Here is a 72,089-nt window from a genome sequence, read left to right as displayed (position 1 = left end):
TTACAGACTGTAATGAAACTTTATGATTTTTAAATAGTTTGGCATTCTATTTAATGATTCATATGTCCTCCTGTTAATTAATGAGACTTCTGCTCCAGTCTACTAATGCCCTAATCTTCTGTTTCCCTATTCTAATTGTACAAGAGTTTGGATTCCCTGCTAGCGCTATAAAATACGTTGATAAATCATTTTTCCTACCATCGACTTCTTTATGATAGGAAGATCTTAGTTTAAGGGCCTAAATATATTCCTTTTAGGTCTCAATACACTCTTACATTCTCTCATAAAATGTCCTAATTTCCCACAATTCCAGCAATCAATATATTTTTTCCAATCATAATTGTTTTGAAATTTACTTTGGCCTAATTTCTGCATATGTCTAGTGGCTTTCCTTCGTAATAACACTGCATGAACATATTTCTGACGTGTCCTACATTGCTTGACATTATGACCTAGCCTTCGGCAATATTGACAACGAATTTGTGGCTGAATATGATCTAACTCTTTAGCTTTTTGACAAGTTTCTGAAACATTTTGCTGGCTAGTAACATTTCCGAATCGTAAATTAAACAGATCTCTTAAATTTTGTTCATTCATAGCTGACGTAACTGCAGCCTGTAAAGTTTCCGGCGAATCACGCATAACTTTCATTTTCAGACAATTTTCTGTTAATCCATCAATAAAATGACCTATTAACTGTTTCTGAATAATTGCTAAATTAACAGTATGATCTTGACCTTGATCTTGATTTTCATAGGCATCTTCTGCCAGAGTTAATAATCTTTCAGCATAGACATTTACATTTTCATCAGGTTTTTGTTTTATACTTTGCAAAAGAAATAAAGCATGCTGTGAGTCATGTACTGTAGAAAATCTAGTAAATAAAGTATTTTTCAAAGCAGCCCAAGTACAATCTTGATTTTCGTTCATAAATCTATGTATAAAATCTGACACTGGCCCTGTTGCAGTCTGATAGCAAATTAATTTCTTTCTATCATCATTTAAATCATTTAAAATAGAATATTTTTCTATTGATTTTACCCACGACTTAAAATCTTCAAATTTACCATCAAATTTTGAAATCATATGTTGTACGCTCTGAGTTCCTATTGCGGTGGAAACATTTTTTAATTGAATAGCCAAATCTTGAAAAATTTGCTGAATAGAAGCGTTGTCTGCCATTTTAAAATAAATTATTTAACAAGCAAATAGAATAGACAGTTTTCTAACCTTGTTTCTCGGCGTGATCTTCTAGTGGTATTGCGTACTTCATCGTAGTGCCCTGACAACATTCCAAAGGTTCATCCTGGTCTGCGGCTCCAGAAACGCGCGTTGTAACGTAGCGTGGCCATTTAATACAACAAACATAACCTTTCAACCAGTTTTATTTATTATAGCAACAGTCTTTAATATTCAAACATAACATTTTTAGCTAGTAATTATTAAGTAAAGGTGACCTTATCAATCTAGCATTTTTAACCCATCTTTCTTTCTAACTCTAAATCTAACTGACTCTGACTGTCGATAATTATATTTCAGCATATATATTTAATTAAAGGCCTAGATTTTGGCAGTTGGCCAAGGGATTTTTGTCTTCACCAACACAGTTGGGGGCTAATGACCATCACAGTATGACTCCAATAAACAAGGGTCATTGTTTATTGGAGAGTCAGTCTACCTTACAGGTGTATCTATTAGTGAGAAGGGGAAAAGATGTAATTTATTTTAAATTAATGAATAATTGATAACTTTTAAAGTTATACTAGTTTTTTTGGCATTTCTGTGTAAAGAAAAATATTTGTTGATCAAACACAATAATAAAATAATCAGAAACTTATTTTCACAATAATGAAATAATGAGGAACTTACTTAAAGAAATATGCAAGTTTTATTTTTTCAAATTCTGTCTGGAGAATTGTGATATTTCTGAAAAATGTGACTTTCACTCATCTAAAGCTTGCAGAATACTATATATAACATTTGTATAAATTGAAAAAACAGAATGTGAATTTCAAAGTTACAAAGCAAAGCATGATAAAAGTCCCTTTAGGCATCGTAATGAAAATGAAAATCGAGTATAGACGGAACACATTTGTCAGCACAAAGAACTCAGGAAGTTTTCACTGTACTTGTGTTTTATTATCATTATTATTTTCAATATTATTACTGTATCTATCATCCTATATGTAAATAATAATAATAATAATAATGATAATAATATACTAATGATAATATAATAATAATTATTATTATTATGATTATGATTATTTCTATTTTTATTATTTTCATTATTATAACATTAAAGTGAAAGTTATTATCATCTACAAAATATCAAAATCATAATTAACTTCTTTCAACTCCACTGCACACATCTTCATGGTCTAGTTAGTGTCCCTGCTGTGCTAATTGCCCTCTAATCAGTTGCTATTACATAATCGCTGATAAGCAGCAGATAAGATTGGAGTTGTATATTGGATTTGGGGGGGGGGGACACTTATATAGTAGTGAATCTAGGCCTTTAAGCAGTCTAGCCGATATGTAAAATTACACAATTCGTCGTGCCTTTTTCCTTAACATATCTAACTTTGATCCCGGAAGTAAATGATATAAACAACTAAGTATACCTGTTTAACCCTTGGGCTACATGTTTTGTGACAGGTTTGACAATTCAGCTTTTCAATTTAGATTCAAGTATTATAGTTTATCATCTTTCTACGTAGCATATTAAACAATGATTTATAGAATATACAATATTCCGAACCTTTCAAACCTGTTACATTACACCTCCAACATCCGACCCTTTTATCTACCCCTTACCACCCAACCCTATTTTCTGTATTTTGCGTATGTTTATAATGTACTTGTTGGATTTTTGAAGCAACCCGTCTACAATATTTTTCCGTTAGGCCTACTTTGCAATGGATGGCTCTTTAGCTGTGTTTTGGGCGCTCTTTTCTTCCGGGAAATCTACCCTTACTTTTTATCTTTTATTTCCTTATTTTCAATTCCAAATAAAGTCGGAAAAGTTCTGCTTTCCTTTCTCATACCAATAATTGCTGTCCCCGCCAATAATTCCGTTAATATACCTGTAGTGAAGGTTGAGAACCGGTTCTCGGAAATTTATGTTTCAGAAAACTTGTTTCAACCTTTTTCTTTAGAATTATAAATATAACCCTACAGAATATTCTCTCATCGAAAAATTACGCAGTTAATGACCCAAAAGGAAAGAAAGTCACATTGTGCAGGTCATTAAGGAATGCATAATGGCAGTATTTCATTTGAGCTGACATTTCGTGAACATAATGAACTAAGAATTCAAACCAGGTGTGAAATTAACATATGTTATATAAATGTGCCCAGCTGAAGAGCTCGTTCTAACAAAAAAAACAAGAAAAAGGCTGTTAGAAACTGGATTGTCACATATAGCATTTATTACTGGATTGCTACATAAGGCACCAAAAAAAATCATAAAGCCAACAAGAATATCAGATGATATGCTTTTGCTCCGTTAGACTGATGCATATTCAAGAATTACGGAAAACTGATAAACTGAATATTATATTGCAACCACCTCTACAACAAACGCTACTGAATATATATGTAAGACTGTAACAAAAATGATAACATTATTTGTACTCCTTGACGCTTTGTAGCTGTATTTTGACAGGCACGTCGTCTACATCTGTTAGATAGTAATAAAATATAATTATATTTGGCAGAAAGGGTAGTCTTTTGTTAAAAAAAAAATATAATAATAAAGAATATATATGTTTTATAGTATCTTTGTTATGTTAAAGTAGATAATTTACATGCTTAATCACTCTTGTACGTCTATAGTTATTACTTGTACCAGTAATTATTCAGAAAAGTGGCACTTTTATCAATTCTTACGTCATGCTACTTGGAATTTTTTTGGCTTTTTACTTCAAGATAAAGACCTATAAATATGCTTATATTCATAACGCCCACTTGCCCACTAGAACCTACATTAGATGAATATTGGAATGGGCTACTCTTGCTGTAAAGACTAAAGGTCATGACTTCAAACATAAAGAAATACGTAACTTATAACAGTTCAAATCAAAGGTGCCGTTTCAATAAACTGTCTTAAATCTACACAGAAAAATATATTTTTACATGGACTAAATTTTCATGCCTTTGAAAGCAACAGGAACACGTGTAAAGAATATAAGTCGAAGTAATGAGGTATTAATATTTAAAGTAGAATATATCAAAATTAGATTGGTTTAAAAACATGCTGAAACAAATTCCGGTCTTGCTTTTGTATAATCTCATTAATCGTGCTTGTTGATTGTTTTGCTTTGTCTTCGCGCGCGCCTGTGTAGGTCATGGGTTTTCGTGTGGGGAAGGTTGGTCTTGTGCGCATCCATGCGTGCGCTGCTGTTGTATGTGGACGTTTTATGCAGAAGGAAGCACTCATTTTGCTGTATTCGACGCTCGTTATCTTATGAAAATCCGCCATGTAATAAGGAAAATATAGGAAAAATGTTATAGGAACGGTATCCAATAGTCACATGGGTTTGCTACCCTGTATATATGCGTTGATTTATGTTGGCTGTTTTTTGGTTCATGTAATATATATATTTTTATTTAGTTATTTGAGCTATTTTAAACAGGCATTATTTGCCGAAATTTTATGAGTCTTTCGCTCTGAATAATGATGAATATTTTACGGCTTTTATGTAGTTATATTAAAATGTTATGAGAAAAGTAAGAAAACGGATGATGGTAACTGGTTTTTATTGGAAATATAATTGGGTGAAAGGTTACTTAATACGACCATTTTCTAATACAAATTGGGCAGTTTGATTTGTAATACCTAGTTTTCCGTTTTCTTTGATAACTTGGTACTTATATACTAACCTGTGCTCTAAAATTGTATAAAATTTCAGTACTTGAATTAAAGTAATGTAACCATGGAAACGAATCCCGTAGTCTATATATCTAAATGTAAAATTCAAATGCGTTGATACTAGTGTATTTCAGAAACATAACTTCAGCTTTTTATCTGTTTTTCAACACTATTCATGAGAATAATCATTGCAAGTACAATGATTGTTCCATAAAAATGTCAGATGAGGGGTACTGCTGTAAGTATTTAAGCTTTGATTTTTTTTTACATCAATGCAAATAACACGAATATGTTACTTACTTTTGAAAGCTACATAAAACGAGAAAGATTGTTTTATTCAATATTTTTCTCAGAAAATACGATAAAAAGCAAGATAGAAGACACTTTATACATCTCTGTTGCCACGATTATTTTAAACGTTAAGATAAATATAGTACCATGTAACGTATGGTATTCTGCTAATAACATTACCCTTATATCCCAAGTTTGTCATTAACAGAATGGCACTGAAGCCGTCGAAAAACACCGCTATCATACTTAGTTGTTTATAAATGAGAGAAAATACGTTATCATGAAAACATGAACCCCGCAACATACCAGTATACCTAGACAGCTAACGCGCATACTAGTATAATTATCAATCACGTGGACTTCTGTGGATAACACTGAAACCGAAATACACTAAAAATGTTAAATATTCGTATTTTCTTATATTGAGATTGCAGCAGTTAAAACATTACCTCACACGAAATATAATAAATTGCTACGTTTCATCTAATATAAATTTACCCTGGTAACAGGGTATACTATCTCCATACAATAATTAGACGCACTAGGAATAGGGAGCACACATTTTATTAAGTTTTCGTCCTTCATCTGTGATCTTGTGTTCTCGTTTCTTTTGTATCAATCGTGATCCGTATTTGATAATATTAATATATATATAATTATAATATATTATAGGGGGGTGGGAAGTGTTGCATTTTCCATTACTGCTTATGAACAGACTCAAACAAACCGAGTCTGCAATTTTCACTGTTTGCCTTGTCCTTGGTGATTCCGAGGGAAATATTAATATCATTGACACACTCGTTTTCAAATTTCGTCGTCTTTCATTTTTTCTACGTTTTGTATGTGTATGTAGTGGTCCGCTACGACAGTCATTAATCAGTTAACGAACTAAATGCATATCGCGATAGCTAGAAAAGTTCAATTTTTTTACGGCTTTCAAAGCCTTAAACACTGCTTTTACTGTATTGCCCCTGTGTGTCCTGTATTATATTTGTCATCTTGTTATTTCAAATGTATTTTAATGAAATTAATGATTAAAACTTAGAAATGAATGTATAGTAATTTTTATGTATACTCAGTTCGCTATCATTTTCAGGTCTTATAAGATCATAGTACCTGTACAATAGAGCCGATCCTCATTTAAAGCGAGTGCAAGTTGAAGTGATCACGGGTACATACATTATTACCTTTACTCTAACTGAATATATTATTTTTGCATTCTTTGCTCACAAAAGATCTTCTCTCATATATATTTTGTGCAGCATAATAAAGTAGCAAACAAAGCCTTCGACTGTTTTTTCTGGTATGTTAAGTATTTCATTGATTTGATAGGACTGATATTTGTTGAATTTCCGTACAATAAATAATAACACTACAATAATACTGAAGTATATATTAACTGTTGAGATACAGCCGAACGATTTATTAAGTTTACATCTGTCTGGGTAATACGGAGGTCATATAACAAAAGACATAACTTTAAGGTTGTTTTCATAAAGCTATGCACGGAATAACACTTTAAAATAACTGCGTAAAATATTGTAGGCCATGCTAAAAAATGAATGTTACATTTTACATACTATAATTGCATTTTGTTTCATTAAAATTCTTGTTTTTCTGCAAATGTCCTTATCTTATAACAGAGGCACGAGGAGTGCAATTCTAATTTATTTGTGCGTCCAGAATATTATATAAGAATATTCTTTGGAAGCATAGAACGTAATGGATTATGAAACACCGCTTAAGCCATAGCACCGGGTTGAGAAGAATTCTATCAAGGACTACATAACCTCGAAGGACAAAAGTTAATAACTCTTGGTCCAAGAACAAAGAGAAATTCTGCAGCCGTGACACAATTTCATTTTCGATCGTCCACCAAGATATGTATGTTTTACATACACATCTGCGGATGTCTCTAAATTATTTTTGTACTTGTAGCATGTGTAAATTTGAGGTCTGCTCAACCCGGGGTTAGAGGGCGTGGACGGTAGCATGCATTTCCACTACCGTCCATGAACAGGCTCAATCAGACCGAGCCTACAACATTTTCGTTTTAGTCATGTTAAGCGAGCTGTGGAGTTTCCACTTTTTCTATTTTATTAGAATATTTCAGCTTAGGTGGTTCCAAAACAGCCATTTTCATAGTTTTGGGTAGTGTGAAATCACATCTAAGGTATGGTGTCAGCTTTTTAATTTTGTCTTTTAGCAGTTTCTTTGATATGCAGGCTCCATAACCTCAGATCCCCACTCTGAATTCTAATTTCTTTAGTTCTGTCCATTGTTTTCTCCTTCAGGGAAATCCCATTATTTTGTCTGGAGATTATACGCCACTATTCATTTGATTATACACTCATTATTAGTGTATCATTGCTGTTTCCATGTGAATACATCTCGGAATGTCTCTAAATATTTGGTACTTGTTATATGTGCAAATATTGCGTTCTGCTAGATACGGGGCTAGAGGGCGTGGACAGTAGCATGCTTTTCCATTACCGTTCATGAACAGGTTGAATCAAACAGAGCCTGAATTTTCATTTTTTTCGTGTTAAGTGGCCTGTGGATTTTTTGTTTCTTCTTTTCTAAAACACAGTAAACTCCGGAAATGTCGAAATACTCGAAACTAGCAAAATGTGTACGCTATATTAGGAGTTATTGTAAAAGTATTTGCGAACAGATTCCCTATAAAATAAAACAGTTGAAAACCACAGGTCGCTTAACACGACATTAATGAAAATGTTGTAGGCTCGGTTTGATTGAGCCTGTTCATATACGTCAGCCCCGGTTTGAGCTGAATTTAACATTTACACATGTAATAAATACAAGAATATAATTTAGAGATATTCACAGATATATTCATACGGCGGTGCACATGGGACCTTCAATGATGCACAGAGTGCAATTCCATGAAAAGCGGCGTATGGTCCCAAGATAAAATAATGGCTTTGCCCTCAACGACAAAGCAATGAGCAGAACAAAACAAACTGGAATTTAGGGAGGGGATCTATGGTTACGGAATAAAATCTGGAAAGTAGTTCCCTCGGAAGCACCGAGAACAAAGCAAACAGTGAAAATTGCAGACTCGGTTTGATTGAGTCTGTTCATGAGCAGTAATAGAAAACGCAACACTGTCCACGCTCCCTAGCACCGGCTTAAGCAGTATTCAATCTTCAAATCTAAATAAGTTGAAATCAATGATCCCGAAGGACCAGAAAATATAACAACACTGAGATGAAGTCGGGGCGACTTTTTACGGCCGCCACACAGCACTAAACACTCGTTGTTGTGAAGTAAATAAAATCTGGAAAGTAGATCCCTCGGAAACACCGAGAACAAAGCAAACAGTGAAAATTGCAGACTCGGTTTGATTGAGTCTGTTCATGAGCAGTAATGGAAAATGCAACACTACCCAAGCCCCCTAAACTGCATATCACAGAAACTGCCAAAAGACAAAATTAAAAAGCAAGCACCAAATCCAAGTGGTGATTAAACAATACCCAAAGCTTTTTAAGCGGGAGTATTGGAACAACCCAGGCCGAAATTTCGAGCTGAAAAATTAAATAGTACACTAACACAACATAAATGCCATGCTGAACGATCTGAAAGGATCGAAATATAACAGCGTTGATTGGAGACTTTTTACGGCCACCACAAGGCACAAACAACGTCTTACTGATGACTTCCTTTAGACTGGTATTAAAGATATTAGATAAATGCATCATTGATACCTGACAAATACCTGCTAAATTACATCGTAATGACGGGATGAATTATCATCCTTTCTAGTGTTTCTTCCTTGGGAGCGGTAGGGGATGGACTTCACATTGACATATTTATAGTTCATGCTATTATTTGCAGAAGAACCCTGATGCCTTTCCTGGCATTATATGATGCTTACACGTGCACCTGGGTGGAACCGTCGACATCTGCTTAAACTGAAAAACTTTTTGTGATGTTTAAGTTCCGTTCTAAATGTGAAGTACTACCTGTAGCTTGCTGACGCATATACTAAACCTTTACAAATGAAAAAGGTCATCAAAAGTTCAAAAAGTAGCTGTTTCCTTGATGACACATATACATTGATAAAACATCAATGCATATTTACAGATAGTATGGAAAGAGGAACCAATCAATTAATACATTTTGCCTATGATAATACGTTCCTTCACAAGCCTAGTATTTATGAAGCAATCAGATCGTTGGTTTCTCAATTGACGTTGTTCAACAGAAAGTGTTTTATAGACTTGAACTTGGATTTATTTTAATACGTTAGTAAGTTCATATTCACAAGCCTTGTACATATAAAGAAAATAAATGTCAGGTATATCTTAATAGTTTGATATGTCATGAATTGTCCAAGGGAATGTAAAAGACACATACTTCACGCTAGGATTAATACGTTCATTCAAAACCCTAGTTTTCCTTGTGTAAATAAATCTCATATATATATCTTACAGGTTTGATATCTCATGGATTGTTTTTGTTCGAGGAAATTCGGGATTTAACTTTCTTCTAGATTTAAAATGAAGTCTTATAAGGTAACGGAAGGAAACAACAGGAGTATGGATTCAAATGGTTTTGCAACGTCTCATGGAAGAAAACCAAGTGACTGTGAGAAAGAGATTATAAGTAACAATAAAAATGACTCGAAGATTGACAAGATCACAAATATTCTTAATGACTTATTTCGGGAAAATAAACAACGATTCAAAACAGTGAGAAATATTTTCTTCTTGGTCCTTTACCTTGCCTACTATGGTTACGCGATGTATTGCAATTTTGGAGATGAGCCTTCTATTCGTCTGACAGTGTTCACGGTATTTGGACTTTTATGCATAAGCTGGAAGCAGCTGAGAAATTTCGAATGTTTCAGGACGGCATGGAAAATATTTTGTAGAAGTGTATACACACTCTATTCAGTGGGCAGGCGACCGAAAATTATCCAGTGGTATGTTTCATAAAATATTTTGCAGCGTAAAGTCACTTTGAAATTTTACCATGTTCAGAGTTTAGACAAAAATCGATATACAGTCAAACTTGTCTATAAAGACCACCCTTGGGAGAGCCAAAATGTAGTCTTTATTGAGAGGTGGTCTTTATTCAAAGGTTAAAATACGCTGTAAATGCTAAAATGGGAAACAAAACATGTGGTCTTTAGAGCCAGGTGGTCTCTGTTCAGAGGTGGTCTTTAACACAGGTTTGACTGTATATATTATCATATCTTATCTGTATTTAAAATGACATAAAAAGGATTTAATTTCTACATTCAGTAACACTTTAAATTGTGTTCAGGTACATGCAATCTGTTATATGTAAATAAGGTTTTATAATAGTGTGTACCTATATGTTGCAGTCATTTGATTCTGTTAAAATGTCATTGCCACACATCGAATACTCTATGTATATTCTGCATAGTGTCAAACAACGATACTACTAAATTTCAGGTTACTGCTCCTTGGCACACAACATTATATTAATCTTCAAGTTTCAGCAGCTTGTCAAAAGCATTGCGTTTTGGTGTATTGATGTTTGCAAGCAACAATGTTATTTATCTACAGTTTTGTTTCCACTCTGACATGCAGATTTGTAAGCATATATATGTTTCTTAACCTTGAGAGAAACAACAACGTTAGTTGGAATGTTTGATTTCCGATAGTTTAAGAAAACGTTGCTTACATTTACAGGTGTCTGAACATTGTCAGACAACATAAATTATTATTCTTATGTTTTTTTTTATATTTATAAACAACGTATTTTTATACTTTCAGGAGTCTGTACTTTGTCTGGAGTGCTCTATTTCTAGTTTATGTCATAGTAAATGTCGCTTTGAAAGACACGAGGAATTTGATTCCGCTGGTTGGCATTGCTGTATTCATACTTCTTATGATCCTGCTTTCCAACAACCGCAGAAGAGTATGTTGCGTTCCTTGTTGTGAAGACCACTCATAACACAAATTTACACATAACGTCTTTGAGATTAATAATAAATTGCACGTCAGACTCGGACAAATATCTTGACCGCGATATTTATTACATACGATACGTTGTCCTACGCAGTTAATAGAAAGGCTTTAGCGGAAATTGGCAATAAATTACAGTCTTTTGAAATATGACGTCATGAAATTTATTCAATGTATTTTTTTGTTGTTGTTTTTTTAATGACGCTTAAACTAACACTAGATGGGTTGCACTTTTCATTTCGTTTGATAAGCATACTCAAACCGAGTGACGTATGATTTTGCTTGATAAACTAAACCAAATGATTCATCCTTTTACTTGTAATTAGACACATGTCGTGGTTATGAAAACATTTGCTCTACAAATGATGAAATCGGATAGCAAATAGACTGTCATCGGTAAAACGATGTTTTCTGTGTAATACACATTTTTACCTCAACAAGGGTTCGTTTTACGGTGTTGATCATAGCATCTTAAGTACAAATAAGTAAACGCTTGACAACCTTACATTCTTTCTAATTGAGTATGCAGGTTCACAGTTTACCGGAACTTACACAATTATCTGTTACCTTCAGATTGACTTACGTCAACTTTAAATCTGTATGAGGCCTTTCAATAACTGCCACATTCTTAATAATTTGTTTCTACAGCTTTTTAGTTAACAAATAGGAAGTAAGAATAACAAACTACGTGTATTTTCAGATAAACTGGCACTGTGTATTCTATGGTACAATCCTGCAATGCCTGTTTGGACTTTTCGTATTGAAAACTACTGCAGGTACAATATTTTTTATTGATCTAAGAGCGTAGAAGTTTTACAGCTTACATGTTACGTTATCATTTCTTGAGATATCGTGTAAAGTGCAAGTAAAATATATGTATATCTCAAATTACTTTTGAAACCATAAAAAGGTATTATGTTCTCTTAAAAGTTATTTCCAAATGTTAGGAAACAATGCTCTTTATAATAAAATGTTAATGAGCTTTCCTAGAAACGCCTTCTTTCCTAGAAACGCCTTCAGAGTAAAGAGTTAATCCCATATCTCCAAGACTAGAACACAAACATGGCTTATTACAATCAACATGTGTGATAGACAGTACGGCGCATATTTAAGCTAAAAAGCATCTAGAACGACAGATAATGCTTAATTTTATTAACAGTTTGTGGATAGACAAACTAGTAGTAATTGAAACTAGTGAATAAGACATTGTTTACACCAAAGAGAATTTCTGCCAATACATTAATTCAATGCATTTCGTTTCTAATAGTTATTCACACCCTTTGTGTTAATAAAGGGAATAACTGAAAGTAAAATGTTAACTAATTATAATTGCATTTCCTTTGATTGTTTTTGTTTTCTCTTACACAAAAACGTTGTAGTTGTTATAATATATATCTAAGTTTACAGGGAAAAATCAAGTACGCGTTAAAAGCTAATATGGAGATAATCATATTAGGAGGTTGATAACTGTATTTTGTTGGGTTCAACGTTGCAATGACACATTATTGGTCATGCAGGACCTTTCCACCTTTGGTGGTAGAGGAAGACCGCAGCTGCCACCCCGTGCATTATTTCATCACGGGCGGGCACCCGAATAAAACCACCAACTGGATGGCTTCCTCACATGAAGAATTCAACGCCCCGAGTGAGGCTCGAACCCACATCGGCAAGGGGCAAGCGATTTTGTCATTGACCTTAGCCACTCGGCAACGGAGGTCCCCAAGTACTATGATTTTATCAAGTAATAAATGAGCAAATCAAAAGCTTTACAGATGTACTGACAGTCATTGGAATATATGATCAGGAAAGGCAAAAATGCAACAACTACACGACTTGAGTTCTGTTAAAAGATTGAATGAATTGCAATGTTAACTGAATAGAATATTTACCGCCATTTATGATAGATAGAAGAATGAATCGTTCCCAAATTTAAAAATCGCTTGAACGCCAATAAAGTGTTCTCAAATTTCTCTTGTGTTTTTTTCAATATTGTATTTCAAAGAAATGACCTACATCCAATGTAAATATATTTTAACACAAATTTGTCGTATAGTTCTAGCAAGCTAACTACCTAGTTTACTATTTAAGGTATTCCAATAAAGAATTGCTTGAAAAGCTTATTGATGGTTAAATTAAACTATAACTATTTACTTAAGGAAACTAAATATCTGTATCTTAATCTCATATATTAAAAATAGCATGTCCAAACAGTTGCTTTGGCAGGAACATCTTACTCTTTTTGTAATGAGTCCATGTCAACATTTCTGTGTCAGATTAAGTGTGAATAAGCCTTTTTAACGTGCATCATTTTTCTAGTGTTTGTTGTTAAGCCGTGTATTTTCTAATTTCAATGCTTTGTATATAAAACTGCTAGTTAGTAGCTCAATTTCAGTCTCATTATTTCAGGAACGACAACTCTGATGTGGTTCTCAGATCGTTTGATAGAATTCATAAGCTATTCGGATGTGGGCTCCGCGTTTGTTTTTGGGCAGAAATATTTGGATCATGTATTCGCAATGCAGGTACAATTTAAACACATGTAAAACATTCTTTTCCGTATAATGTTTTGTAAAACATAATGTACACCCCGGTCTAGTGTTTAAGAACTTGAGGTAAAAGATGCTTATCCCACTTTGAGTCTGGAATTGAAACAAAATATATTTAAAAGATATGGCCTGGTACTGAAATACCAGTTAGTTAAAAATCATGACTGATTATCTACCTGCCTTATGCCTGGCACAACATGATAGGATTCGGGAAACGTATGCAAGGATAAGGTTACCATAAGTCAACATGAGTGGTCCTTTAAAACACTTCAGTGAAAACTTTTTGTAACTTTTAGACAAGATCGTAAAATTGGGTCATATCCGGCCACTGTTGTTATAACTATTTAACTACGTTTTTCTTTAGCTAGAAAAGCGCTGCTGAAGTGCCGAGTCTGTTATTACTCTTCTTTGTTACATTCTTTGCTTTTAAAGGATCTTTTTTACAAATGTTATTGATAGCATCACGTACAGTAAACTGTTTAGCGTCTGTAGAGAACTCCTCGGTACCGGCAGGACGTTTCCGTTAATCTGGGTTATGTTATAAGATATTGCAAATAAATCCGTTATTGAATAACGAACTGATTTGATAACGAACTGGTTGAACGTGCACTGAATTTCAGTTTTAAAAGTTTAATAAATTAAATGAGGTTGTGCATATGAATTATCTATTAGTTTTTTCTGTAATAAAACTGGAGTAAAATATTAAAATTTTACGCCGTCTGAACTTGGCAAATTTCTAATGTATTCAAAGCGCATAGCTTATAATTGTACGCCTTGCAGCTTTCGAAAGGGACGATGTGCCGAGATTTATAACACAGCAGGCGTTATTTCTCTTGCATAATTTATTACTAGACGTCATTGATATAATTTATACCTATGTGAAACCTACAACAGTTATATACCCCATTAAAAATTACGCTATAAATTCTAATATCTGCTCTCATGTAACAGTGGTCGCGTTTATAGGAAATTTTGTAAATAAACTAATCATTATCGACACGTATTAGCATACGATGGAAAAACAATATTAAATAAAGCGTATGACGATCGGGTTAACTTTTAACAGATATTATTTTAGTGTATTTTTGACATTTGGACATGAAAATGTGTACCCTATATTTGATAATACGCTATGCTTTTTACAAAGAACAATGAATTCTTGTAATATGAAATTGTGCCGCATTACCTAAACTTCGAAATCGTTTTGTCTGTCTTCTGAATAAACGTTCAAAGGTACTGTATCCATATTATCTTAACCGCAGACAACCACTGACAACTAGGTCTTATGAAGTGATATAGTGACCTTTACATCTCCAGCTACAGCAAAAGCTGTAGAACAGTTGCTGCTCTTGATTTTATTTGCAGTTGCACAAGTATATCACTTCAATGAATGTCTTTTGATCAATTGTTCATTTTTTCAGGTGATTCCCTCCATTATCGTGTTTGTTGCTGTTATTCAAGTGCTTATATATGTTGGAGCAGTTCAGTTTATTGTGAAGCTCGTAGGTTATCCATTGGCGTATATACTTGACGTGTCTGCACCTGAGGCAATGAATGCTTTTGCAAATATTTTGCTTGGAGGGGTAAGATTGTTTTATCAGTCATTCTTTTTTGATGGTTTATAATAATTATTTCTAGGTGTGGTAAGTGTGCTTCATAAGTAATTATTACTCGAGTGTTTAAATGTAATTTCTACAAGAGGTTAGAGCGTTTTATTTATCTTAGTCATTTAATTGTTTGAAGCTTGTTTTCTAGAAAGTCCGCTGTTTTATATCTTCCTTTTTGTCAACGTTCTTCGTACTACATTATAAGAGTTATACGTACAGATAATTTAGTAGAAAATATATTACGTTGATGACTATTACATCAGCTAAGAGGAAAGCAAACTGAGATGCATACACTTCCCAAGTGACACGAGTTCTCTCCACTACTAAACAATATAAAAGTCATAAATTGCGTTTATCAAACGCTTGAAATATATCGATGCACGTTCTGAAATATTGGTCGAAACACTTAATCGGTACACGGTATTCTAGGGAGTTTTACTAAATTTAAATGCAATTTCATGAAATTCAATATAATTACAGATATTTTGATAAAATGGCTTCAAATCCTCAAAAATAAATTATATTGCCATCAGACTGTTACAAACATAATTTTATTTTATATTTGTTGTGTTGAAATTCTAGCATTTTTCGGCTAAGGGTCATATTTTCTGTAAAATGTGCAATGTGTGTTTTCAATGAAATAAGCATAGGCATTTAATGTATGTCAATTACAAAATGTTTTGAAACAATAAATAAACTTTTACAATGTAGATTATTAGTTTTATTAACATCTTTAAAAGTAACTGAAAAGCAAAAGAAAAAAATGTGGAACAAACCTTTGGGTCACACACACTTAAGTTCTTTTCACCCGAGTATCCATGATAACTGATCCATTGATCATAGCCTTTTGTTTGCTTTTTATACATCTATTGTTATACTGTATTGACACATGCAGTACACATGTACAATACTGACCGGGTATTATAGTGATAGTTATATAATATATACATGCAATTTTTATGACTGGGGCCTGCTTGGCCGAGTGGTTAAGATCGCTGACTTCAAAACACTCGCCCCTCATCGATGTGGGTTCAAGCCTCACACGGGGCGTTGAATTGTTCATGTGAGGAAGCCATCCAGCTGGCTTACGGAATGTCGATGATTCTACCCAGGTGCCTGCTCGTGATGAAGTAATGCACGGAGGGGTCTTCCGCCATCAAAGCTGGAAAGTCACCATATGACCTGTGATTATAACAAAAACAGATAAATGTGATAAGTGTTAATCCAATACGAAATAATTAAACAACATGTAATGGTAGAACACCGAATGGCCCAGTATATCAATGGCACAGAACCTATCTAGCTAGTATTGACATTAATGTGGATGTAACTTCAATATTATGCATTTGCAATTTATACAGAAAAAGATAAAGGTTAGATAGTTCTGCCAGTTGCATCGGGGTTGGGGTAAGTGTTGACGACGTCGATGTCGGGGTTACTTCTGTGGGTGTCGATGTTAGTAATTGTGACGTCGGGGTATTAATTGTGACGTCGGGGTGTTTTGACATTTTGTTCGACATATATACTAGTGTTTTCTATTTTTGAATGTTTTACAAAAACGAATAAAACTATCGAATGTAAGAGTTAGGAAACAATGCAATAATTGTGAAAAAATATTTTATGTAACAATAATGTACTCACATCCTGTAGGTAGTTTTTTTTTCAATTTTGAACACGTTTCACCCTGTGGCCAAACCATACTTTTGCAACACACATAGATAATAATTATTTACAAAGGCGTGTAAAATATTTTGTTGCGTCACTGGGGAGAAGGAAGATTAAAACTGAAAAATGATTACTGTTTACATTTCAATAGAAATGGGAATGAGAAATGTCAATAAAGTCATGTTTTTTGTTTACAAAATTGTACAAATTATTAGAATACATCCAGAAATGATCTTTTACTATGTTTCGTATGCTCCTTCAGAAGTCTGGCCCTAGCTCAGCTTAATGGATAGGCAATCTAAATATAAAAATGTCCGATGTCTTTTGTTTTCAAGGCAATATGTAGAAATTGGTTTAAAGGATAAAAAGACATAAAAACGAAAGTTTGCTAGTTCGTGATATATATCACTATTCTTTTTTTTCTTTACTTAGTGAAATATATTTCAAACTTACACTTAAACAATCAAATAGCCTCTATGTTACTTCCAGGCAGAGTCAGGTGCAACGATGTATGAGTATCTCTTCACGATGCCAACATCAAGGCTTTTTGCTATTTGTGTGGGTGGTCTTGCTTCGTGTGCCGGCTCAAACCTAATACAGTATATGGCGTTCGGAGTGAGTATTTGTTATTTCGATTTATATGACGCCTGAATGTTTTGTTCTTGACTGTAATATTTATTTTTTCTCCATTGCAAAAAATATATCGTTTAAGTTTATACCTTCTCAGAAAATGCAATTGCATTTAAATACAAAACACTGTATTATTTACACATTTTCCAACATAAAATCTCAGTTTAAGTGAACAATTCTCTGACAATTGCTTTAGATCACCAGCGCCCAATGTGCGCACTGTTATTTAATATGATTATTAACTGCCCTTCGTTCGTCGGTCTGTCCGTCCGTCAGCATTGTGATAGAAAGACATCTTGCCTATGTCTATTGAAATTGGTGGAACTTGAGATAGATGTCCTTTGGTAGGTCTTTTTCAACGTTGTTCAAAAAGTTTCGCTTGAGGCGACCAGGGCTAAAAATAGAAAAAATGTTCAATTAGCATCTCCTCCTAAACCGCTGTTATGAATTTGAAATAACTTCACAGAAATGTTCCATGGGTGATCCTATAAAGAACGTTAAAGGTCATACTGTGTGTGAGTATGATTTCATTTTAAACTTTGAAAACTGTTTCTATTGATGCGAAGTTCTGCTGAGCGATTAAGGACCCCTTTGTTATGTCAGTGAAGGCTAGCAGTATTCTTTTATGAAATATTTTAGGTCAGTTTAAATAAGGGGTGTTGGACGTTTCATTACCTCTCATAAACTTATTCAGTCATATCGACTTTGCTGTTTTTCTTGCTTGCGTTCCGTGTTTCAAGGGTATCTTCTTAAATATTTTATTCAGTTGATATTGTATTATCAGGTGCCGCTAAAATACCTGTTGGCTGCGTCGGCTATGTCAGCACCTGCAGCATTAGTATGTGCTAAAATCGTCTACCCCGATACTGGGGAAGAAGACCTTCAAGAAAATACACCAGAAATGGCACTTGATACGACAGAAAGAAACAAATATAGAGTGTCTGTTTTATCAGATGAAAGTCCGAAAGATATATTTTCAAATACCATTACCGAACAAAGCCCCGAAAATATTAAAGAAGCTGTACTATTAAATGAAATGGAGGATAAGTATAGACAATCTGAAAAGGAAAATGGGACGGAAGGAAAACGAAGGTAAAATACTAATTTAAAAGCTTTTTAGTGGTCTAAATTCTTTCTTTATTTAAATCGAATTGGTTTTATTTCTAACATCTAGTCAGGTCAGTATTTTGATATATTCAGAGCGGCATTGCAAAAGACAAAATATTTTCGAATAAATTCAATTAAGACCTACGTTCTTGCCGGTACATGATGAATCGGAGCATGCGTATATTATTAATTTAAGGATATATTGATATAAAACATTCACATAAGTTCTCTGCACATCTTAAAGGTGCTTCGTTTTTATTCATTTTTAGATTTGTTGCACCGAAAAGTGTAGGTGAAGCACTAGTAGTTGGTACAACAAATGGACTTAAACTCTCAGCAAGTATAATAGGGTTACTGATTGTTAGCCTTGCTGTCATAGAAATGCTGAATAAAACTGTGGAATGGTTTGGTGACAGAGTCAACGTTCACATTACATTAAATGTAAGATTTGGAATATTTCGTATGTTATAATAGCAATTTTAGCAAGGACTTTTTGCAGTAATACAGGTATTGGTAAGTATGTTAACGCTTGACACTATATCAATTATCAATATTTTAAGATTATATTGCCTGGTCGGACATTTTTAAAATCTGTTAGATTGATTGAAATAGGACACAGCGTAAACATCTTAAAGCACAATGCATGCTTTTGGCTTTCAAAATTGGCCTATCTACAATTAATCGCTACATTTTCGTAATTAATGATGCGATAACTACTGTTGTGTGAGGCCAAGTGACTCAGATGCTTTACTTTTTAATCCTCCTTCAGAGTGAGGAAGTAGTTCTTAGTCCCTAGGTTTGCCTAGTCGAGCCCTTAAACATTATGTCCTTCCTGCTCTTACTTCAGATTATTGAGCACATTGATGTACTGAAAAATAAACCAAAGATAAACATCGAACATGGAAAGCCACGTTCCAAAAATGCAACCTCCCGAAACCGCAACTCGCAAAACGCCAACCTTGGATTTATCCTTTTTAAATGTTTTGTCACTAATATTAAAGATTATCTCATAGCGGAAAGATGTTACTGACACTAGTATATTACCTAGTAACTAGTTTAAAATAGCACAAATGTAGAGTTGGCATACCACCAACGCGTTTAATCCCATGTCTCAGTTTCCTTTACATAGGTTGCTGACCTTTCAAAGGCTTTGCTGCTTTTTGTCCCTGTGGTTTTACCATTGACCATTCCAATGTGGTGCTCCACTGTGTTCCTTTATTTGTTTTGTCCGTGTGTGTTTACCATGCGCGCGTGTGTATGTGCGAATGTGTGTTGGATTTACGTTTGGGGACGCTGCGGTTTTTAGAACGTGGCTTTCCCTGTTGGAATATTCATCCTTGTGTTTATATGTTGTGTATACTGTCTTGTATATTGCTGCAATCAATTTCCTTTACAACCCAGTCACCGCTCCATTTTATGCACTGTCATTTTTGTTACTCCATTTTTATACATTTCATATAATTAAGTTTTATTAGTTGGTAATATCTCGTCTCCATATGTTTCCCATATAATTTCTATTAATGTTTGGTTGAAGTACTTTGCAAGGTATGGATTTGGCTGTGGTTTCTGTGCTAAATGCGTCCAGAGAGTCTACTTTATCTTTACTTTTTTGATGATATGAAACTGTAACGGAAAATATTGTAGACGGGTTGCTTAGTAAATCCAACAAGTACATTATAAAAATAAGCAAAATACAGACAAATTGGGATGGGATGGTAAGGGATAAATAAAAAGGTCGGAGGTTGGAAGAAGATGGAACAAGAATGTATTTTCAATAGGGAAAGACACGTTCCTTAATTGCAGTATTCCTACAATGCCACCGACGCGCACGTACAAAAGACAAATACACATAAACACACTACTAACAAACACAGGCAAATAAACAGACAAGTAAGACAAAAACACTATGTGGCACCGCCCATGACACACGCACAGATATACATTCACAAACACATAAAAACAACAGTCGGACACCGTCTAAGGTCGGCTGGCGGATAAAATTATGGTGGGCACGATAATTTACTCATGGTAAAAGGAGAGAGGCAGCAAATGCAAGGAAGCGTAAATGCAAGAGAAAGGGATGGGATTGGGTTAATAGGGGTAGGAAGGAGAAAGAGGAAAGAAACTCTAACAACAAACAAGACAACATAGACAAGATATGTAAATGAAAACACTCCCTGCTGAGAAAATCTCTAACATTAGTAACAAAATACCAGACCATATAAAGTAAAACATAAAAATAGGGTCACTCTAAGGTACATGAATAATTACACCAATGTACTCAACAGCTTGTTTTAAGGGCACCACGAAGCAAGCTCCACTCCCTGTCCGTTTTATGTAGGATTTAAGAGAAACGCATCAAGGAGACTTACACCTTTTTAGTCATCGCACTATCAAATAGGAAAGCGTAGTGATTAACTGTAGAGGGGGTTAATCACCAAGCATGCACTGTCCTAAAAGGTTTTCACATTGTATCCTCTTTTGATATTTTTTGGTAATTTTTGACACACTATCAATTGCAGCCTGAGACCGAAAAGTAGCTGTAACCAAAAGAATCGGTGATTTAATCAAGTTTAAAAACTTTCAGTTTGGTGATATCAGCTGTTTTCAAAGGGAAGTAAATAAAAGTATATAAATCTTCCATGTGTTATTTTCAATGTTGTGTAAATATCAGGGGGCCTGATGGTCTAGTGATAACACACTTGACTGTCAATCCGGAGGTCCGGGGTCCAAGCCTTGGAAATTTCATAGATGCTCCTGAGTGTCTCCCACCTAAATAAGAGGCAAGTACTTGTTTTTCCCCGAAAGACGGATTTTTGTGTATCGGCGTTATACCAAGGACGCGTTAAAGAACCAGATTCTCTATTCGCAATGAGCTATGATATGTTAGCTTGACAGGCCTGTATCTAAAATACGATTTCCCTTTCTTTGTTCGTGGGCGGTATCTCACTCTGTCCCTCTGGTCAGATCGCACTGTCTATACTAGTAGAGGAAAGACTTCGCTATGTAAAATAGAACAAATGGAAACTCCACAGCGCGCTCAAAGCGCCTTTGAACGTGCTTATCATGTAAATGGTGTTATATAAATATGGTATTATTCTGTCTGTTAATTTCTACATTTCCGGAACAAATCCGACAAATTTCTTTCTAGATATAAATTATTTTACGGGAATTTATTCAATTTTTAAATCAGTACATCAAGCATGTTTTAATTTAGCATCGGTTTTTTGATGAATTAGTAAATATACTATACTTTTGAAGTTATACATTATCTGCTTCCTCAGCAAATATCGGACAAACACCATAACATACAATATACTTCTCTTTTTGGTAGAGTGCTTTTTTCAGATAACCACTAACATTTACCGAAACAGATACTTTGAATCTATATCAGTTAACAATATCATCTTGAATTCTTCCATGTTCAGTAAGCATTTCAGTGAGAATTTCATAACGTTATGCAGCAAGAAATAAAATGAACTGGAACTTTATTTTGTGTGCGTCTTTCTAACGTCACAAAACGTCTGACGTCATTTTCGTTTACGCTTGTTTGTTTCCCGCGCTGAGATTGAAATTTGTTGCAAAATGCATATCACAACGTAATTAGGTGTAAAATAAAAAGAAAATTTGTTTTGTTTTTCGTGAATATAGAATATATCTCACCTCAAAGTAAGAAAATTTTCGCATTTTCTTTCTTTTTATATATACACCGACTTCAAATCACTTGCCCTTCATTGATGTTCGAGCCTCATTCAAGGCTTTGAATTCTTCATGTGAGGAAAAAAACAAAGAAGAATATCCAACAGGGAAAGCCACGTTCCAAAAACGCAGCCTCCCCAAAGGCACGCACGAACAACACTCGCACCACACACACACACACACACACACACACACACACACAAAATAAAGACACATGGACAAAACAAACAAACACAGGAACACCGTGGGGCACCGAGTTGGAACGGTTAGTGGCAAAATAACCACTGGGGAGTTTAAACCAGTTTATGGTGCACCTCACCTCACTCTTACCCCCACCATGTTCCAAAGTCACAAGATAGTGTAAAAAAGTTATCCCCGCTAGATAAAACGCTAGCATACGTAAAGGCAACAGAAGGCATGTAATGTAAAACACAAAAATGCTCTTGAATATATATATATGGGAAAGTCAACTGTTCTGAATATAGTTATATCCCTTAATGCAAATTATCTATATATATATTCAACGTATCCTCGAGATCCAGTTAACTTTCAGAGAGAGAAAATATAGCTTCTCTGGTCCCAATCAGTTAAAAAGACTTAAATGTCACTACTGATTTGTGAGACTTGAAAACAGAGATTTGAGTGTATATATATATGCAAATGTTGAACCAGTACGAATGTGTAGTACAATTCGGGCTCGTATATAAAGCAGCATCGAAACTAATCTTATTGGGTTAGTGGACTTGTTGTGGCATGTGCGTGTTCGTTTGTACTGCTAGGCGCTTTGCCGTAATTGTTCTGGTATATTGTGGTGTTGATTTAGTTCGTATAAATTCTATCTACTATATAATAATTTATAATGCGAACTTGTATCCTAGCGGATCTCACGTATGGGAAAGTCAACTGTTGTGAATATAATTATATCCCTTAATGCAAATTATCTATATATATATTCAACGTATCCTCGAGATCCAGTTAACTTTCAGAGAGAGAGAAAATATAGCTTCTCTGGTCCCAGTCAGTTAAAAAGACTAAAATGTCACTACTGATTTGTGAGACTTGAAAACAGAGATTTGAGTATATATATGCAAATGTTGAACCAGTACGAATGTGTAGTACAATTCGGGCTCGTATATAAAGCAGCATCGAAACTAATCTTATTGGGTTAGTGGACTTGCTGTGGCATGTGCGTGTTCGTTTGTACTGCTAGGCGCTTTGCCGTAATTGTTCTGGTATATTGTGGTGGTGATATAGTTCGTATAAATTCTATCTACTATATAATAATTTATAATGCGAACTTGTATCCTAGCGGATCTCACGTATGGGAAAGTCAACTGTTGTGAATATAATTATATCCCTTAATGCAAATTATCTATATATATATTCAACGTATCCTCGAGATCCAGTTAACTTTCAGAGAGAGAGAAAATATAGCTTCTCTGGTCCCAGTCAGTTAAAAAGACTAAAATGTCACTACTGATTTGTGAGACTTGAAAACAGAGATTTGAGTATATATATGCAAATGTTGAACCAGTACGAATGTGTAGTACAATTCGGGTTCGTATATAAAGCAGCATCGAAACTAATCTTATTGGGTTAGTGGACTTGCTGTGGCATGTGCGTGTTCGTTTGTACTGCTAGGCGCTTTGCCGTAATTGTTCTGGTATATTGTGGTGGTGATATAGTTCGTATAAATTCTATCTACTATATAATAATTTATAATGCGAACTTGTATCCTAGCGGATCTCACGTATGGGAAAGTCAACTGTTGTGAATATAATTATATCCCTTAATGCAAATTATCTATATATATATTCAACGTATCCTCGAGATCCAGTTAACTTTCAGAGAGACAAAATATAGCTTCTCTGGTCCCAGTCAGTTAAAAAGACTAAAATGTCACTACTGATTTGTGAGACTTGAAAACAGAGATTTGAGTATATATATGCAAATGTTGAACCAGTACGAATGTGTAGTACAATTCGGGCTCGTATATAAAGCAGCATCGAAACTAATCTTATTGGGTTAGTGGACTTGCTGTGGCATGTGCGTGTTCGTTTTACTGCTAGGCGCTTTGCCGTAATTGTTCTGGTATATTGTGGTGGTGATTTAGTTCGTATAAATTCTATCTACTATATATATATATATGTATGTATATATATAATGCAATCCTTAAGAGCCTAAAACGCATGTACTCAGTGCCTTTGCAGAAGACAGAGCAACAAGGGAAACACCCTTAAGGGCCCGACGAAACAGGCCAGAAGACGGAAATCATAATAGCTCAGTCCTGGTGGGATTTAAGAACTACTACCACCTGTTCCGTCAGACACAATGAAAGAGGAAAGCGTAGCGTCCAACTGTAAAAGGGCTGAACACCAAACATGCGGTGTGTCTCAAAACAGTTGGGTCATAATCTCTTTTCATAAAACGTTTAATGACTTTACCAATTACAATTGGAAAATTGCCATGACCCAAAATCTTACGAAGTTTGTAAACCACATCTCCATAAAAATCGGGTTTTGATAAACCTTCTCGCAGAAGTGTCTTAAAATTGCTATTGTATTTTAAAATTAAATCTGAATTACGATAGTAAAATTTGGAAAGGTATCCCTGTTGTAGAAGCTTATTTGTAATATATAAGTTTCGTTGATTGATATCCTCAACATGACTACACGCTCTTGCAAACCGAATTAACTGAGAAATACATATCCCATAAGATGTAGCCTGGGGTACAGGGGTACCATCCAGCTGGTTAATGGAAGGTCGGTGGTTCTACCCAGGTGCCTGCTCGTGATGAAATAATGCAAGGAGGGGCGCCAACAAAGGTGACCGCGAAATACATCCACTTTCAACATAGATACACACCGTTCAGATGAGGGGAACAGAGCAATAGAAAGCCCTCCGAAATCACCGAAAATGGTAATTAGAATAAGCATGTCCAGCAACTGTAGCAGAGCTCTTTGTAATTAATCAGCCGCGTTTTTTCAGTGCCTTTTGTATTACACCTATACGTGAAACCATCTGTCATGGGATGAACTTTTACTAGATTTTAATTTGGATGAAAATAATCAAGAGCATCTCAGAAATTAACGTATCTTGACCTAGATTCGAACTGACTGATTAGACTGACTATTAATCGTGTTACAACTAAAGCACCAAACACATGCTTGGAAGGCAACGAAGCAAACTGATAGAAGACATGATGTGATAAAGTTTAATCTTAACGTTGTATTTTTCAGCTAATTTTGTCTTATCTGTTTTACCCATTGGTGTATATAATGGGAGTTGAAAGCGAAGACTGCTTACGAGCTGGTGAATTCCTCGGGCTGCGTACATTATCCAGTCCTGTCATTCCGTACATTTACCTTGGACGGCTTATCTACAATCGACAGCGTTTAGACGCTTACACAGCGGCGTTCAATGAAACATTTACTTATGATAGACAAAGCGATATTTTCCTTCCAAACTGGAACATGACTTTGACTGGAGGCATTTTCTCGGTTTGATATTTTTTCAATCTATTGATTTAAAATTGATCACTTTCATTAAATTATTTTATTCGGAATTAAACATTTTGTATTTAGTTTGATAGTTAATTTCTTCTATGTATGGTTCTTGTTTTCTTAAACTATTACTTATCTGATTATCAAAATGTTTTAACAGCAGTAAAGATCTTCGTTCCTCCAGAAATGTTAGGGATTTTTAGTATAAAATCCAACTGTTAGATAACAAAACAACAAAGATTTTATAATTCTGTTATTTTAGTCAAGGGTTTAAATGAGTTCATCAATGGAATAATTTATGGTATACCTGTAACAAGACAAATAGCTCTGTACGTTTTATTATTGATACTTTATTATGTTGTCAATATTTTATTATCATATATCATAAAATTAAGACTTTCATTAATGTGTGTATTTGTTATCGTCAGGAGAGGTCAGAGGTCATAGTGACGTATGCTTTGTGTGGTTTTGCATCAATTCCGACAGTTGGAATAACATTCGGTCTTGTTACGGCATTTGTCCCTCACCGACTTCCGGAGATAACCAAGCTCGGATTTAGATTACTTGTGACTGGAACAGTGGCTAGTTATCTCACTGCATGTGTAGCAGGTTAGTAATCTAATTAATTTTAGTATTTCTTTTTATCATGATGAATAATATTGCGATAACGCATTGAAATACAACGATTTATTGTAAACATGAAATATCACTCATAAAAGTTCTTATCACTGTTAGAATTAAGTACAAGGATGCGATAGGAAAAGTTGGGCTCTAAGAAAAGAATGTCTCGGAGGCAGACTACAAATGTTCTTTCATCGTTAGCTATAAAAATTGTACTGCATCTAATGTACTAAATCGAAACAAACTTTTTCATCATATTTTACACATTATCTATAACAATTTATATAATCTATACTATATCAGATAGTATGAATGGTACAATAAAAATAACCAACCAAAGTTATAGACTAAAAAAACTACTGCACCGATTTGGGGGATTCTGTGTGGTGTATAACCTTCTCCGTAGCGTTTGCTGTGCTTCTAGTTATTCTTCCTTTACATTTCTGTCTAGGGTCTTTGACACTAAGCTTTCACTGACCAATAATTGTTACTATCTTTACAGGTTTATTGTCCTAGACGGTATATTGTCTACACGAAGGAGACCTCTGTATGTTTCAATACTTACTGTTAAACCCCATAGGCGTAACTACATATTACAATAACAGCTTATGCACAAAAATCTCTAAATGAACAGAAATAGATTACGCTAACAGTCTGTAACATTTACCATGTTAATACAGAAGTTTTATTCTAATATATTAGATAAAACAAAATATATAATGTTCTATTAATATTCGAGACGACCATCAAGAATGTTGTAGTATGTATGAAAATTATACAAAAAAGGAAAAAGAGGAAAAGATTCTTCTGATTCATGTAAAATTGTAGTGTTGAATTACTGACTGAAATGAATCAGCTGAAACTATAAAGTAGACATTAATATACATAAATCTGGTACTTTTAATTGTTTGTTCAGCAAAACGAACCTATTGAACAGACTTTTCTTGTTTTAATATGTTCAAATTGGTAGGTCAAGTATACAATGTACTATTACTTAATGCAATATTTGAAGTTTTAGTGTATATATGGAACAAAAAAAGCACGTGTAACAAACATCTTCCCCATTAACATTTTTATTGTATTATACCAGTTTAAATTATGTACATATACTGTGACCTAATGATCAACTCATTCGCCAAGAAAACTGCAGGTCAAATGTTCGAGTTCTACTGGATTCATTCCGATGTGGCCGTAGGCTTATCCAAGAATAGTTATCAGGTATCGTCCTGCTTTTTTCATGGTATTAGAAAGAAAAGGCAAGGTTGCCTCGTAATCCAAACATGGCTGGTCCATTTAAAAAGCGGGACACCAAAACATACACGCATTTTCCCTTTAATCCTTACACTAATTTTATATTTTGAATGCAATGAGAGAGCAAGAGAAATGATACTGTTTAAGAGACATATTATTCAACTTTTTTAAATACTTTTGTTCAATGCATTTACACAGCTATCGAGTTGTGTTGCGTACATTTGAATGCAACAAGAGCTGTCACTATTTGTGACAAATGCCCCCGAAGCATGCCCAAGAATGCTAGAGTTGTCTGTGCAAAAAATTACACATCATTTCGTGATATTGACCTTGACCCGAGAGACCTGTGTCATAAGCTTGACACACCTTCTCAATATGGTTAACATTTGTATCAAATTATTTTCAAATCCCTTGATAATTGGCAGTTATGGACCAGACAAAACACCTTTGACTTCTAAGTGTGACCTTAAATTTGGAGCTAGGGGTCTGGTCTTGCATATTACATGTCGTCTTGATATAGAGAACATTTATGCCAAATGATTTTAAGATCCCTTCATCAATGGCAGCGTTATGGACTGGACAAGAAACAGACTATGTTAACCTTTAACCTCTAAGTGTGACCTTGACCTTAGAGCTAGGTCTCAGGATCTTGCGCATGACACATTGCCTTGTTATGGGGAACATTTATGCCAAGTTATTTTAAAATCGCTTCATCAATGGCAGAGTTATGGACCGGACACGAAACAATAGACCCTGTCAAACTTTGACTTCTAAATGTGACCTTAACCTTGAAGCTAGGGGTCTGGGTCTTGTGCATGACACGCCGTCTCGTTATGGTGAACATTTATGCCAAGGTATTTTAAAATCCCTATATTGATGGCAAACCAGAATGACGCACGCACGGGCGGTCAGTGAGATTATAAAAAAATAGAAAAAGTGAAAACTCAACAGGTCACTCAACACGACAAAAACGAAAAATGTTGAAGGCTTGGTTTGGTTCAGCCTGTCCGTTAACGGTAGTGGAAATGCATGCTACCGGTCACGCCCTCTAGCTTCGGGTTGAGAAGAACTCAACACTTACACATGCTACAAGTACAAAAACAAGTTGGATTCATCCGCAGATGTGTTCATACGGTGGTACACATGGAACCTTCAGTGATACACTAGTGGGTAATTCCACGAAAAGCGGCGCTTAAAAATGGGTTTGAAAGACTCAGTTCACAGTTTCTTGAAATCAAAAGAAACATACAGGATTTTTTACTCCAAATATGGTTTAACTCTGAATATTTTTCAATTCTTTTCTGCACAAGAACATCTCTCTGCTATGCTGTTCATAATATACGAAATTTATTTTAGGCCACTTATGGACTTTTCTAACTATGTCATTTTGACTTCAGTTGCAATCTTCATTCTGCTTTTGTGCCAATGGGATGTCATACATACCGTTGAACATTAGAGTTTATCAAACATACAGTTCTAACCAGTGTTTTGCATTTTCATGTAACGGATCATTGATTTTTTCCATAAATGAAATGAATTGTAAAGAAAAAGAATATCAGCAAGTTATTTAACTTGTTTTCGACTCCAATTTCAGGAAAATGTGGCAAATGGTTTGTTTTTATGTTATATATCATTCATAAGTGTACATGAACATTACTATGCAGAATAAGTTCGTCTCCGATTTGTTTCCCTACTATATTTATATATGTTATATTATTGACCTGCCTGTTTGACATTTTATTCTGTAATTGCAATTGCTTTGTAATTAGACATCATTTTAACATTAAAACATTTTAATAAGCCTCATGTTATTTTTGTCTGTATTAACATAAGACACTGCACAAATAATAAGGGCCAAGACTAAGAATCAATCCGCATTTCGCCCTGATTTACAGTGTTATAGACGAGAATGGTTCCGGTTGTAGGGGGTTAACAAGTGATAGAAGTAGTCGATATCACTTCCCGTTATAATCTGCCAAATATATCAAATGTTACTACGAGTTGAGACTTAACCCGTGAAAGAAATTTCCGTAAACCATGCATATTTGTATAAACTGCAATTTGTGTTATCATTTAGAAAGTCTTAACAGATGTCTCACAGAAAGAAAAACGCGAAAATTGGATTGTTGAACATAAAGAACCCCCCATCAATTTGTAAAATGGGAATTCTTGGTTTTGTTGATTTGCCAAATCAAACGCAAAAACAAAAATGGATGATCTTTACTTTTAAAGAATTTAATCTAAACTTGTCAAAAAAGGCAAGACAAACTGTATGGATGTTTGTTTTGAACGACTGGTCAAAAAAGCTGCAACAGAGCAGTATTCATGTGCAAGACATTCTACCAGATGCAAAAATTGTTGCCCAAAATCCAATCGTCGTTGGATCAGAATTTGTCAGAAATTATATTTATTTTGTGGTTCTAAAATCAACTACTGATACGAATGCAATTCTTATGCCACTTTTACAGTATGTTAAAGACATTTAAACGATAAACATCCCTTTGGATATAGACCAGTGAACAAGTTCAGACGACGCTCTAAATCAATTTTAGGCGCCCTTAGTACATAAAACTCCTTTTTTATTGGATTGACTACACTTGCAATGAAAGAAGAAATTTAGAAATTGTATTGATGTTTGGATAATAACGTTCATTGCACACTTTAAATCCGTCAACGACTGACACGGTACTTTTTCACTAATGTTTCCTATTTCCAAAGGTTAACTTCCGACACAGACTGACTAGGAAATGGAATGTCACATGCAAATTCTTTTTTTTTTATTATCGTAAGAATCCAATTTTAGTGTAAATTGTGTATAGTATTCTGGAACCCAAAGTTACCCGGTTGATACATCAGCCATTTCTTTAGGAAACCGACTGGTCATATGATAAATAATATGATCGAAAAACGAATAAAATGGACTTAGCAATGGGCAGATTCTGTCAAGTTTTCGTCCTGTGTCATTGGCAGCGTCCAGCAGTTCTAGGCTTCAGTGGTATAACATCGAATTTAGATAATATTTGTTTTACTCTGATTTATATTATACTTATCCTGTCTATTCTCGGGATATCTGTCAGTAAAGATTTTAATTACAGTTTTCCCTTTCCATATGATCAGAACGAATTCTCGGATTGATCAATTGTTAGCTCATCTGATTTTTTGAAAAAAAATGATGAGTTATTGTCATCACTTGAGCGGTTGTCGGCGTCGGCGTCGGCGTCGGCGTCGGCGTTGCCTGGTTAAGTTTTATGTTTAGGTCAGCTTTTCTCCTAAACTATCAAAGCTATTGCTTTGAAACTTGGAATACTTGTTCACCATCATAAGCTGACCCTGTATAGCAAGAAACATAACTCCATCTTGCTTTTTGCAAGATTTATGGCCCCTTTTGTACTTAGAAAATATCAGATTTCTTGGTTAAGTTTTATGTTTAGGTCAACTTTTCTCCTAAACTATCAAAGCTATTGCTTTGAAACTTGGAATACTTGTTCACCATCATAAGCAGACCCTGTACGTCAAGAATCATAACTCCATCTTGCTTTTTGCAAGATTTATTGCCCCTTTTGGACTTAGAAAATCAGTTTTCTTGGTTAAGTTTTATGTTTAGGTCAGCTTTTATCCTAAACTATCAAAGCTATTGCTTTAAAACTTGCAACACTTGTTTACCATCATAAGTTGACCCTGTATAGCAAGAAACATAACTCCGTCCTGCTTTTTGCAAGATTTATGGCCCCTTTTTGACTTAGAAAATATCAGATTTCTTGGTTAAGTTTTATGTTTAGGTCAACTTTTTCTCTTAAACTATCAAAGCTATTGCTTTGAAACTTGCAACACTTGTTCACCATCATAAGCTGACCCTGTACAGCAAGCAACATAACTCCATCCTGCTTTTTGCAATAATTATTGCCCCTTTTGGACTTAGAAAATCATTTTCTTGGTTGAGTATTATGTTTAAGTCAACTTTTCTCATAAACTATTAAAGCTATTGCTTTAAAACTTGCAACAGTTTTTCACCATCATAAGTGGACACTGTACATCAAGAAACATAACTCTATCCTGCTTTTTGCAAGAATGATGGCCCTTTTTAGACTTAGAAAATCATGGGTAGGACAATATTTCTATTACACAAAAAAAATCAGATGAGCGTCAGCACCCGCAAGGCGGTGCTCTTGTTTTATAGTAGCTACAAATACAAAAAAACTCTATACGCTGATCCTTTTGAAGATTAAATTTAACCAAACACATTAATACCAGACTGGGTTTGATTGAGTCTGTTCATGAAAGATAACGAAAGGTGTAACACTCATCATGCCCATAAACACCGGCTTAATACGATTTGTACTAGTTAAAATCTTGAAATAATTTAAAACACATAATGCAGCTAAGCACAATAATAGCTGACTGGGTTAGACTGAGACTATTCAAGAAAATAGAAAAAGTGGAAAACCACAGGTCGCCCAACAGGACATAAACAAAAATTATTGCAAATTCAGTTTGATTGAGTCTGTTCATAGACGGTAGTGGAAATGCAAGCTACCATTCATGCCCTCTAGCCCCGGGATGAACAGAAATAAACATTTACACATGAGTACCAGAATATAATTTAGAGAGTTAAACATCCCTCACGTCCACAAGCAAATGCCTTATGGGAATTCTACTATGCAGACATTGAATGGACTCTTTGATTCCAAAGGAACAGAAAATAAAGCAACACTTTGTCCGTGTAAATAATTGCTGACATCAGCAGCGGATTGTATAGTTCATGTTTTCTAAATTGTACTTCTAGCATCTTAGATTCTTTTGTGATATAAAAACAAGGAAGAATTTGTATACGATGCAACGACGAAATTTTTCAACACGGCAGGTATTCAACATACGGAAGTTCATATGCCGACTTTAATACACAACAATAATTTATGTACATGATCACTACAATAGTCAAAGTATGATTTGTAACATTTTACTAGACAATTAAAAGATCCTAAAAGGATATAAACATTATTAGGTTATTTAACATTGTTCTGTACAATACGGAGATATATTTGGACGAGTACACAGTTGAGAAAACCATATTGTCCAGTATGGTTTGCCCAGCCGGGTACGAGTCCAAACATATCTCCGTATTGTACAGTTCAATGTGAAATAACATTATTATTCTATATCTGTTTTATTTTTGTTTAAATTTCAAGACGCATAATCTAACTCTGTACATAGAGCAACTACTTTACCCGATTTATATTCGGAACATTTTCACGCGTTTCGGGCTTTATCGTATGTTTAACATGGGACTTTTTGAACCGTGTAAATACGGAAAAAATACAGGTATTTTTGTACGCACGTGCGTCCAATAAGATAATAAATTGTGCGGTCACGTGTTGCAAATGGACGTTCACGATTGGATAGTTAAAATAGATATAGAAGAAATCTTCAAAACTTCTCAACATTTTACTTTAGAGCCAATAGCATTGAGCAATGTATTATATTAACTTTGATCACCCGAGAAGGGCTATACCATTTCATAATGTGTACTATGAACTCATAAAGTCTCTTCGTAACTGATTTTCATAGTTGAATTTATTTAAGAAATGAAATTATTTTTTTCGGTGTTCATGCGAAATGAACGACAGAATAGGATCGGCAAAGCCATGAATCGAGCGATTCCTGTTTAATTTGCCGATGCTATTCTGTCGTTCATTTCGCATGAACTCAGAAAAAAATCGTTTCATTTCGTATATTTACATTATATTTCCTTTCCATTTGTAAACTATATAACATTAAAGAATTGCGTATGATTTGTAGCATTTATCGGAACAACAATTAAAGGGAGGTAATTCCAGGAATCCAAAAATAGAAAAATCAACATAGTATAAATCTTAATCTACAATTTATTATATTATGAGTGGCAATTTTTTGTCTATGGCTGCTAAAATAGTAAATAACAACTGACAACAAACAACAGTGAGACGCCAAATTCATATACAACGGGCAGCCTCCAAAGACACCATATAAAACAACGTTTATCACCTTAGTCTGGTGATCAGATAAACACTAAATAAAAAGTTTATCACCTAAAATCAAGAACAGTCTTGTGATCAGATACTGCTGCTTGTTAAATTTTGAAAAAACACTTATCACCAAGTGTTTGTGACAGTCTGGTGTACAGATACTGCCTACTTAATACCAAAATGTAATAGATGTGTCTCTGAATTGACCGTGCCCGTCTTCTGCCAATAGACCTAAAGTCCACCGCCAAAAAAAAAAATGTGGAAGAGCAGCGGTAAATTACATAGGCAGCCATGGACCAGCTTCAGTGGCATCTGGAAAGCAATTAGCATTGTCGTCGTGACAAAACTTATATAAAGCCCCTTGTAAGGTATTAAGAAATATGTCATTTCCCAAACTAGACAAGTGCACCTTATCTCTGCAAAATAATGCAGATGCTTCTTCCATTATTTCTGGATATTTTATAACAGCCCCACCTTGTTTTATAACCTTTGTTGAAATTGAATTATTAATGCGCTTCCGGGCTTTATCCAAAGAAGCATGGCTAAGTTCATACCGCCACTGTATCCGTGGTAAATTTGTGAGAAAATAATTAAAGTATATGGATATGTTTGAAAAAGTTGACTCATTAGAGACCTTAAAAATACATAGTTTGTCCTAATGGAGTATAGCCAAGGTTATTGCCCCCACAATGAATGATGAGTATATCTGGTTCAGTTTGTTGTATAGAATCTTGAATAACTGAGAGCGTATCTTCGACTCTCAGCGAGGATACATACACTCTTCCAATATAAATAAATTTTGCACCTTTCCAAACCAAAGTGATAGCCGACACTTTCTGTGGCATGTTCTGCCGCATGCTTAAGTATTGAAGAACCAACAATTAACATTTGTAATGGCCCTGAAAAATTGACAACATATTTAAGCGCAGTGTGAATAAAAAATTGAATTAATGAATGCGAATATAGCTCAAATAGGCTGAACTTTTCGATCTGCCCATACTGTTTATTTTCTCTTCTGAGTGACCTTGCAAATACAAGTCGGTTGCAGCTCTTATGCGAAAAGAACGAGATTTGTAAAATTTAACATTGTATTTACTAAATTCTAGTACTTTCCGCATAACCGAGTTAAACTGATAAGTAGTGAGACTTGTTCCATCAAAATGGCAAAGAAGTGGACTAAGCACATTTGGCCGAACCGAAAGATACCGTACAAGAACAGAGTGGAAAGTTGTTCCACTTCCAGACTGTGGTATGACCAATAAGGTACCTTGACTCAATTGGCCTGTTTTTAAATGTCGCATCCTTACAGACACTTGATTTTTCACTAATGATAATGTCCGACAGTTGAATAACATTCTTTGTTTCGTGAGAATTTGATGGAACAAGCTCACTGATGCGCAACAATGCAAAATATGCTAAGGAAAATGCTGTTTGAAAAAGAATTGCTTCATATCTTGAAGCACAAACAAACTGAAGATTTTTACACAATATAAGTAACATTGAGTAAGAAATTGGCAATCGAATACCTGTCACTCTATTGACATTCATATAGCCCTTTAATACTTTTCTCACAAGAAAATGCTGAGTATTATCAACTACATCATTGAGCTTTGATTGAAAACTTATAGCTGATATGTAACTAATTACTGTTTTAAAGGAGTAACCTCTCACGGACATGTATGCAATAAATTCTAAAATGTGAATAACTGAAGATGGCCATTCACTGTTCTTGTTGCACTCATCTGTGAAATGCTTAAAGAGTGAAAGCCCATTATTGTATATTCTATGTGTGTTATCCGAAATGGATTCTATAGCTAGTTTGTCAATTGCTGCTTGAAAATTTCTAGAAATGAAACTGGGATATCTTCCGCTTCCAATGATGCTCCAACCGGTAGAAGTCTTGCAAGACGATCCCACTGTAAACGAGAAATGGCACCTGTGATTTCGTTACGGGTGGACGAAATATGGAGAGCTTTAAACTGAATACCATAGTCAAGGGTGAAAAGAACTAACTGACGTATGAAGTTCATAACCCTGTCATTTTTGACGATCGTGTATTTATAATATGCACTAATGTATTGTTATCAGTTCTAAACAGAATTTTCTTTTTGTTCAAGAGATGACCCCAAACAGACAGGACAAGCATGATTGGTATGAGCTCTAAGTAAGTTATGTTTTTTAAGACCTCACACGGCAGACTGGACGTCCATTACAAAAAGCACCACCTTCCTTGAAAGTAAGCTCCACACCCATAGTCACTATTGCCGCAAGCATCTGTGAATAGCTCGAGATCAACAGAACTGGTCCAGTGAAGGTCACTAAAGTAAAAGATACCATTGAAATCCTTCAAAAATATTTCCCATACTTCCATATCATATCGCATTCCAGCAGATACCCTAATGAAGTGATGAGGTTTTCTTGCCTGAGACATAGCGTTGTAAAAACGCCTATTAAAAGCTCTACCTGCAGGAATGGCTTTACAAAAAGAAAATAGTGATCTTACCAATGACTGTAATTGCTTAAGAGTAGTTTTCTTTCTACATTGGAGTGTTTCAAGTAGTTGTTATAATGTGACAATCTTTTCCTGTAGAATTCTAAGAAGACAATTTTCTTAATCTATTTCTAAGCCCAGATATATTATAGTAGTTACTGGGCCTACAGTTTTGTCCTCATTTAAAGGCACTCCAATATCATTGCAAATGAAATCAAAGGAGTTAACCAAAAACGACAAATCAGAATATGTCTGCGGCAAATAAAAAGTAATTCAAGTAATGGTCAATATTACTTGAGTTTGAATAATAAGATAAAATCCAATGTAGGCAAGACGAGAATTTCTCGAAAGTTGCACAGCTTAGAGAAATCCTTGCGGCATGGTTTTTGAATGAAGATTTCAGACGTCAAATTATTGTAAATGCCCAAAAGAGGGAAGTCTGATGGGTGCACGGGAAGTAAATCAAACGCTGACTTTATGTCCTTTTTCATGAGTAGTGCCTCTTTACCTAAACTCTGCACCATTTTGACATCATTGTCGAATTTCGAATACTGGACTGAAGTTTATTCTGGATCAATGAATTCATTTATACTAAGTGTTGGAGGGTATGAGTATGACAGGTGTGTGATAAGTCGCCAACCTTCTGACTTTTTTGGTACCAAACCGCAATGATTGATTCTCAAATTAGAAAAAGGTGGGTCAGAAACCAAAAATATGTCCTAAACTCATTTCCCGATAAAGTTTATCATGAAATATTTCTTGGTACATGATGGCAGACTGTAGATTTTTAACATAAAGAGGAATTCAAGGGCCTCTGAAAACCTTCTAAAAGGTATGTCACTAGTATATCTAAATCAGGGTAATCCTCTAACCAAAACTTTAACCTATCAGTTTTTATAGGCGTTGAAGCGAGGTCCCATAGGCCTTGGCGCAGTCTGCTGTGCTGAGCGGTATGGTCGATTTGGCCTGAAAGAACCTACATTGTGAAAAGCAGTGTTATAGTTATCAGAAAGCCTGCACCTACAAACTATGTGATTTTGTGCACATTTTAAACATTTGTGCTTGTAAGTACAAAGGGGCCTTTGACACAGACCCTTAAAATTAAAGTCATAACAAAGGCGTGCTTTGACAGGCGCTATACTATTTGTGGTAGTGCTCAGAAGCCACAATTCAGTGTTGACTACATCCCAACTACTTGTAGGATCCACGGTTTTTCTCATACGGAACTGATTGTCGTAATACACCCAGTTTGCATTGCGAGCTGCAAGCTTTCTGATAATAGACATATATTTCAATAAACCTTGAATAGATTCAGGGTGTTTCATTACGTAAATCGAAATAAAAATCACAAAAGCATCTGACCATTTTTCAATATTCGTGATATTTTTTTTGTTTACAATTCTGGCTTACAATTTTGCCATCTTGAACAACTAAAAAGGACGAGTTTACACTATCTTTGTTCTCTGACAATAAAGAGCTTACTTCGATAAACTCATTATTCCAAATTTTCGCTTTTATCGTTGGGGGAACATGAAAATGGATAGTGTTAATCGTTAAAGGAACCAGAAGTTGTGGGTTTATGTGCTCGATGGTTGGTTCGAATGGCTGAGCAGTTGAATTATTTATTCCTGGATTGAATATTTGATCAGTGCTGTTATCATAAATAGACTGAAAACGTTTACCTTGAACCAGCTGCCTGCGGGGTAAAGGCCCTTTAATTTCTTGTTGAGGTACCCCTTCAGCTGGCTCCACTTGGTGAATAGGTGGAGCCGCAGGTACTAGTTGTGGGACTGCTTGAGGCGGTGATGGTTCATTAGGTTGAGGTGCCGGCATGAAGTGAGATGAGCCGTAAGGTGGAGCCGCACAGGCAGATACTGCTTGAGGTGGTAATGCCTCGTGAGGTTGAGGCGGAGCAGATACTGCTCGAGGTGGTAATGCCTCGTGAGGTTGAGGCGCCAGCACTATCGGAGGTGAGCCAGAAGGTGGGCCCGCTGAGGAAGATCCAGATGATTTTGTGGCACGTCTGGTATTAACCGCACTTTTTATTGCGTTTAAGGCCACAGGATTGGTTGCGCCAACCGTACCCGACTTCTTTTTGGCTTTTGGCATCTATTAAAATTAAGGCAAAAATAGCAAAATAACAAAAATTAGTATATTAATTATTATAAAGTTAATTAATTTTATTGTGTTCAAACTATGTTAACTGAATAACTGAGTGTGGTTGTAGGTTTGAACCCTCGAACCTGTTTCGTACAGAACCAGGTATCCAATGGTGACTGTACTAAGTGTCAGATGCAACCATTAGAGAAAATGCCTAGACAGTGAATACTACATTCAAAATTTCGGGTTTACATTGACAAAATTGCATCATCGACTTTGAATGCTTTTAATTATTTTAAGATTTATGTACGCATAAAGCGATAATCAATTGTATAAGTGTATTTATGTGACGGCATTATCGATAAAATTTAATTGGACATGTAACATATAGTGAATTCAAATTTCAAAAAAAGAAAAAATATAGAAAAATGCTTCTCTGCAGATAAAAACGACTTTTTAGCAGCTGTTTTTCTTAAAAGAGGCCAAGCTTTGGTATAAACTCCGCATGAACGTACTTAATCCGATTAAAGGCTAAAGTCGTGTAACACGTACTCGGTCCAAACAAAAAACCTGCTACTGTGTGCAGATAAAGGGGTTTGTCCCTTTATATGGTACAAACCGTATTAACATTAAAATCAGCTTCTCCGCCATTTTGTTCACCTGACGGAACAACTGTGACGTCATCTTAGGAACGTTCTCCCTGACTATACGCGGACGTCGTCAAAACAGCGGTCGGTTATCACTAAGCAGCGATGACGTAACTTTCGCTCCTTTCCTTTTGCTGTTCATACGAAATGAACGTTAAAAGTTTCAATGGAAAAAATAGGGCGAATGTAAATATTACATTTTAATTCCTGCGAACAAACAATAACCCCATGGAATTTTAGTCAATATCTGAAATCAACGAATTCACATCCCCAAATTATTGAATCTTGTGTCCGCGATATTACAAGAGTTCACCGTATAATTCACTGGACCAGTTACGGAGTACACTTTAAGTTCTTGTCAAAATATACTTCTACATATAATACTTAAAACATTAAGTATATAGAAGTATATTAGAAATATATTTAAAACTTTACTGAGATTCAGTGCTTCAGCAACAAAACATGTTAACGGACAAATATTAAAAACCAGTCGATATTAAATAAACAATTAAATAGTACAATAAGATTTGATATAAATATTGCGTTGTAACACCTCTCCCGGTGTGACTTTATTGTCTGAAAATAAAGGACAATTGTCAAACAGGAAAGTTAATCTTCAAAGAACATAATCTCCTGGCACCGATTCTTTTAGCAATTTAAAAAATCATTTGATTACATTTTTGTCTTAATGTTGGACAAAATCGAGCCTCAATTAGAGTGCACATGTACAAAATGTCCTAAAATAAATGAAAAAAAAAACATTAAGATAAATACTTTGATAATAAACATTGCTAATATATCTACAAATATGTCTTCGAACTCTTAACAAACATGTGTTTAGTTTTGACATCACTGATGACGTCATTATCCGGGAGCTACGTATAATGCTAGAAAAATGCTAATTTTTGTTATACACGAGTAAAGGCATAGTAAAATTTCCGGGAAGCAAAGAGGATCCCAAACACAGCCATAGAGCCTTGCATTGGAAAGTAGGCTCGCAACAGAAAGGAACTGCAACGGGAAAATATAGTAGATGGGTTGCCTTAAATCGACGCCATGACGTTACATGTCAGTTACCTCGAAACATTAATAGCTTTTGCATTGAAAACACGTAATTGTAATCCTGAGCATTTTTAATTTATTTTAAATATATTTGAATAGGCATTATTTGCCAAAATATATGTTTCTTTCGCTCTGAACAATTATCAATATCTTGCGGATTTATGTAGTTATAATGAAATGTTATGAAGAATGTAAGAAAATTGATTATGGTAAATGATGTTATTGGAGTTATAGTTGGTGAAAAGTTATTTAATACGACCATTTTCAAATAAAAATTGGGCTGTTTGATTTGTAATGCCTATTTTTCCGTTTCCATTGATAATTTAGTACTAATATACTAAACTACTGTTGAAAAACGGCGTTAAACCCAACACAAACAAATAAACAAAACTAAACTATGCTCTAAAATTGTATGACTTTGCAGTGGAAAATAGTGATTTCTCGAATAAAAGTAAAGTTACCATGGAACGAAACCCGTAACTTATATATCTAAATACAAAATTCAAATGCGTGGACACTGGTGTATTTAGGAAGCACAACTTCAGCTTTTTATCTGTATTTCAACACTTTTCATGAGAAAATAATTGCAACTGCAATGATTTTTATATAAAAATGTCAGACGAGGGATACTGTTGTAAGTATTTTAAGCTATGATTTTTTAAATCAATGCAAATAACACGAACAATTTACTTAGTTTTGGGAAAAAAAATGTTTTGAAGCTAATTTTATTAAAAAAAAACTCTTTTTCCTAAGAAATTACGATAGAAAGCAAGACATGAGATAATTTAAACATTTTTGTTGCAATGGTTACTTTAAACGTTTAGATAAATATAGTACCATGTACAATGTTTGGCATCATGCTAATAATATTACCCTTATATTCCATGTTGGTCATTAACTGAATGGCACTGAAGCCATCGGAAAAAACTGCTATGATACTTAATTGTTTAAAAATGAGAGAAAATACGTTACCATGGAAACACAACCCCGCGACATATATATTTTAAGCTTATATTAGAAAGCTAAAGCGCATAAGAGTAACAGTACTACTAGTACTTATCAACTACGGAGACTTCTGTGGATAACAGTGAAACCGAAGTACACTGAAAAATGTTAAATATCCGTATTATCCTGACTTAAGATTGTAACAGATAAAACATCAACTTACACAAAGTACAATAAATTGATACATTTCAACTAATATGAATTTAGCCTGGTAACAGGGTATACTATCTCCTTAAAATAATTAGACGCACTAGGAATAGGTAACACACATTTTAGAATAGGTAACACGCATCTTATTACGTTTTGTCCTGCATTTGTGACCTTGTTTTCTCGTTTCTTTTGTATAAATCGTGATTCGTATTTGATAATATCATTGACACACTCGTTTCAAATTCCGTTGTCTTACATTTTCCTACGTTTTGTATATTGGGTATGTAGTGGTCCGCTATGACAGTCATAAATCAGTTAACGCTCTAAATGCACTTCGAGATAGCTAGAAAAGATCATTTTGTAAGGTTTGCAAAGATTTTAACACTGCTTTTACTGTATTGCCCCTGCGTGTCCTGCATTATAATTGTTTTTTCAAATATCTATTAATGAAATTAATGATTAAAAACTTAGTAAAAACGTAGAAATGAATGTATAGTGATTTTTTATGTATGCTCAGTTCACTATTATTTTCTGGTCTTATAAGATCATGGTACCTGTACAATAGAGCCGATCCTCATTTAAAGCGAGTGCAAGTTGAAGTGATCACGGGTACATACATTATTACTTTTCTCTGACTGAATATATTATTTTTGCGTTCTTTGCGCATAAAAGATCTTCTCTCATATATATTTTGTGCAGCATAATAAAGTAGCAAACAAAGCCTTCGACTGTGTGTGTGTTTTTTTTTTTGTTTTGTTTTTTTGGTATGATAAGTATTTTATTGATATATGAATTGATAGGACTGATATTTGTTGATTTTCGGTACAATAAATAATAATACTACAATAATACTGAAGTATATATTAACCGAACGATTTATTAAGTTTACATTTGACTGTGTGATACGAAGGTCATATAACAAGAGACAAAATTCAAGGTTGTTTGCATAAAGCTATATGCACGAATACCACTCTGATATAACTGCGTAAAATCCTAAAGGCCATGCTATAAAATCAATGTTGCATTTTATATCCTATTTAGTAAAATACTTATTTTTCTACAAATACCTTTATCTTATATTAGAGGCACGTTGAGTGCAATACAAAAAAAAAACAAGTTTTTATTTATTTGTACGTCCAGAATATTATATAAGAATATTCTTTGGAAGCATATAACGTATTAGATTACAAAACACACTTACACACCATAGCACCGGTTGCAATTACATGAAAAGCGGCGTATGGTCGCCAGATGAAATAATGACTTCGCTCTAATTGAGAAAACAATGAGCAGAACTAATCAAACTGAAATTTAGGGAGGGATCTGTGGTTGTTATAAACTATTTTTTGAATAGGATCTAAATAAAGAACTGATTGAACGTACATGGAATTTCAGTTTAAAAGTATAATGAGTAAGACTATAGATTATTTGACTCATTTTTGATTTGTTTGTTTGTTCTGTTAGAAATCTAACAAGTGAAATATTAAAATCTTACGCCGTCTATACTGACGTTAGGTATAAAAATTTATGTGAAAAGATCCTTTGGAATCATAGAATGCAAGCAAAAAAAACATGGCTTGATTGAGTCTGTTAGCGATTCTTAATGAATTTGCGTCACCTGTCATGCCTCCTAGCATCGGTCTAAGCAAAATTCTATTAGAGTAAAATTGAATGTAAAGGACCACCTGGTCATTTGCAGTTCATAAATTCTCAAGTATTCGAAATATTGTTTTTCTCTAGATCTACACTGAGTGAGAATTTACTTTAATAAAGAAGTGTAAACATTTATTTATAACAATAAATAAGCTTAAAGATACATTTGTGCTCGCAGATACATTGTGAAGATGAGACTTGCTGGTAATTCATACTCAAGCACACATATCCGTGTTCTGTATGTTTAAAAAAACGAAGCTCGTATATTAAGTCTCACTGATGACTTCCTATAGAATGGACTTAAAAGTATTAGATAAATGCATTCTTGATACCTCACAAGTACCTGCCAAATTACTTCCTAATGATGGAATGAATTGTCATCTATTCTTTTTTTTTGTTTCGGGTGAACTTCACATCGACATATTTATAGCTCATGCTCATATTATTTGCAGACGGATTCTGATACCTTTCAAGACATTATCGGGTGCTTGTACGTGTAACTGGTTGAAACCATCGACATCTGCTTAAACTGAATGACTTTTGTGATGTTTAAGTTCCTTTGTAAAATGTGAAGTACTACCTCAAGTTTGCTCTTGCTGACCTATAAATGAGCAAGCTCATCAAAAGTTCAAAATGCAGCTGTATCCTTGATGACAGATCAAGGTGGATAAAACATCATTGCATATAGACTAGACAAACAGTATGTAAAAAAGGAACCAATCAATAAATACATTTAGCCTATATTAGTAAGTTCTTTTACAAGCCTACTATTTATGAAGTAAACATTTCGTTGGTTTCACAATTGTCGTTGTACAACAAAAGGTGTTTAAAACAAGTAAACCTGGCCTTTTTTATTAAGTTAATAAATTCATATTCACAAGCCAAGGAATATAAGTGTCAGGTATATCTTGATAGTTTGATATGTCATGAATTGTCTTTGTTCAAGGAAATGTAAAAGACGCATAATTCAAGCTAGGATTTTTGGTCTTCACGTTAATACATTCATTCAAAAACTGGGTTTTCTTACAGTAAACATATCTCATATATATCGTACAGGTTTGATATCTCATGGATTGTCTTTGTTCGAGGAAATTCGGGATTTAACTTTCTTCTCGGTTTAAAATGAAGCCTTATAAGATAACGGAAGGAAATAACAGGAGTATGGATACAAATGGTTTTGCAACGCCAAATGGAAGAAAACCAAGTCACTTTGATAAAGAGATTATAAGTAACAATAATAATGACTCGAAAATTGACAAATTCGCAAATATTCTTAATGACTTATTTCGGGAAAATAAACAACGATTCAAAACAGTGAGAAATATTTTCCTCTTGGTCCTTTACCTCGCTTACTATGGCTATGCGATGTATTGCAACTTTGGAGATGAGCCTTCTATCCGTCTGACAGTGTTCACAGTATTCGGACTTTTGTGCATAAGCTGGAAGCAACTGAGAAATTTCGAATGTTTCAGGACGGCATGGAAATCATTTTGTAGAAAGGTGTACGCACTCTATTCAGTTGGCAGACGACCGAAAATTATCCAGTGGTATGTTTCATAAAGAATTTGCAGCCCAAAATCACTTTGAAATGTTACCATGTTCATAGTTTAGACTAAAGTCAATATATAAATTATTATAGGTGCTCTTTAAAAACACAAATAACATAGAAAAGATTTCATTTCTACATTCAGTAACGCTTTAAATAGTGTTCATGTACATGAAATCTGTTATATGTAAATATGGTTTTAAAATAGTGTGTACCTATATGTTGCAGGCATTTTATTGTGTTAAAATGTCATTCCTATACATCGAATACTGTATGTTCATTTTCCTGCGATACTACTAAATTTCATGTTACTGCTCCTTGGCACACATCTTCAAGTTTCGGCCACTTATCAAAAGCGTTGCATTCTGGTGTCTTGATCTACCCTTGTGTAAATCTACCCTTACTTTTTATCTCTTTTTTATGTTTACAAGCGACAATGGTATTTTCTACAGTTTTGTTTATCTATTTTGTTGGGGTTAATGTCACACTGACACAGTTTTAGGTCATATGGCGACTTTCCAGCTTTTATGGTGGAGGAAGACCCCAGGTGCACCTCCGTGCATGATTTCATTGCGAGCGGACACCTGGGTAGAACCATCGACTTTCCGTAAACCAGCTGGATGGCTTCCTCACATGAAGAATTCAACGCCCTGAGTGAGGCGGCTCGAATCCAAATCGATGAGGGGCAAGTGGTTTGAAGTCAGAGACCTTAACCACTCGGCCACGGAGGCCCCTCTACAGTTCTGTTTTCACTCTGACATGCGGACTTGTAGACATCTTTATATTTCTAAATCTTGAGAAGTAACGTTACTTGAAATTTTTTATTTCTTTAAGAAAACGTTGCTTACATTTACAGGTGTCTGAACATTGTCAGACAACATTAATTATCATTCCTAAGTGTTGTTTTTTTCATATTTTAAACAACATATTTTTATACTTTCAGGGGTCTGTACTTTGTCTGGAGTGCTCTATTTCTAGTTTATGTCATAGTAAATGTCGCTTTGAAAGACTCGAGGAATTTGATTCCGCTTGTTGGCATTGCTGTATTCATACTTCTTATGGTCCTACTTTCCAACAATCGCAGAAGAGTATGTTGCGTTCCTTATTGTGAAGACCACTCGTAACACAAATTTACACACAACGTTTTTGAGATTAAAATAGGCCTGACTTAAAACAAGTTGCACGTATCTTGACAGCGATATATTTTACATACGATATGTTGTCCTCGGTTATAAGACTTAGTTTAAAGGTTAGTCTTTATCGGAAATTGACAATAAATTACACAGTCTTTTCAAATATGACGTCAAGAAATTCATTAAATATATTTTTTTATTTTCATTGACGCTTAAGCTGGTGCTATGAGGTGTTGCAATTTTTCATTTCCTTTGATGGACATATGCTGTCATTTTGCTTGACAAAATATACCAAGTGCTGCATCCTGCCCATGTATACAGTTTTGCCAGACCTAACAAAATTATCTGTTACCTTCAGAATGAGTTTTGTCAACTTTAAGACTGTATGAGGCCTTTCGAAAATTTGCCACATTCTATATAGATACAGTGAATGTTTGTTTCTACAGCTTAAAAGTTAACAAATATTAAGTGAAAATAACAAACAATGTATATTATATTTTCAGATAAACTGGCACTGTGTATTCTATGGTACAATTCTGCAATGCCTGTTTGGACTTTTCGTATTGAAAACTACAGCAGGTATAATACTTTTGTATTTATCTAAGAGCGTAACGTAGAGGTTTTACGGCTTACATGTTACGTTATCATTTCTTGAGCTATCATGGAAAGTGCAAGTAAAATGTATCTCGAGTTACTTTTAGAATTTAAAAAAAAAGTATTATGTTCTCTGAAAAGTTATTTCCATTCACATGTTCAGAAACAATACTCTATCATAAAAGTTAAACGAGCTTTCCAAGAAAAAGTAAACCCCATAAATCCAAGACTAAAACATCAACATGGCTTACACTCAACATTCGTGATAGACAGTAATATTCTTATTACTCGGCGCATATTTAAGCTAAAAAAGCAATGCTTAATTTAATTAACAGTTTGCGGATAGACAAATTATTAGTAACCCTTAATTGAAACTAGTGAATAAGACATCGTGTACACCTTACAGAATTTCTGACTATACATTAAATAAAGCATTTCGTTTCTAATAATTATTCACATCGGTTGTGATGATGAAGGGAATAATTAAAAGTAAAATGTTAAATTATTGTATGCATTTATTGGGTAATTTTTGTTTTCTCTTACATAGAAACGAAGCAGAGGTTATACACGTATATCTTAGTTTGTCGTGAAATATCAAATACGCGTTAATAGCGTACATGTAGATAATCATATTAAGGTGTGGGTTTGTTGGGTTTAACGTTGCAGTAACACAATAATTGGCCATGAGGCAACATTTCACCTTCGGTGTTGGAGGAAGACCACAAGTCATAAATCAGCAAACCGAAAGCTTTACAGGTATTGCCAGTCTTTGACATATATGAACAGGACAGTCATAAACTGCAATAATTACATGACTGAAGTATGGTTAAAGGATTGAATCAATCGCAATAATTGAATAGAATATTAACCATCATTTACTGAATGATAGAATGTATCGTTATTTTATTTAAAAGTCGCTTGTACGCTCATTTAGTGTTCTCCAATACCACTTTAAAACGTGCTATCAATTTATATCCACTTCTTTTGGATATCGTATATATGACCTACATCCAATGTAAATATATTTTAACACACATTTGTCGTACAGTGTAAGCAAGCTAATAACCTAGTTTTACTATTTAGTTTATGCCAATGAAGGCTTTTTACACAAAAAGTCAGATAGGTTGAATTAAACTATAACTATTTACTTCAGGAAACTAAGTATATGTATCTTAATATGATAGCAAAGATTAACAACGAAGTAGCAATGTCTTTGACAGGCAAATCTTAATCTTTCTGTAATCATGTAGCGACTATTGAGGCAACCGCACCTGTCTTGGACAATTTTCTGCCTCATCTGCCTCGGTCGATTTTTCTGCTTCAGTTGCCTCGGTTGATTTTTTGTCTAGCAATCATTTTTGGTCTTTGGGTTTGGTTTTGCCTTAGCTGTATGAATTACCAGCATTTCTTGAAGATTCTGCTCTCGGTTTAGAAAGTATTTTTCGAAAAGATTTGTTATACAAAATATGGAACAAACTCTAGCATACATCTACGACGACACAACTTTGTGGTGTATGTAAGATATGTCAAAATCTTACTTCGGTTGGTACGCGCATTTCAGATTAGTGTTTTCAATATTCCCCAGTAGTATCCGAAAATACGAGCCAGAAATATAGAGGTCACTCCCAGGCGCGTAGCGTTACACACTCAGTTACTCTGCTGACTGCGGAGTAACATTTGCAATCAAAGACTAAACACAAAATGGATAAAAGTGAAACAGATCAGGCGAGGGTATGAGACTAGTACCTATGTTTGCGCATATATTAATACACTTTATCTTTTTAGATTTGTAAATTTCAGGAGAAAATATAGGACTGTAGCTTGACTAATTTGTTTGTTCTTAAACAACAAATACATCCACTAAAACTCTTACGATCATTGCGCAAATTCTTTAGATTGCATCTATTTCGGACCTCTATCTACGAGGGCATGTTTGAAGAAATATCAGATCTTGACGTTTCAGTCGTTCAATTAATTATGTAATTTATTAGCTTGTTCTGTGGTTGATAAACATTTCTGTTTCATATGCATACTTGTAAACTCTAAAATACGGTCAAAATAAATGTACTTGAATACAGATTTTAAATTTGCCTAACGCAGAGTTTGGTACTAGTCCTACACCTTAGTAAATATTTCACAATTGTCATTCATACAAAAATGTCTATTGCATTTCACTGTAAATTTCCACCGTGCTCAAAGGTAGGTGATACCATACTGGTTTATATCAACAAAAGTTCTACCTGTTTTACAAAAAGTGGATGACAGGCAAACATAATTTGATATCCTTTCATGATCCTTATATAATTCAGACAAGTCGGTAAAGAAATTTTAGTAATCTTCAAAAGACTCATTAGGTATTATACTGAATCAAGTTTAGCGGTCAAACATTGTTTACTGTATCAAAATGACAGTATAATATGTTATCAGATACGTTTGCATCATAATCTAAACACTGCTTAATGCAAAAAGTATCTACAATATTGTAGTAAAAATGGTCAGGTGAAACAGCTATGAAATGTAAATAGAGAATTGAATGCCGCAATTAAGTCGTTTTGCATTACTAGTTGCTTGGATCTCATTACTTGGTAATACGGATATAAGTTGCAGTGCCATTGCGTTTGTAAACCAAAACTTGGAAAGAAAGCTATTGCGTTCTAATAATATAAACAGACAGAAACATTCATACTGAAAATATAAGGAAATTCAAAATATTGCTGGAAAAACAACGCAATATATCAACTGAAGATGTATGTAGCTAATTTTAAGTTTCACGTCAAATTCTCCGATAGAAAAAATAGACTTAAATTACTCAAATTTAGAGTTTAAACAAACAATAGCAAAACTCATTCAATCAGATGTATTAAACCTAATGATAACTTTTTGCTAAACGTTTATACTTACCATTGCTTCAAAATTGTACGAGTATTTTATACCAATAAAAATTTATATACTTATCATACTAGAAAATGTATAGTCGTGTAATACACTTTAAGCCTTACAGCTTCAGATATATTCATAATATCTGTCTCAAACAAATTATGTCATACATTGCAGATACCAGTTTAAACTTTGATATTCACTATTCAGTTTCAAATAAGCTCCAGTATTGTAGTATCAGCCAAGGATGAGGGTCAAAGGTATTGCCCATAATTATATCATAACATTATCTTAAACCTTTTCATTTGGAACAATACGAATGTCAGTCTGGGAAGTTTCGTGATAAGTAGCTGCTTTATTGATACCTGTGGGTGACCGCTAAGGCAGGATGTACTGTACACCTCTATAAGGGTTCAAAATTATATGTGTGCAAAGTCTCTCCGAATCTTCATTTCTTCTTGTACCTCATTCCCTTAGCCTTCAAATCGTCCCCTTAATGCAAAAAGGTACCATGAGCATATGAATAAAGAAGGCACTTGGTACCTTTTTGCATTAAGGGGACGAAATTATATTTATTGAATTTCTTTTGTTATATTTTTATTGTCGAAAAATAATGATATGCCTGTGTGTGTGGTACTATGCTGAGCTACGTGCCTGTCATGTGCATTATAGATCTACGCAGGTCGTACTGGCCATTCGGTTTTACAAAAGGCAAAAGTTCACCTTCTATTCCCAGAATCTCTACCCATGGAGAGATTCAACTGACCCACACAAAGGGAAGAAGATTCCTTTTTTAGCTCACCTGTCACATAGTGACAAGGTGAGCTTTTGTGATCGCGCAGCGTCCGTCGTCCGTCGTCCGTGCGTGCGTGCGTCCGTGCGTGCGTCCGTGCGTGCGTAAACTTTTGCTTGTGACCACTCTAGAGGTCACATTTTTCGTGGGATCTTTATGAAAGTTGGTCAGAATGTTCACCTTGATGATATCTAGGTCAAGTTCGAAACTGGGTCAACTGCGATCAAAAACTAGGTCAGTAGGTCAAATAATAAAAAAACCTTGTGACCTCTCTAGAGGCCATATTTTTCATGGGATCTGTATGAAAGTTGGTCAGAATGTTCATCTTGATGATATCTAGGTCAAGTTCGAAACTGGGTCAACTGCGATCAAAAAGTAGGTCAGTAGGTCAAATAATAAAAAAACCTTGTGACCTCTCTAGAGGCCATATTTTTCATGGGATCTTCATGAAAGTTATTCAGAATGTTCATCTTGATGATATCTAGGTCAGGTTCGAAACTGGGTCACGTGCCATCAAAAACTAGGTCAGTAGGTCAAATAATAAAATAGCCTTGTGACCTCTCTAGGCCATATTTTTCATGGGATCTGTATGAAAATTGGTCAGAATTTTTATCTTGATGATATCTAGGTCAAGTTCGAAACTTGTTCAACTGCGGTCAAAAACTAGGTCAGTAGGTCTAAAAATAGAAAAACCTTGTGACCTCTCTAGAGGCCATACTTTTCAATGGATCTTCATGAAAATAAGTCAGAATGTTCACCTTGATGATATCTAGGTCTTGTTCGAAACTTGGTCACGTGTTTTTAATAACTAGGTCAGTAGGTCAAATAACAAAAACGCCTTGTGACCTCTCTAGAGGCCATATTTTTCATGGGAACTATATGAAAATTGGTCTGAATGTTCATCTTGATGATATCTAGGTCGGGTTTGAAACTGGGTCAACTGCGGTCAAAAACTAGGTCAGTAGGTCTAAAAATAGAAATACCTTGTGACCTCTCTAGAGGCCATACTTTTGAATGGATCTTCATGAAAATTGGTCAGAATGTTCACCTTGATGATATCTAGGTCAGTTTCGAAACTGGGTCACATGCCTTCAATAACTAGGTCAGTAGGTCAAATAATAAAAAATCTTGTGACCTCTCTAGAGGCCATATTTTTCAGTGGATCTTCATGAAAATTGGTTAGAATTTTTATCTTGATGATATCTAGATCAGATTCAACACTGGGTCACATGAGCTCAAAAACTAGGTCACAATGTCAAATAATAGAAAAAAACGACATCATACTCGGTTTAAAACTGGGTCATGTGGGGACAGGTGAGCGATTCAGGACCATCATGGTCCTCTTGTTCACATAAACTAAAACTCGCTACTCTCCCATCGTCATTTCGTACTTGGGCACCTATAAACATAGCAATAATTTACGGAATTGGGGTTCGGGAGGTTGAGAGCTGATTACATGCTCCGCCAGAAAAATTAACATATCTACGATCTCTGGCTTTTTTACGTTTAATTTCTTACAATATTCAACTTTTTTCCAAACCTAATCTGATTTAAGTATAATTACGTTTCAAAATAAACCGATGAATTCTTGCCGCCAAAAGCAAAATCATTTTAAACTTAATGGTTTTTCATTATAGTTTTATGTATCATTGATGGAAAACGGTGCGGTTTATTTTCACTAATTTGAGTAATATTACGCGAGAAGTTGCTGTTGAAGCGTCATATGCAGCCGATAGATAATGCCGCGTGGACATGTGGTAACATGATCAATTGATGAAACTTTATTTATGCTGTAATCAATAACGTCGCAAACAATTTATTAAAACGAACTCTGCTCTCAGCGGTTATGCATACTGATAACCAGTCTTTTAGCAACATCCGTGTCATTGTATAAAAGAAGAACTTCTTTATAGAAAAGTAATGTCCTTTTTAGCAATAGAGCAACATTAAACGGAACTTTGATTGTAGGGAAAATTGTTTGAGCATTTCTACAATTAATTGTACTCGTATGAGATAAACCAGAAGCTCCATCAAGAAGAATATTGTACATACACCTCCCAAAAGTAAGTCCTGGGTTGCAATCAAGACCTCTATCGCAAGAGACACATATTACAAACGAACCATGAATCGGTATAAAATAGTGCAGCTGTTGATAAGCCGTGTATTTTCTAATTTCAATGTTTTTTCTTTATATAAAATTGCTTATTAGCTCAATTTCAGTCTCATTATTTCAGGCACGACAACTCTGATGTGGTTCTCAGATCGATTGATAGAGTTCATAAGCTATTCGGATGTGGGTTCTTCGTTTGTTTTTGGGCAGAAATATTTGGATCATGTATTTGCAATGCAGATACAATGTAATTTTCCGTATAATATTCTGTAAAACATACTTCACACCCTGATGTAGTGGTTAAGACTGCTTATCCTACGTTGAGTCGTATTGATATGGCCTTGTATTGAAACAACATATATTTAAATATATGGCCTGGTATGAAACACCATTTAGTTAGAAAGAATGACTGATTATCTACCTGCCTTTTGCCTGGCACAATGTGATTCGGAAAACGTATGCAATGATAAGGTTAACGTAAGTCAACATGAATGGCCCTTTCAAGCACTTCAGTTCAGTAATAGACAAGATTGTAAACTTGCTAAATAATGTGTCATATCCGGCCACTGTTGTTAACTTTGTAACTATTTTTTCCGCAGCTGCTGAAGTGCAGTGACTCAGTTGCATCCCGTAAGAAAATTTTTAGCGTCTGTAGCGAATTCCTCGGAACTAGCAGGACGTTTTGGTATCATTTGGATGAGGTTATAGATATATTGCGAATAAATTCATTACTGAATAGCAAAGTTTCTGCCGCCACGAGATAGCTAGGTAGCAATCACGATAATATTGTAAACTTTCGAAGAAATTTTTGCATTTTTCTGAAAACATTTCAGCAAAACATAATATTTTCTAGATATTTCATTTGTTTCCTGAAAATATTTTAGCGCAAACTTTCGCGTTGGTGCTTGAAACTTCCACGAGATACTTAGTAGGTATCACGATAATATTCTGAACTTTCTGATAACAAAATCGTGTGTCGAGATTTATAACATTGTCTATTATCAGATGACATTGATATGTTACATAATTGTGTGAAATTTACATCAGTGATATACCCCATCAAAAATTACGCTGTCTGTAAATTCTAATATCTATTCATTCTTATGTAACAGTAGACAATTGGAAATACATGTATTGCAAATAAAATCTAATCATTATCGAAACGCATTAGCATATGATAAAAACACAATATCAAATTAAAATTCTCATCTGATTCACTTGGATGTTATGTTAGTGTATATTTGACATCTTGGACATGAAAATGTGTGCCCTGCTTCTGATAATTCACTATGATTCAGTTTATAAATCCTACCAGGACTGAACTGTTTTGATATTTGTCTTCTGGCCTGTTTCGTTGGGCCCTTAAGGGTGTTTCTCTTGTTGCTCTGTCTTCTGAAAAGGCATTGAGTACATACGTTTTTGGTTCTTAAGGTTTGCTTTTTATATATTTATACACGAGCATTTTTGTGTTTTACATGCCATGCCTTTTTGTTTCCATTACATGTGTAAGAGATTCACCTGGAGGGGATTACTTTTATTTACACTGTCCCGTGTCTTTGGAACATGGTGGGGGTAAGAGTGAGGTTGGGTGCGCACCAAAAACCGGTTTAAGCTCCCCAGTGGTGTTTTTGCCATTGACCGTTCCAAGGCGGTGCCCCACTGTGCTCCTTTGTTTGTTCGTTTTGTCCTGATGTGTTGGCTTTGTGTGTGTGTGTGTGTGTGTGTGTGTGTGTGTGTGTGTGTGTGTGTGTGTGTGTGTTGCTTTGTTTGTTCGTTTTGTCCTAATGTGTTGGCTGTGTGTGTGTGTGTGTGTGTGTGGTGCACGCGTCTGCGTGGTGTGGGTTTCGTTTTGAGAAGGCTGCGTTTTTGGTGCGTGGCATTCCCTGTTTGATATTTGTCTTTGTTTTTTTTTACATAGAACAATGAGTTCTTGAAATATCAAAATGTGGCGCACTACTGAAACTTTGATATAAGCGTTCAGTGATCGTTCTGGCTGTCTTCTGAATAAACGTTCGAAGGTAATGTGTCCATACTTATCTTAACCGCAGACAACCACTGACAACTATGTCTTATGATGTGTACATAGCCATATTAACACCTCCAGCTACAGCAAAACCTTTAAAACATGTGCTGCTTGATTTTGTTTGCAGCTGTTGAAGTATTTCACTTCAACGCATGTGTTATGTTAAATTATTAATTGTCTTTTTTCAGGTGATTCCTTCCATTATCGTGTTTGTTGCTGTTATTCAAGTGCTAATATATCTTGGAACAGTTCAGTTTATTGTGAAGCTTGTAGGTACTCCATTGGCGTATATACTTAACGTGTCTGCACCTGAGGCAATGAATGCTTTTGCAATATTTTGCTTGGAGGGGTAAGATTGTTTCATTTATCTTTCTCGTTCGAGGGTTTATAATGCTTATTTCTAGGTGTGGTAAGTGTGCATGATAAGTCATTATTACTTGACTGTTTAAAAGTGATTTCTACAAGAGATTAGAGCTTGTTTTGTAGAAAATCCGCGTCATAGCAATACAAGACTTAGGTTTCTGTACAGAAAGGAGAAGTTTTTATCATTGAACACTAAGAAAATGCTAGTCATGTCCTTGATCCAGTGTCACTTTGACTATGCCTGCTCTGTATGGTACTACGGTATTTCTCACAGTCTGAATAATAGACTCCAGGTTACATAAAACAAGATCTTTAGGTTTGTCCTTAGACTTGATCAAAACAGAACAATTCTTACAGTCTGGCCGGTTACCTGTCAAAGGAAGAGTGGAACAAATCACTCTAAATCACGTTTGTAAAATACATCAGGTTCTGCCCCTTCTTACATGAATGAGTATTTTACTGGAACAAATTCTGTACATAGTCCTGATACCAGGTTTAGTAAAGGATCATTCTGCTACTGTGCTACAATGGTTGTTCGTTGTGGAATCATGAAGTTAAAAATTCTGCAGCAGTTCAAGGCTACAGTTAAAACTCATCTAATACATAGCTTGTAGTTACAATTGTGTTTGTTTATTTATACTGTGATTACTTTACTGTGATACTTATTTTAAACTGCTGATAAATTTGCTGAAGTTACCACCATTTACTACAAAGTTCTTGTGCCTTGCTAGGACATGTCATCATTCATTCAGGACCACAATGGAAATAAGGGTTTTTTACATTCCCCTTTTTGTGTCATCCTTGGTATATGAATACATGTCCAGGTACATTTTTGCAATTATTGGTATTTTATTTGTCTTTCAAAATGTATTAATACCTAGGCATTGTATATGTGAAATTCTTAATTTGTGTTGTACCATACCATGTATTTTATATACTGAAATAAATAAATCAGTCAATCGGTACACTTCCCTCGTGACACGAGTTTTCTCCAGTATTATAAAACATAGGTCATAAATTGCGTTTTAAACGCTTGAAATACTCTGTCGTGAAATGCTTGAAATCACGCTGTCCGTCATTACATGTTTGAATTGTATATTGAACGTGACTTTTCCTGTCAGATATAATTCATCCTTGCTTTAAGTTAATTTGAAGAAGATGTTTTCAATGGTAAAGTGACATAAAAACGAGCATTTGCTAGTTCATGATATATTTCACTCATAAACACAAGATTCTTTATTTGTTCTTTACTTAGTGAAATAGATTTCAAACTTAAACTGAAACAATCAAATATCCTTTATGTTACTTCCAGGCAGAGTCAGGTGCAACAATTTATGAGTATCTCTTCACGATGCCAACATCCAGGCTTTTTGCTATTTGTGTGGGTGGTCTTGCTTCATGTGCTGGCTCAAACTTAATACAGTATATGGCGTTCGGAGTGAGTGCTTGTTATTTCGGCTTTTGTTTATATGACGCTTGAATGTTTTGTTCATGACTGTAATATTTATTTAAAAACATATCGTGCAATGTATCTACCTTCTAAGAAAAATGCGATTGCATTTGAATACGAAACACCGTATTATTTAAAGTTTTCCAACATAAAGTTTATAGTTTAAAGTAAAAAATTCTTGGAAAATCGTTTTCTTACGAGCCTTGATGATATTAATGTCTTTCGCCGTCGTTCCGTCCGTTACTTGACGGAAATTTTTGATAGAAATACAAATTCGTTTGAAATCTTTATGAAATGTAACTGCCTTTGCACCTTGTCAGGCTAACGTTATTTTAGGTCCATTTGAAATACTGAGAACATGTTTAACGTGTATGTAGTTGGTTCCATTTAAGGGACAGTTCTGGTTCATGTGAGCTTGTTATTCGATTGGGGCATCTGGCTTTTATCATGGAGTGACATAGTCTTTTGAAACGTTTCAACTCAGTTTAAATTAGGGGTGTTGGACGTTTTATTGCCTTTCATGAACATACTCAGTCAAATTGACTTTGCTGTTATTTTCTTGGTTGCGTTTTGTGCTTCCAGGGTACCTTCTTAAATATTTCATTCAGTTGCTATTGTATTTATCAGGTGCCGCTAAAATACCTGTTGGCTGCGTCGGCTATGTCAGCACCTGCAGCATTAGTATGTGCTAAAATCGTCTACCCTGATACTGAGGAAGAAGACCTTCAAGAAAAAACTGCAGAAATAGCACTTGTTACGACAGAAAGAAACAAATATAGTGTGTCTATTATATCAGATGAAAGTCCGAAAGATAATACCGAGCAGAGCCCCGAAAATATTAAGGAAGCTGTATTATTAAATGAAATGGAGGATAAGTATAGACAATCTGAAAAGGAAAATGAAAACGGAATAGAAGGAACACGAAGGTAAAGTGCTAATGTTTGATTATCAAAATCGAATGTTGTTTTTTTCTAGTCGGGTTAGTATTTTGAAATATTCAGCGCTGCATTGCAAAAGACAAGATATTCTCGTTTAAATTCAATTAAGACTTACGTCCTGGTACACGATGAAAGGAGCATGCGTATGTTATTCTTCTGACAAAAAAAAACATTTACATAAGTTCTCTGCACTACTTATATATGCTTTGTATTCATTTATAGATTTGTTGCACCGAAAAGTGTAGGTGAAACACTAGTGGTTGGTACAACAAATGGACTTAAACTCGCAGCAAGTATAGTAGGGTTACTGATTGTTAGCCTCGCTGTCATAGAAATGCTGAATAAAACTGTGGAATGGTTTGGTGACAGAGTCAACATTGACATTACATTAAATGTAAGTTTTAGAATATATATCGCATGGTTAAATGGCAATTTTGACAAGGACTTTTTGCAGTAATACAGTAGTTGGTAAGTATGTTAAGGCTTGACATTATATCAAATTATATTATAATATTATGTTGCCTGGACATTTTTAAAATCTGTTAGATTGATTGAAATAAGGAACAAGGTAAAACATCTTAAAGCACAGTTCATGATTTTGGTGATTGGCCTCTCAACAGTAAGTCGCTACACTTTCCAATTTAATGATGCGATTATTACTAATGTGTGAGAGTAGATATTGGTCCCAAGGCTTCTAAACCCGTTTTTTATGGGGATGTGGTTTACAAACTTCGTAAGATTATGGGTCATGGTAATTTTCGAAATGTATTTGGTAAAATTATAAAACGTTTTATTAAAAGAGGTTACGACCCAACTGTTTTGAGACATACCGCATGTTTAGTGTTCAACTCGTTTACAGTTGGACACTACGCTTCCCTCTTTGATTGTGTTTGACGGAAGAGGGGGAGGACTCTATGATAAGCAGTTTTTAAATCCTACCAGGACTGAACTGTTTTGATATCTGTCTTCTGACCTGTTTCGTTGGGCCCTTAAGGGTGTTTCTCTTGTTGCTCTATCATCTGAAAAGGCATTGAGAACATACGTTTTTGGTTCTGAAGGTTTGCTTTTTATATTTTTATACACGAGCATTTTTGTGTTTTACATGCCATGCCTTTTTGTTTCCATTTCGTGTGTTAGAGATTCACCTGGAGGGGATTACTTTTATTTACACTGTCCCGTGTCTTTGGAACATGGCGGGGGTAAGAGTGAGGTTGGGTGCGCACCATAAACCGGTTTAAGCTCCCCAGTGGTGTTTTTGCCATGTGTGTGTGTTCCTTTGTTCGTTTTGTCCTCGTGTGTTGGCTTTGTGTGTGTGCACGTGTATGTGCATGTGTGTGTGTTTGTGGTGTGCACGTCTGTTTGCTGTAGGTTTCGTTTTGGGGAGGCTGCGATTTTGGTACGTGGCATTCCCTGTTTGGTATTTGTCTTTGTTTTTTTTTTTTTGACTAGTTGAGCCCTTAAACGTTTTGCTAATACTGCTCTGAATTCAGATTATTGAGCACATCGATGTACAGAAAAAAATAGATAAACATCCAACATGGAACGCCACATTCCAAAAACACAACCTCCCGAAACCGCAACTCACAAAACGCTGACTTTAGATTGACCATACTTAAATGTTTTACTTTATACAGCATGGTATTTTGTCATAAATATTCGAGCTTATCTCATAGCGGAAATATTTTATTTACACTAGTAAAATTATCTTACAAGTTAAAAATAGCGCAAATGTGAGGTTGGCATGCCCCAACGCGTTTAACCCTATCCCAGTTTCCGTTATTACATAGGATACCGACCGTTCCAAGGCTTTGTTGTTATTTTCAAACTGCTTTTTGTCCTTGTTGGTTTATATGTTGTGTATATTGTCTTGTATGTTGCTGCCATCAGTTTCTTCCACAACCCAGTCCTCGTTCCTTTTATGTACTCCCCTTTATGTTACTCCATTTTTTAAACCATCATATAATTAAAATGTATAAGTTGGTGGGTTTAGGGAATATATCGTTTCCATCTTTTTCCCATACATTTTCTATTAACCTTTGTTTGGCGTACTTTGCAACGTATTGCGTTGGCTGTGTTTGCTGTGCTAAATGCGTCCTGAGATTATATTAATATCTTTACCCTTTTATGACAACATTAGTAAGCAGTAAATGCAAATAATATTGGTATTAATTGTTATTAGCATAACATAAGGATAGATTTGTTTTAATTGATATTGAATTTTTTAATGACAGTCTTGGTAAATGTGAAATGACTGGACGACTGATGCTATGTTTGTCTTGAAACTTTTGCTAATTAGTATCTTCTGGAACTAGAACAAATAAATCCGGATAGACGTACATCTTTGCAAAACTATCATGATTCATACCATTAATCTGAACACACAGACACTAAAATGCGAGTTAATAGGTATATATACTGAAAAACAAAACGTTTTGTCAATGATCATAGAGTACATTAAAAGCCGGATGTGTGCCTGGATATGGAACATATAAAGTCGCAGCCTGAAATGAAATTGTATCTGTAACAAACAGAATCGTTGATGTAATCAAGTATAACAACTATCAAGTTGGTGATATTAACTGTTACCAAAGAGACGTAAAAAAATGTATAAATCTGCGATGTGTTATTTTCAATCTTTGTGCTGATATCAAGTGGCCCAGGTGTCTAGTGGTAACACGTTTGACTGCCAATCCAGAGGTCCGGGGTTCGAATCTCGGTCCAGGCACTGGAAATTTCTGAGATGCTCTTGAGTGTCTCCAACCTATCTACGAGGTCAGTACCAGTTCTTACGGCTTCGCATGTATCGGTGCTATACACCGGGCACGTTAAAGAACCAGACTGTCTATTCGCAAAGAGCTAGGTTAAGTTAGCCGGAAAGGCATGTATCTAAAAATATATTCATCTTTTTTTCTCTGTCACTGTTCTGGGGGCTCTATCTCATTCATACCTTCTAGTCAGACATGTAAAGTGCCTTGGAACGTGTTATCATGAAAAGCGCAGTATATAAATTTGGTATAATAATAATAATATCGGCTTTGTCAGTAGTTACAATATTGTGCTTGTTAATTTCTACATTTCTGGAACAAATCCATCCGACATTTTTTTTCTAAACATAAATTATTTTACTGGACTTTTATTTATGGTTTCAATCTGTACATCATGCATGTTTTATGTTAGCATCGGTATTTTGTTGAACTTGTAAACATATGATATCTTCGACGTTATACATTATTCAGCAGTGTCGGCATATTATTTTGAATAGATAAATAAATCTTGATATATCATATTGGCAATCAGACATATCATACGCATATACATTTTGACAAATGTTCTAATATCATATCGTATATTTACTTTTCACAACATACTTGCAACTGTTTCCTCAGAAAATGTCGTACAAACACCATAACATACCATACCATACCATATACTTCTCTTCTGGTATAGCGCTATTTTCAGATAACCACAAACATTGACCGAAACAGATGTCTTGTATCTATAACAGTTTACAATACCATATTGAATTCTTCTGTCTTCAATATATATTTCGAGATATACAAACGGAAATTATGCAATTATTGTTTCGATTTTATGCTGTCATTGAAAAAGTCTGTTTAAAAACTAAATGCGACCGCTGTTCGACATTGTTTATTCTTAAACTCTATATTTAAGTTTCATGTTCTTCTATCTGTTTGGGATTTAGTGTGCTTGAAAGATGTTTGGATGGTGTTTCTTTCTTTTAATATTCATATATACATACCGTAGCCGCTAGGATAGCGAAATTCATTCATTTCCGACACAAATACACACCGTTCAGACGAGCAGAAAGCCCTTCCATCTCCCGAAAAGGAATATTAGATACAACATGTCACACTTCTATACCTAGGATCATTTTAATACTACACCGATATACACGAAAGTATGTTTCGCGGGAAGAACTCAAGAATACTCAAGACCATCTCAGAAATCACGAATGTATCTGGACAAAGATTCGAACCCCGGATCTTTAGAATGACAATCAAGCGTGTTACAAATAGACCACTGAACCTCCCTATAAACGAAGCAAAATAATAGAAGATATGCTTTGATAAATCTATATTTTAATGTTGTTGTTTTCAGCTTATTTTGTCTTATCTGTTTTACCCATTGGTGTATATTATGGGAGTTGAAAGTGATGACTGCCTACGAGCTGGTGAATTCCTCGGGCTTCGCACATTATCGAGTCCTGTGATTCCGTACATTTACCTTGGACGGATTATCTACAATCGACAGCGTTTAGACGCTTACACAGCTGCGTTCAATGAAACATTTACTTATGACAGGCAAAGCGACATTTTCCTTCCGAATTGGAACATGACTTTGACTGGAGGCATTTTCTCGGTTTGTTTGTTTCGATCTATTGATTTTAAATTAGTCACTTTCATTAAATTATTTCATTCAGAATTTAACCACTTTCTTTTTAGTTTGCTACGTACTAGAGCAAAGGGCACAGTTATCGACACTCTACAATTATCGACACCTAATTAGTTTTTCCATGAAACAATTATAAATATTACGTCATAAAGTACCAATGTACGTCATATTTTCTGAGAAAATTATTTCGGATTCCTTCGGTTATTTTTCCGCCAAGCAACAAAACAAAGTAAGTAAAATTTATACTTTTTATTTCACTCTTGTCATTTCTGTTTCGCCAAATTATTGCCGCTTACCGCATAATTTTAGAAAAGGTGTTTCGTAATATTTTCACTACTATAAAAATTGCTTTTATTAATTTGCTTTCTTGCGACCTGGACGGGTGATAGATGTTCCTCGTTAGGTTTAAGACCTCTAAATATACATCCCCGGCATAAAGAGGGTGTTGTTGGGGTGTCGATAATTACTCCAGTAATAAAGATATGGATACAGTTATCGACACCATGTACATTTTGTGTTTTTACTGACGTTGTTTCCATTTTATCATAAATATGACACATATATAATAAAATATACAAACACATTACGAATTGTTACTGAATATAAACATGTCTGAAATACCCCAGCTTATTACCACAAAGCTCTTTATTGTAGATGTCTAAGCAACTTCAAGCTAGGAAAAGGGTACAGTATAGCCCTTCAAAAATGGCTGCTGCTGTGCAGGCTGTCCAGAGCGGGAGTATGACAAAACTTCGAGCATCCCAGTCTTTTGGGATCCCCAGGACAACTCTATTGGACAAGCTAAGTGGTTGTGTTCCGTTGGAAACCACGAAACCTGGACCAGTGCCTGAGCTGACTCAAGCAGAAGAGAAAACAATTGTGAATTATGTTAACCTCATGTCACAAATAGGTAGGGTTTTTGTTCCAGTTTGCAAGAGCATGATTGTATATCTTATTACCTATAAGAGACTATGTGTACACTATATTTTGTATAAATAAATCTATGTAGACACTTAATATAATCAATAAAGATTCTATATAATTTAGGTGTTTTTTTTTTGTTTTTTTTTTTTTTTGTTTTTTTTCCTAGGGTATCCCCTTTCAAAAAAGGAACTTAAATACGAGGTCAAGAGAATCCTTGATTTAGATGGGAGAAAGACCAAGTTTACTGACAACCTACCTGGAAAAGGCTGGTACAAGGCTTTCGTTAGACGAAACCCCAGTGTTTCTCTTCGCACTCCTGCCGCATTTGGAAGACAGAGAGCATCCACTTCATTTGAAATGGTGGAAGGTATGTTTATATTGATAAGTTCTTCGCACATAAGTAGTTTTATAATTCAACTGCTTTTCTATTCATTGCAGCTAGAATATGATAATTTTTCAGCAAGTTTTGAGCAGAATTGTTCCGAAAAATAAATTGCAATTATGCCTCTGTGATAATTTATAGCCCATGCTAAAAATTAGACAAGAGAGTTCTAAACCGATTATTTATTTAATTCTAAACCGTTTTCAGGCTGGTATAATGGGCTGATCACTTTTTTAAAGAATGAAGTTAAAGACTATGAGTCGCTGGTGTCTAATCCTAGGAGATTGTTCAACGCAAACGAGTCAGGATTCCCTCTTAGTGTTAAGTCAAAACGTGTGTTAGCACCAACAGGGGCGAGGCACGTTTATCAGGTATTGTCTGGAGACAAAACGCAAACAACTGTAATGGCATGTATGAATGATTGCGGGGAGTATATCCCTCCATTAATAGTCTATCCGGGACAACGCTTTCGGGATACTGCTTTATCTGGGTTCCCAGATGCTATATATGGCCATTCTACTAATGGCTGGATGGATGCGGAACTTTTCCTGGATTTTGTCTATGAGTTTGGAACATTTATCGGAGAAAAACTTATTCAAACGCCAGTGATATTATTTGTTGACGGTCATAGCGCCCATATATCACTACCAACTGCGGAATATTGTGCCAAAAAGGGTATTATATTGTATCGTCTGTTGGAAAATGCAACACATATTTTGCAACCATGCGATATAGGTCTCTTCAGTCCAATGAAGAGTCGCTGGTCTGAAGAGGTTAAAGCCTGGCAAATGGAAAACCTTAGGGAAGTGTTGTCAAAATACCACTTCCCTATGGTTTTCAAAAAGACCTGGGACAGTGTTGCGACACTTATTAAAAGCGTAAATGCTTTCAAAAGATCTGGCCTTTATCCTCTTGATATCAGAGGGGTTGACATATCAAAGTTTTCCCCGTCCAAAATGACCTTGCCATCTGGACCAGAAATGCCTGTTACGTCATCTGCACCCATAACATCTGATGTCAAGAGTTCTGCATCTGCAGTCTCTGTTAATGGGAATATAAGCCTATCAGTACCTGTGTCCGAGGTGCCAGTCTCAACGTCTTGTCAACCATCACAAAACCCTGGTCTATCCGAGGTGTCTGTATCGGGACCATGCCCACCAGCACAAAATACTGACCAAGTCTGTAACCAAACCCAGCCAGCAGAATTAAATTGCAATTAAGATGAACAGGCTACCCAGTCCTTTTTGGATGATGTTATTGAAAAACCAGGGCCTAGCAATGTTAACGTTCTAAAGTCCATTTCACCTAACCACCTCCCTCATCGTCATCCCCAATATGTGTCCCCTGCATTCTATAAATTAAAGGTTCCCGACCCCAAACAAAGGAAAAAAAATAATACGTTGAGGGGAAAATTGCCCAAAGCCTTGTCAGGGTCTGTAGCTTTAAAGATGCTTAGGGAGCGTGCAGAAAAGAAGCAGCAAGAAGAGGAAGCAAAACAGGTAAGGAAAGCAGAAAGAATCAGAAAGCGGGAAGAACGAGAAGCAGAAAAGGTAAGGAAGATGAAAGCTAGGGAAGTAAAAAAAATTTTAAAAGAAAGAAAAACTAAAACAAAACATGCAGATTCAAGTGAATCTGATGAGGAAAATATTAAATTCATGGATGGCAGTGATGAGGGGGATGTTATCTGTCCAGGTTGTAAGTCAGGCGAAGAGTGGATAGGTTGCGAACAGTGTCCACGCTGGTGGCACATAGAGTGTACCGAGGTCGACGCCTTCTTAGAGAAAAAGGCTAGCGATCTTAAAGACTGCATCTTTGTGTGTTACCTGTGTAAATAAGTTCACAATCCGGCATGCATCTGTTTGTACAGCAGTTAAAACTTAACAGTATTTTATTATCATAAATATGTTACCTGTTAAATCATGTGAGCAGAAAAATACATAAGACAGCTAAATTGTATCACATTACATAGATTATGAAAGACTGCATGTGTAGATATATCTTATGAATTTATATTCTAAAGTTTAATTATATACTGACATGCATGTGTGCATTGAATAAAATACAGATAATACAAAGTTTACTTGTATTTTTGTCTTCTTTTTGTATGTGTTGCAAGTCATATGTTATTTTATTAATAAGTGAAGTAATTTAACATAATGCCATGATGAGCTTCGGAAAACGAGTTCTGAAAAAAACTTCACAGAATGTATTTTACAGACTACAAGGTCCTATATTCCATAAAAGTAAGTATTTGAAAGTTTGTGACTCAAGTAATGCTATTAAACATGTTATACACATTTAATGGTTACCTTTTTTCTTTATTTAGTAATACAACTTACCTTGTATTTAAAATCAAATCAGAAATATTCGACCCTCAAAAGTGTGTCGATAACTGTAGCCAACTGTCGATAATAGTGTCCCGTAGCCTATATACATTGGAGCGATTTTCACAACGACCTTATAAAACGATCACCGGAGGTGTGTCAAAATAAACCGGTCGTATTTACTTTTGAAATAAAATACAGCTTCCGTGACGGTAATGGTACTATTTGATTGTCGGATGCAGAGTTCGTCTTAAACTGTCGATAACTGTGCCCTTTGCTCTAGTTATATTCTTTTAGATACAAACTATTAATTCTCTATGATTATCAAAATTTACTACAGCAAGAGCAATAAGTATTTTATAATGAAGGGTTTGTATGAGTTGAATAACGGATATTTTATGGCATACCCGTAATAGGGCAAATAGCTCTGCATGTTTTATTATAGATACTTTGTTATGCTGTCGGTATGATATTATCATATATCATAAAATTACGACTGTCCTTAATTTGTTTATTTGATATCGTCAGGAAAGGTCAGAGGTCATAGTGACGTACGCTTTGTGTGGTTTTGCATCAATTCCGACAATTGGAATAACATTCGGTCTAGTTACGGCATTCATCCCTCACCGACTTCCGGAGGTAACCAAGCTCGGGTTTAGGTTACTTGCGGCTGGAACAGTGGCTAGTTATCTCACTGCATGTGTAGCAGGTTAGTAATCTAATTAATTTTAGTATTAATTTAAATATTTTGACCATGATGCATAATATTGCAGTAATGCATTGATACAAAGATTTATTTTATACCTGAAAGAACAAATAAAAGTCAAGAGATGGAATAAAATCTGGAAAGTAGATCCCTCGGAAGCATCGAGAACAAGGCAAACAGTGGAAATTGCAGACTCGGTTTGATTGAGTCTGTGTATGAGCAGTAATGGAAAATGCAAGACTGCTCACGCCCCCTAGCACCGGCTTAAGCAGTATTCAATCTTCAAATCTAAATGAGTTGAAACCAATGATCCCGAAGGACCAGAAAATATAACAACACTGAGATGAAGTCGGGGCGGCTTTTTACGGCCGCCACACAGCACTTAACACCCAAGTTTCCACATACACACACAAGTTCTTATCACTGTTAAGAGTAATTACAAGGATGCAATAGGAAAAGCAGGGCTCTAAGAAAGGAATGTCACATGAGGCAGACCACAAAATTAATATTCTTTCATAGCTCTAAAGATTGTACTGCATACCTTACCTAAATCGAAACATATTGTTTCATATATTGTACATTATCTTTAACGATTTATATTATATTAAGTAGTACGAATGTTACAATAAAAATAGCCTACCGAAATTATAGATCCAAGAAACTACTGAATCGATTTAAAGGATTTCTTTGTGGTGTAAAACCATCATTGCTTCAAGTTATTCTTCCTGTACATTTCTGTCTAGGGTCAAGGGCACTTTAGCTTTCACTGACCTATTGTTGCAATTATCGTTACAGGTGTATTGTCCTAGAAGATATGTTGTCTACACAATGAAGACTTCTATATGTTTCAATACTTACTGTTAAAACACCCTGAGAACAGCTTTAAATTTACACTCAAAGTGTCTGTAACATTCACTATGGTAAAACAGTAGTTTTATTCTAATACATATGTGTGTGTAATTATATATATATATTTTTTTAAACTAAATATATAATGTATTTTATTCGAGACGAACATCAAGTTGTTGAAGTATGTATGAAGTGTGTATGAAAATTATACAAAAAAGAAAACAGAGAAAAAGATACTTCTCCAGTTTCCTATAGGACTGTCTTAAACTACTGACTACTGACTGAAATAAATCAGCTTAAGCTAAGACATTAATCTGATACGTTTGTTTTTGTTCAGCAAATCGAACCTATCTGACAGACCTTTCTTGTTTTGATATGTTCAAATTGATCACATATATTATTTACTTAATGCGTTATTTCAAGTTTTGGTGTATAAATGAAAAAATATTGGTATGGCAAATTGTAGGAAACATCTTTCTCATTAACATTTTTGTTGTACATTTTTTTTTATACTAGTTTCACTGTATGTACATATACTATGGCCTAATGGCCTATGCATTCCCCACGGAAACTAGAGGTCAAACGTTCGAATTCTACTGGATTCATTCCGATGTGACCTGTTGATGACCCGCACGCTTGGTCAAGAATGGTAATCGAGTACAAATGTAACTTCCTTCTTTTTTTGTTTTTGCTTGACATTAGAAAGGAAAGGCAAGTATGCCTCGTAATCCAAAAACGACTGTTCCATTTAAAAGGGAGACACTAAGATAAACAGGCATGTGCCCTTAACTTTTTATATACTAATTTTATATTTTGCATGTAATGAGGTGATTATTTCTTCCAGAGAAATGAGATAGTGCAGAAAATGTGATGATGTTTAAGAGACGTCTTAGTCAACATTTTTAAATACTTTTGTTCAGTGCATTTACACAGCAATCGAGTTGTGCTGGGTATATCGAAATGCAAGACTTAGTTCATAGTTTCTTGAGATTAAAAGAAAGATACAGAATTATTACTCCAAATATGGTTTAACTTTGAATATTTTTCAATTCCTTTCTGTAAAAGAACAGATATGCTGTTGATAATATACGAAGTTTATTTTAGGTCAATATTTGTTTATACTCGTTGTCTATTCTAACTGGGTCCTTTTGACTACAATCGCAATTTTCATTATTCTGCTTTGGAGCCAATGGGATGTCATACATACCGTTGAACATTAGATTTGATAAAAGAAACATTTCTGACCAGTTTTTGCCTTTTCTTATAACGGATCTTACGGATTTTACCATAAATGAAATGAATTGTAAAGAATATAAGCCAATTACTTAACTCTTTCGACTACACTATGACGAACCTGTGTGGCAAAGGGTTTGTCTATGTAAAATGTTATATATAGTTCACAAGTGTTCGTGAACATTACTATGCTTTATGAGTGTGTCTCCGATTTGTGTTCCCTATTACAGTTATAAATGTTATATAATTTACCCGCTTGTTTGACATTTTTATTCTGTAATTGCCATTGCTTTGTAATCAGACGTCATTTTAACATTTAAACATTTTAATAAGTCTCGTGTTATTTTGTCTGTATAACCATAAGACACTACATAAATAATAAGGGCCAAGGCTAAGAATCAATCCGCATTTTCGCCCTGGTTTGCAATATGTTATAGACGAGAACAGTTTTGGGTGTAGGGGGATTACTAGTGATAGGATTGGTCGATATCATGTCCCGTTATTCAATAATAATCTGCCAAATATATCTATGTGTTGAGACTTATCCCATGAAAGATATTTGCGTAAAACATGGAGACTTGTGTAAAATGCAGTTAGTGTTTTCAAGTAGACAGGCTTAAAAGATGTATCACAGAAAGGAAATTGCGAAAATTGAATTCTTGAACAAGTTTGTAAAATTGGGTTCAGTCCTGGGACAGGTCTCAGAAACTGCAGAATTAAGAGAAAATTTTCTTGGTCTTGCTGATTTTGCCAGGTCAAATACAAAAACAATCACTGATGATCTTTACTTTTAAAGAATTGAATCGCAACTTGTCAAAAAAAGGCACGGCAAAAATGTGTGGCTGTGCTTCTACGACTAATAAACTGCAGAAAATCAATAATAACAGAGCTTTATTCAACTGCATGATATGTTACCAACTGTAAGAGCCAGTGCCCTAAATCCTGTCGTCTTTGGATAATGTACAAATTTGTCACAGATTTATAACTTTTTTCTGTGGATATAAAACTAAGTACTAATACTTTTAAACACCAATGCAACTCTTTTGCAACCGCTTTTATCCCAGTCTTTCAGTATGTCAAATAAATTTAAAGGATAAACATCCTTGTAGATATAGACCAGTGAAACCATTCAGACGACGTTTTGAATCAATTTTAGGCGCTGGCCATGAAAGAAGAAATCTAGAAATTGTATTGATGTTTGGATAATAACGTTCATTGCACACTTTAAATCCGTCAACGACTGACACGGTGCTTTATCACTAATGTTTCCTCTTTCAAAAGTTTGACTTCAGACTCAGACTGACTAGGAAATGTAATGCCACCATGCAAGTTCTTATTTTGTGTCATCTTTAGTATCCAATTTTGGTGTAAATTGTTTATAGCATTCAGGAGTCCAATGTCACCCGGTTGATACATTAGCCATTTCTTTAGGAAACCGACTGGTCATATGATAAATAATATGATCGACAAACGCATACAAATGGATTCAGCAATTGGCAGATTCTGTCGAGCTTTTCGTCATTGACAGCGTCTGACAGTTTTAGACTTCTGTGGTATAACATATAATATTTGTTTTACTCTGATTTATATTATACTTATCCTGTCTTTTGTCGGGATATTTGTCAGTAAAGATTTTAATTACAATTTTTACTTCAATATCGTCGCAGGAAGTAGCTTATGAATCCTTGGACGGATCAATTGTTTTATAGTAGCTACAAACATAATACTATGAGAAGATCCTTTCGAAGCATAAATGCTACCAAGCACAATAGTACTAGACTGGGTTTGATTGCGTCTGTTCATGAAAGCTAATGAAAGGTGTAACACTTATCACGCCCATAAACACCGGCTTCGTAAGAGTTTTATAACACAGACATTCAATGGACTCGATGATCGTAAGGGGAAAGAAAATAACATTTTACGGCCGCCACGCTGAACTTTAATACTGCTGTACTAGTTAAAATCTTATAAGAAAGTGCATTTGGAAATACATTATACAGCTTAGCACAATAGTAGCAGACCGTGTTGGACTAGACTATTCATGAGATATAATGAAGAAAATTAAAAAGTGGAAAACCATAGGTCGCCAAACATGGCATAAACGAAAATGTTGCAGACTCGGTTTGATTGAGTCTGTTCAGAGACGGTTGTGGAAATGCAAGCTACCAGTTATGCCGTCTAGCACCGGGTTGAGCAGAATTCAACATTTACACAAGCTATAAGTACGAGAAGATAATTTAGAGAGAAAAATATCCCTTGCGTCCCCAAGCCGGGTCTTAAGGGGAATTCTGCTATACAGACATCGAATGGACTCTATGATTCTAAAGGGAACAGAAAAACAACACTATGTCCATCACGTTTAGATGCAATTTTCCGTGTAAATAATTACTGACATCAACTGCGGATTATATAGTTAATGTTTTTTTTAGTTGTACTTCAATATAAGACCAGGGTGCTGATAAAAGCCAGACCGTAGTAAACAGTTTATGTCAAACAGCTGCTAAGGACACCCTCTATCCCAAACTATTTCTGTTCGTCCCTTATACTCTCCGGTAAATCCGTAAGCAATTCTGATAAAGCGTCTGACATCTTTACAAAAATAAATTGCGTTTAGCAAAGTCCTAGAAGGAAAAACTAAGTCTTTGAAACAAAGACATTAAGTCGTTAATTTATGGCGAATTTCTAAATGATGCAACGACGAAATTATTATTATGAATGGGCTACATACGCTACAAAAATGGTCATTTTACAACACGGTAGGTATTCAACATAAATAAATTCATATACTCAACAGTAATATATGTACATAGTTAATGTCTTTTTAGTTGTACTTCATGCATCTTTTGTGATATAAACCAGAGTGCTGACAAAAGCCAGACCGTAGTAAACAGTTTGTGTCAAACAGTTGCTAAGGACTCCCTCTATCCCAAACTATTAATGTTCGTTCCTAAATCCGTAAGCAATTCTGATACAGCGTCTGACATTTTTACAAAAATAAATTGTGTTTAGCAAAGTCCTAGAAGAAAAAAACTATGTTTTTGAAACAAAGACATTAAGTCGTTAATTTTTCGCGAATTTCTAAATGATGCAACGACGAAATTATTATTATGAATGGGCTACATACGCTACAAAAATGGTCATTTTACAACACGGCAGCTATTCAACATACATAAATTCATATACCGATCTTAATACACTCAACAGTAATATAACGTCGTTTATATGACTGAAAAATTGTTGAAAAAGACGTTAAACCCGAACACACACACACACACACACACACACACACACACACACACACAAACACACACAACAGTAATATATGTACATAATAACTACAATAAATTAAAGTATGATTTGCAACATTTTAGTAGACAATGAAAAGACCTATGTTACACAATCTTAGAAAAGATTAAAACATAATGCGGGTATACAATTACATTTTCCGCTTCATCTGTTATATTATGTAGTCAAACTTGATTTCGAAGGGAGTTTTGAGCTCTTTCGTGTCATGCCTACTAAAATATACTTAAAGAGTTCCTTTTGTATTGTTATTACAAAATGGTGCATTTTATTTTGCACCAACATAACACTAAAATTTAGGCCATTTTTGACCTTTCATTGCTGATTTCCATAAACAATAATAATGAAACTCACGAAGTGGAAAGGTTTTCACTGTATTTTAAAGGTAAATAAGGTACAACATGAAACTCATTGAAACTCCCTACCTGATCTTGTGTCAGCCGATTATTCTGTTAGTATTTCATGATTCTTGTACATTACTGTCGTTGCGAAATGTTAAGAGTCCACAACAGAATATCCTCGCAGAAATACTAGACTACTACAAAGTAGCCCGCAGTAAAACAGAACTGCAATGGAATTTGTCTACAGCAGAATCGCTTCATTTCTTTTTTCTTATAAATGCTTTTTTTGTATGACCAGCCATTATAAAACTGTTTTATAAAAGAAACGAATTTGTAAGGAAATATGTTGTACAGTACTTGACGTATGTTCTGCGTATAAAACTTTCATTCTACATAACATTTTACGTTCGAGCCAATAGCATTGAGCAATATATTATATTAACTTTTGTCACCCGAGATGAGCTATACCATTTCATCATGTGTACTATGAACTCATGAAGACTCTTTGGAACTTATTTTCATCGTTGAATTTATTAACTTTGATTCCAGCAAACAAAAAAAGATCCCATTGAATTTAAGTCAGTATCTGAAATCCACGAATTCACATCCCAAATTATTGAATTTTGAGCCCGCGGTATTACAAGACCTCACCGTATAATTCACTGGACCAGGTACGGAGTACACTTTCAATTTCTTGTCAAAATATACTTCTACATACATGTATAATACTTACAATATTAAGTATATATAAGTATATTAGAAATATATCTAAAACTTTATTCAGATTCACTGACTTAGCAACAAAAGCTATTCACCGACAAAAAAAAAACACCCTTTGATACTAAATAAACAAAAAAAACAAAATAAGATTGATATAAGCATTGCGTTGTAACGTACCTCTCCCGGTGTGATGTTATTATTTAAAAA

At 34.8% G+C, this 72,089-nt stretch overlaps 3 protein-coding genes across 4 annotated transcripts; all 3 read left to right on the top strand.

Moving 5' to 3' along the window:
- Nucleotides 1-9,324: 9,324 nt before the first annotated feature.
- LOC123531484 (solute carrier family 28 member 3-like) lies at nucleotides 9,325-29,552 on the top strand. 2 transcript variants are annotated; one of them, XM_045312491.2, is made up of 12 exons: nucleotides 9,325-9,429; nucleotides 9,619-10,109; nucleotides 10,930-11,074; nucleotides 11,822-11,897; nucleotides 13,528-13,643; nucleotides 15,089-15,250; nucleotides 17,429-17,554; nucleotides 18,354-18,661; nucleotides 18,946-19,117; nucleotides 25,615-25,875; nucleotides 26,307-26,487; nucleotides 27,002-29,552. In XM_045312491.2, the coding sequence occupies exons 2-12, from the start codon at nucleotides 9,685-9,687 to the stop codon at nucleotides 27,013-27,015; spliced, it is 1,986 nt and encodes a 661-aa protein (XP_045168426.2). In that variant the 5' UTR covers nucleotides 9,325-9,429; nucleotides 9,619-9,684; the 3' UTR covers nucleotides 27,016-29,552. The 2 variants fall into 2 exon arrangements, with proteins under 2 accessions (XP_045168426.2, XP_045168425.2); XM_045312490.2 differs by having other exon boundaries at nucleotides 9,325-9,433.
- Nucleotides 29,553-43,687: 14,135 nt separating this feature from the next.
- LOC128547005 (solute carrier family 28 member 3-like) lies at nucleotides 43,688-54,115 on the top strand. Its single transcript, XM_053518487.1, has 4 exons — nucleotides 43,688-44,407; nucleotides 45,350-45,494; nucleotides 46,043-46,118; nucleotides 52,038-54,115. The coding sequence occupies exons 1-4, from the start codon at nucleotides 43,983-43,985 to the stop codon at nucleotides 52,184-52,186; spliced, it is 795 nt and encodes a 264-aa protein (XP_053374462.1). The 5' UTR covers nucleotides 43,688-43,982; the 3' UTR covers nucleotides 52,187-54,115.
- Nucleotides 54,116-54,147: 32 nt separating this feature from the next.
- LOC123531485 (sodium/nucleoside cotransporter 2-like) lies at nucleotides 54,148-67,851 on the top strand. Its single transcript, XM_053518486.1, has 7 exons — nucleotides 54,148-54,285; nucleotides 55,612-55,737; nucleotides 56,377-56,675; nucleotides 56,910-57,081; nucleotides 60,807-61,067; nucleotides 65,259-65,439; nucleotides 66,232-67,851. The coding sequence occupies exons 2-7, from the start codon at nucleotides 55,651-55,653 to the stop codon at nucleotides 66,243-66,245; spliced, it is 1,014 nt and encodes a 337-aa protein (XP_053374461.1). The 5' UTR covers nucleotides 54,148-54,285; nucleotides 55,612-55,650; the 3' UTR covers nucleotides 66,246-67,851.
- Nucleotides 67,852-72,089: the final 4,238 nt, after the last annotated feature.

The sequence above is a fragment of the Mercenaria mercenaria genome, chromosome 11, assembly GCF_021730395.1.
Source record: "Mercenaria mercenaria strain notata chromosome 11, MADL_Memer_1, whole genome shotgun sequence".
Taxonomy (NCBI): domain Eukaryota; kingdom Metazoa; phylum Mollusca; class Bivalvia; order Venerida; family Veneridae; genus Mercenaria; species Mercenaria mercenaria.
The sequence above is the reverse complement of the archived record's forward strand: the minus strand, read 5'-3'. Positions and strand labels throughout refer to the sequence as shown.

Bases quoted from the DNA above. Each gene is read 5' to 3' on its own strand.
- LOC123531484 (XM_045312491.2), top strand. From the start codon at position 9,685: ATGAAGTCTTATAAGGTAACGGAAGGAAACAACAGGAGTATGGATTCA. The intron at 11,898-13,527 runs GTACAATATTTT...TCATTATTTCAG, and splicing joins CGTATTGAAAACTACTGCAG to GAACGACAACTCTGATGTGG. The intron at 25,876-26,306 runs GTTTGATATTTT...TGTTATCGTCAG, and splicing joins TGACTGGAGGCATTTTCTCG to GAGAGGTCAGAGGTCATAGT.
- LOC128547005 (XM_053518487.1), top strand. From the start codon at position 43,983: ATGAAGCCTTATAAGATAACGGAAGGAAATAACAGGAGTATGGATACA. The intron at 45,495-46,042 runs GTATGTTGCGTT...TTATATTTTCAG, and splicing joins TTTCCAACAATCGCAGAAGA to ATAAACTGGCACTGTGTATT. The intron at 46,119-52,037 runs GTATAATACTTT...TCATTATTTCAG, and splicing joins CGTATTGAAAACTACAGCAG to GCACGACAACTCTGATGTGG.
- LOC123531485 (XM_053518486.1), top strand. From the start codon at position 55,651: ATGCCAACATCCAGGCTTTTTGCTATTTGTGTGGGTGGTCTTGCTTCA. The intron at 55,738-56,376 runs GTGAGTGCTTGT...TGTATTTATCAG, and splicing joins TACAGTATATGGCGTTCGGA to GTGCCGCTAAAATACCTGTT. The intron at 57,082-60,806 runs GTAAGTTTTAGA...TGTTGTTTTCAG, and splicing joins ACATTGACATTACATTAAAT to CTTATTTTGTCTTATCTGTT.